Genomic DNA, 72,089 nt, shown 5'->3' with positions numbered 1-72,089 from the left:
AAGTTCGTCCTTTTATGAATATAAATGTTGAATAAAGAAAGAAAAGAAGATTAAAAATTAATTATTTCAGTGAAAACTTCACGTGCACTCAATTTCATTTTTCTAAAACTTTATGTTTACTCTCTCTATGATTTATACTGAAACAGAATGATTAAAAACATCAAAATATAGCTGAGGTGCTATACACGTATTTTTATACTACATTCATTTCCTTACCTCTTCAAAATTATAAAGTACTAAAAAATAAGTTGTCTCGTGAATGTTTGTACTTTTAAAGTTAAAAAGAAAACAAAAAAGACAGCAACGTACTTGCCTATAATAATTTTATTTTATTATTTCTCCTCGTAATTCTCTCATTGTATTATTTGTTTCTGCAATTTTCTTGTGATTTTTTCTTTCCATCACTTTACTTTTTCAATCGAACATGTGAATTCACAGCTATAAACTTATTATTTTTTTCATTTCAAATTTTTTTCCTATACTTTCAATATCCTACTTGATTAATATTTTGAAAAAAAAAATTCAAACAATCAATTATTTCTGCACATTCATTCATGCATTATCATTCACATTTTATTTCCTCAATTTCGGCTCTCACCCTTTCATTCACTTTTTTTTTTTTAAGCCAATAACAACAAAAAAAAAAACAAAAAACAAAAAACAAATTTCCCAATTTCGGCCCTCTCCCTTCTCTTCTCTTCTCTTCTCTCTGTGCATCCCCCCTTCAGTTCTCCTTTCCGGTTGGCCCTCTCTTTCCCCTTTTCTCTCTTCTCGCCGGCCATCTCTTCAAACTTCTCCATTCTCGGCCAATCTCAACCCTTACATCACAGTTTCATTTTTTTTTTCAAGCCCATAACACTAAAAAAAAAATTAAAAAAAAAAAACAACAACAAAATTCCCAACGGCACTCTCCTCTTTCTCTTCTCTTCTCTTCTTTTCTCTTCTCTTTGTGTATCCCCCATCTCTTCCCCACTTCAGTTATTCTCCCGGCCGATTACCACAAACCAAACACACACACAAATCAACACAAACACAGCCAACTAGTCCGGCCGACATATCCCAAAAATTTCCACCTTCTCCCGTCGACAATCGACCGATCTTTCCACCTTATCCACCCAAAACCCAAAATCTTCACTGACAATGGATGATTCCGTCGACTTCCATCGATTCCGGTGACAAGTCGACACCATGCGTGCAAGAAACTTCTTCTCCCCCCCTATTGGTGTTGGAAGGGGTCGACAACAGAAACTGTCGCCGACATTTCCATCGTCTCGACGATATTTGCTTCCCTGATCATTCCAAATTGGGGTCCTTTGAACTTTATAAGCGGATTAAATTATGGTAAGTGGAAATTAAAGAATGGAAATGGAAGGTTCTTGTGTGTATCACACTCACACCAGATGCAGAGTATTTTACAATATCAAATCGGGCCCACTATGAGGATGAAAGTGGTGCCCATATATATATGTTTTTTTTTTTTTTCTTTCTTCTACTTCATCTTTATCTTTATGCGGGGTATTGAGTAATTGGAAGCCTTAAAATAGGTATGTAAGAGATCAGGTATATTACCAAGGTGTTGCCGATCTGATCAGATCCGTTAACTTTGAGGACCCCACTTCTGAAAGTGGGCCATATGTAAAACTCTAGAATATATGAATATCTGCTCATGATTGTATGAGTAAACAGCATTTAAAAAGGAGAAATTAAAAAAAAAACAAAAACAAAAGCCCTCTCAGCCTTTGAAATACTATCAACAGCACATGCACTTCTTTCATACAATCAAAACCAGCAAAGTGGCGATGTTTTTGCCTTTAAATTGTAGGGAAATTATAAGTTGAAATGACAAAAATATGACTTGACATTCGTTGGCTCAAATTTTAGAAAGCCAGCAGCCAAACTGCCAAACTCCTTCACTTTGTTGACTTTTGTGGGACAGTGAAGTCTTAATGAATTATAAAGGGGTAGGAGTAGGACCTCAAACTATAAAAGAAGCCTACCCTTTGCCTATTCCACCTTCCCTGCTCTCCCCACCATCAATTTCTATTTCAATTTCCTTTTTTCAAACATTGTATACGTGGGTATGCAATTAAAAGCTTTAAAATTTAACTAATTTTGACATAAATATTTACCTTATTATAGTGTAGAGTGTCTGTCAACTAAATACGTGGAGATTGTGCACATTGATGGTACAATTTTACGACCCTTGATGGAAAACAATTTTCCTTTTTTCTTTCTAAAAAGATGCCACATAATAAAACTTAAAAAAAAAAGGGGGGGGGGGGAATGTCAAAGCAAAAAAGCCCATATTTTACTACACAAGATTAAGTTGGCCCAATGAATGTGGAACTTAAGAAGGCCCAATATATCCCTCTGAGCATCCAAAAGATGAAGAGGTTGTAACAAAAACTAAGAGGTTCAGATTGCGTGAGTTTAATACATGACATATATGATTTTTTTTATAAAATGATTTTATATCATCAGTTGTATTGACAAATCATATTGGGATTAAAAAATAGTCATAAAATAAGGATGATAAAAATAAAATTAAAAAAAGCAAGCAAAAGAGGCTCACTCAAACCAGAAGAGACAAAATAGGATTAGAAAGAAAAGGATTTTGATTAGGGGCGTGAATGAAATGTGTCCTTGGGGTGCGACATGATTGAGAAAATATTCTTCAAGTCACTAAAATAATTGGGAAAGCATACAAATCCGAGAGAGAGAGAGAGAGAGAGTGCATTGGTGGTGGATTTGTATTCGTTTGCCAACATATTCATCATGGAGAACAAGACCAAGACGCCAAGATCTACTTCATAACATTTTTATCGTTAAAACAAATTTTTTTTTTTTTGGGGAATTTTATCATTGATACCTATTTGACCAAATTCTCACCATTCACTTCTCAAAATATCACTCCCTTTTCTTTTTTCTCTGCGACACAACAACCAGTTTTATATTATTATAATTTTTTGTTGCTATCTTTAATTGAATTGCTTTTTATGGAAAGATGTCTTAAGTATATTAACAAAAGGGATTATAGCATAGATGACCGACCATATAAATGCATCTTATTACTTATTTTGAAATTTTAAAGGACAGCATTAAAATATTGCTATTCTTATTTATATTCTAACTATGCTTATAAATAACTAACTTATATATTTATTTTAAAAAATACTTATATATCTTGTGATATATTATAATACACCATGCGTAATTTTTTGAAAAAAAAAGATACACGCTAAGATTCACGATTTAACAAGATTTTATGCTTTCATTAAGAAATTAACTTGATTCATCCAACAGATAGCAATTTTTCAAGAAAAATAAACATTAAATCTACTATACTTTTAATATGAATGGGCTTCATTCATCGGGCCTGTAACACCCCGTTCCAAAATACAACAGGAGTTTTCCAACTTTGACTGAAGTTGTCCGTTGACCGTTAATTTTGACTTTGACCGTTGACCGAAAAGGGTCAAAAGTTGACTTTTTGACTTGGATGGAATTCTAGGTTGACTGAGGTACCGTTACGAAGTACACGTTGGCACGAGTTCATAGACTAGTAGCACGTTGAAAACGGAGCTACGGTTTGAAAGTTATGAGCAAAACAAGTTGAGGTCCAAACTGTCCAAGGGATGCCCGAGTTGACTTTTTATTCATGCAAAGTTGAGTTTTGACTCATGCATGGTTGTGAAGTACTAGTCGATACGAGTCCGTAGACTAGCGGCACGTCCGATTTGGACGTGTGGTTTGAAAGTTATGGACCTGTAGAGTTTTTCAAATACTGTATTATTTTAATATTATTTTTAAAACGCGTAACGATGTGCCACGTGTGACTTAATAAATGTGACCATGTGTCACTATGTTGAGATGCCACATGTCAACCATGTATAATACCATATTACTTTATTATTGTTATTTGTTATAATAATATTATTTTTAATATTATTTAATTAAATTATTTTATTTTCTTTTATTTCTTTTTCTTTTTTCTCTTTTCCCCCACGTGGGAAGAAAGGCCACCGGGCCGTTCTCTTTCTTCTTCCTTCTTCTTCTTTTCTTCTTCCTTTCCTTTCCTTTCTCCCTCTCGGTGTCACCGTTTTTGTTCTCACCGGCCACCGGGAGGAGTCACGCGCCGGCCACCGTCTAAGACCACATGCCGGCGAGCTCACCAGCCAAAAATTTGGCCACCGGCTGGCCGGCGACGCGCCCAGATCGGGCCGGTGAAGTCGGCGGCGGCGGCTTGAAATTTTCCGGTGATTCCGCCGTATTCTGGCCAACCCAGTCCAAATTAAACCTCCTTTCCCCCTATTTTAGGTCCTCTGAGTCCAAATATGGCCTCCAATTTCCAAAATTCGAAGTGGTTTGTGAGATGCGAAGGAATCAAGACCGGCCGAAGCTTTCCGGCCACCACCGGCGGAATTGGGGTCGATGGAGACCGGTAATGCGATCCTCGTTCCACAAGCTTCGATTCGGTATATTATTTGACAATTTTGGTTAACGTTTGTGTTTAACCTCCCGGGTACCGGATATTATTTTTCCGAATAAAATATTAATTTATTTGACTGTGTGTGAATTGTGTTCTAGGAGCACGGGTGAGTCATGGAATTGATCCCGTGGTGGATCGTGGTTTAATTGTGTGCTCCAGGTGAGTGATCCACCTTGAAAACTATTTTGGGCAATTAATTATATTTATGTTGTGTTAATTTGATATCTGGAATTTATGCTCATATGGCGTATTTTAAATATAATCGGGAAAAAATATTATTTTATATACATATTTACCCATTAATGCTAAACGAAATTTTGGGTTGTTAAGAAATTCTCGATTATTATTTTATTGTGATTTAATTGTATTTATTACACATGAGCAAGGTATTTTAATAAATTAATTGTGCCTGAATTTTTATATTATTTTTGGGCATAATTGGTTTAAATATTTTGTGAAAATATTTGTTTAATTTGGTAGTTTAATTTTATAATTATGCCCTTGGTATATTATTTGTTGGACCTCGTGTTGCGAGAAAAAATATTTTTATTGTTATTGATGTTTTCGTACCGGGTTTGTTAAAGGAAAATATATGGGATGATAAATGTGAAAATTGGTATATTTCCCACGGTAATTTTGGAAAAACGGTACGGTTATTATTAATTTAGTAATTATTTTAGATGCACTCATACAGTATTGGTGTTCTGGTATATATGTGGTTTAGCGCGCAAGTATTATGTCTCCCGTGAGTTGCCATTGGACCGAGAGCAGGCAAGTTTTATATATTGTGCATCAGCCGCCCCCCTCCTTGGCCGGGATGACGGTTTTAGCAGCGGTACTGTCGGGACGCCGAAGTGCCGTTTGCAAGTTTCTCTCTTTAATCTCCCCGCCAGTCGGTGCTCAGGACGCTGGGTATCGGAGGGCATCACCGGTATATGGTGTGGTGCGTCAAGTGTAAATTTTCAGACAAAATTTCAAACCCCAAAGAGTACAAAAATTATTTATTATAATTTAATACATTTTATTTATATTTGGTGTATTTAATTATTTGTTGTTTATTAAATTAATTGATCCCTTGGTTTTCAGGAAGTACGAATATCGGGTTTTGTGAAAATGTTTTAAAAGGGGAACATTTCCAATGGAGTGAATAGTGAGGGTTTTGAGAGAAAGTATTACTTCAATTGTTATTATTATTTATTTATCTAATTGTTGGTATTAATTAAATTCCTTTATTTGTTATGTGATTAATATTAAAAGTGTTTAGTAGATATGGTCACTCACTGAGATGATTAGCATCTCACGTTTTTAAATTCCGTTCCCCTAGGTCCAGGTTGGGAGACGTTGATTGTCCGGGACGAGCCCAATGTCTCAGTTCATTGCCGAAAGTCCAAGAAGTATTTCTTTCCTTTTTCCTCTCCATCTTGTATTGTTTCTTATCTGTCATTTTATTAATTCCATATTTATTTGTATAATGCTCTGTATACTGTATTGGACGTGTAGTTATTATTTATGCACTGATTTACTGTTATACTTTGGAGTGCTGTAAAGTTGTGGAATCAATTTGTAGTATTGTGGGAGGAATAATGGGACGATTATAGAAGTGTGTTTTCAGTGCAGGAAATTTTTGGTAAGTCCTACCCTTAGGGGAGGTGCTGTCGGATTTTCCGTTGGAAGGTTCGATGGTATTTCCCTGGAATCAGGGCTTGTCTAGGGTTCCGGGGAGGAATTCTGGACGGGTCCTAACAGGGCCTCAGGCAAAAGGCCTTAAAGGCCTGGTGTCAGGACCCATCCAGAATTCCTTCCCCGAAACCCTAGACAAGCCCTGATCCCAGGGAAATACCACCGAACCTTCCAACGGAAAATCCGGCAGCACCTCCCTTAAGGCTAAGACTAACCAAAAATTACTTGCACTGAAAACACACTTCTAAAATTGTCCCCTTATTCCTCCCACAGTACTACAAGTTGGTTCCATAAATTTCAGCACTTCAAAATAAATACAGTAATCCAGTGCAAAATAAATACAATAAGAGTGAAAGAAATAGTACAACTGCAATAAAAGAAGAACAGGATACTTCACGAAGTAAAACAGCGATGAAGATCAAGTCCGCTCCGGATGAACACTGACAACCTGGTACCTAGAGGAACGGAATTTAAGAGTGTGAGATGCTAATCATCTCAGTGAGTGACCCTATCTACTATACAATATAATATCACAGTATTAAGTAGATAGATAATAATTAATTGGAAATAATAATTTCTCTCAAAACCCTTACAATTCTCTCAGTTGGGAAAGTTCCCCTTTTAAAATCTTTTCACAAAACCCTTTATTCATATTCCCCGAAAACCATGACATCAAATAAATACCAGAAACAGTAATAATTATATTTTTAATTCCAATACAGTTTCCAAACATTTTATTTTTAAAACATAGTTCTGAAAATCATTTGATGCACCCACTATATACCAGTGGCGCCAACAGTACCCAGCGTCCCAAGGTACCGCCAGACAGGAGGTTATAGAGAGAAACTGGCATACGGTCGCGTGGCGTCCCACTGCGCCGCTGCTAACCAGGTGTCCCGGCCAAAGGGGGTGGCCTACCCTCATCCGATGGCAACCACAGGACAACCTTATCATATCAACCGCGCGCTACTCACACCCACCTGCGCGCTAATCACATCACCTGCGCGCTAATCACACCCACCTGCGCGCTAATCACAACCGTGTGCACACTAACCATATCACATATAAACAGAACACCAGTACGTGCACGGTGCATCCAAAAATCATAAAATCCACATGTTTAAATTATATAACAAATTTCACATTTTTCATAAACATAGCGGGCATAGTCCATCCGCTTGAACCCGGAAATTCTCCGTAATTTCTTTATAATCAACACCATAAATTCCATGATTTTCAAATCCACCAATTCAAATATCCACATTTTCTCAATAGCATAAATAATTCTCGAAATATAATAATCAAATCTCATAATATTCCATGGGCATATTTTATAAAAATTGAAATCACCAACATAACCAAATATTTTCCTTGAAATATTTGAAAGTCAAATCGTGCCCAATTTACCATTAAAACCACACCAATTTCAAAATCCTCAAAACCATAAAATAATTTCACATGGCATAAAATTGTAGAATGCACATTTTCTTAAATCCAATAAATTCATAAATAATTCCACAATAAATCCAATAAATATTTGGCACATAGAAATTAAATTCCAAATATTTAAATCGCACATAATATATTCACCAAATAAATTCCCAAAATTAATTTGAAGGTGGGTCACTCACCTGGAGCAAGCAATTAACCCATGATCCACTACGGGATCAATTCTACGACTCACCAGTGCTCCGAATCGAAGCTCGAGTGATGCTGATCACAGATTCGGTCTTACTTCCCGGTGATCGGAACCGACGGGGTCAGAATCTCGCCGGAAAGCTTTTCGAGTTTCGGCTCTGCAATTCTCCCAAACCATCGCGAATTGGCGGAAACGGAAGTCGGATTCGGGTTCAGGAGGTCGAACACTGCAGACTGGAGCTGGCCGGAATTTCGGGTACTCGCCGGAACAGTATTTTCCGGCGAGCCGCCGCGGTCACCGGCAACCGTCGCCGGCGGTGGCGCGTGCGGTGGCCGTTGGTCGTGAAATTTTGCAGACTTGTAGATCTTGAGAAGAGCAACCCAACGGGACCGGCGGTGAGCAAAACGGAGGTCGGACGGCGGAGAAATCACCGTTTGAAGATTTCCGGCCCCTCGCCGGAAAACGCTCCGATCCCGGCGTGTCGGTGATCCGATGGCCGTGATTTTTGGTGGGTCGGCCGGACTTGAGGAGAGGATCAAGGCTAGCTGGCGCGTGTACTGTAGATCGGCCGGAACAGGGTCGATTCGCGGTGGCCGGCGGTGGAGGGGAAAAACTCGCCGCCGAACTTCGGAGCTCCGATCCGAGCGCGTCCGGCGGCCGTTCGCCGTGAAATTTGGACGTTTTGCCGGAAATGAGGTGGGCAATCTGGCTGGCCGGCGCATGTACAGTAACTCGGCCGGAAAGTTTGAAAATTACCGGCGGCCGGTGACTCTCTCTCTCTCTCTCTCTTTCTCTCTCCTCTCTCTCTTCCCCGAGAGTTTTAACAAATAAAACCCCTGCGTGACACTGTTCATGCCACATGGACCAATCAGAAGCTGACACGTGGCATTACTGTGCACTTAAGCCAGATATATTAAAATAATACGGTACCCGGTGAATTTCAAACGTCCGTAACTTTTTAACCAAATGTCCGATTTAAGCGTGCCGCTAGTCTATGAACTCGTATCGACGAGTACTTTACAACCATACAAGAGTCAACTCAAAATTACATCACAAAAAAAAGTCAACTCCCGGCACCTTTTGGACAGTTTGCACTTCAACTTGTTTCACCTATAACTTTCAAACCGTAGCTCCGTTTTCGACGTGCTACTAGTCTACGAACTCAGGGCGTCATGCACTTTGCCACGGTACCCTGGTCAACGCGAAACTCCAACTAGAACAAAAAGTCAACTTTTGACCCGCTCGGTCAACGGTCAACGATCAACCTCGGTCAACGTGCACAGATTCCGGTGCGATTCGGGACGGGGTGTTACACTTGGCCCTTTTAGCTGGTCCCCAACCTCATCAAGGAAAGTACTTTTCCATGAAAAACAGTGCCTTAGAACATAAACATGGGGCCGTGCAATTTTTAGGATTTATTCGAAAAATAGTCACCGTACAACTCCATTTTTGAAAAATAGTAAATTTTTTTTTAAAAAAAAATTTAGCCAACTTTTAGTACATCAGGACCAAAATACCCTTTGTACTTTTTTTTTTGGGGTCTATTTTCTCTACCAAAATGCAACTTTCTTTTATTTTGTTGTTTTTGGTTTTTTTTTTCCCTCCATTCCCTTTTCCTTTCGAAACAGAACTAGGGCATAAAAACAAAGCTAAGCTTTCCCTTTCCCTTTAGAAACACACCAGCGCCATTTTCACTTCAAACAAAATTGTCCTCCCATTCGCCGGTGTCATAGAAGAACCAGTTTTTGGAAAATTGTTCTCCCTCCCCATGCCCATGCGATGTTGTTTGATTTTCGTCTTTGAGCAGAGAGACAAGTTTATGGAAAATCAAAATTAGCTTGCAAATTTCTATAGAAAGTCCACATTTTCGTCAGTTAGTTTGCCGAAGAAGAAAGTGAAGGAATCGTGAAAGAAGAAAGTGAAGGAATCGCTGAAGGAATAGCTAAAAGAGGTAAGAGTTTCAAGAACTTTTTTTTTACTAAAAATATGGACTGAAATTCAGATTGTGGAATGTTGGGGCCACGTGAAGCCGATTTTCTTCTACATACTGTCTCTCTCTCTCTCTTTCTTTTTCTCTCTGCCTTTGCTAGCTTCTATCACTCTCACAAGAACACTAATACTTTATTCTTCACCACATCTCCCTGTGTCCTTGTAATTTAGTTGCTTCTTATATATTTTAAGTAATATGAATTATCCTTAGTTATTTTTAAATTTAGATTCTTTAAGGCTTGTACAGCTGTTAAGACACGTTTATTGTACAGTTAACCTCCATTTCATTGGACAGATTGTTGGAATTTTGTATGGGTTTTTATGGAAACTTTATCAATACTAAATAATTAGCAGAGTTCGTAGTCACAATTCCAGGATTTATTATGTCTGCAGACTTAGATGAAGAACTTTTTTATAGTTTTAAAATATAAATGGTTTGCCTTTTGCTTCTCATGGTGATTTGATTAAAATGTTTTGAAGAATTGAGCTATAGATTGTCAGCAGGGATGTATTTGATTATTTGTAGCTTATGAACTTTGTTTTTTGATTGCCGTTACTTCTAATGTTTCAAAGATTCATTTTGGACCCCTGCAATTCTCAATGCCTTAAATTATGTCTATAGTTTGACGTAGTATATTTAAGGCTATTTTCAGATTCTTTTCAATGCCCACTTATCAGTCGGTATCAGGGTTTGGAGTATTTGGTAGTGATGAGTGATGAATAAAAGTCTAGTAAAGTGAATTGTTTAGAAGATTCATATAACCCATGGATGGGGAGCAGTCTACAGAGTGTATCTTGGATAAGCTATTGGTTCATTTACTTGCGATAGGGAACTAGATAGATAAGTTTATAGAGTTTTCCTTTTGTTTTTATTTGAAAATTACCATTTTTTGACTGGTTAGTTCTCCACCCTGGTGTAGATTTGAATATGCTTTTGCATTGTCATTGATATTTCTGTAAGTATTTTACTTGTTAATATTATATACCTGATATTTTCCTTGTGTTTAAATTTTATTTTATGCAATTATTTCTGCTAGTTTTTGCTTGTTAATATACCAATGCTTTTATCTTTGAATGTTGTTACTACTTTGCCAATTTTATTATGACTGTCCATAATGCTGCTAGTTTCATTGTCAGTGCATCTCATCTGGTATTATGTGTATTGCATGGTATGCATGGATAATTCTTCTTTTCTGATCAATAAGTTTTACTAGTAGCATTTACAAAGAAAATTATTATTCTAGAAAGCATTATATATTTAGTTTTTGTATCATCCATGCCTTCTGCTATAATTTTGTTGCTTGTTATATCTTACTTTTATCTCTAGCATATAATTTCATATATAATATACATCTGCGTGATCTCTTGAAGTGGACATGTCTTGATCTGCTGCCTAAGTTTAGGGTGCATCTTTTTTGAACCTTGTCAAATTGTAACAGTGAATTTTTAATGCATTATGTAAGAGTTCTAAATTATTTTTAGTCTATAAGGGATTTTTAGTGGATATATAATCTTTGTAAATATAGAGTTATCAAGATTCACAACTTGAGAAAGGTAGCCTAATCTTTCTGCCAATGTTTGATTTGGCGTTCCAAAAATTTTCACTTTTTTTTTTTTCTTCTTCTTCTTCTTCTTTCATACAATAATATGAAATTGAAATGGAAAATAAAATCGTTTGGGCAAAGAACATAAGGTCGTAACATGATGTAATACAACCTAAAAACATTTTCCAACAATAAAAAGTACAATACCTGTAGATAAGCTTACCTCTACCTTCCTCCACGCTGGACAGAGATAAATGTTTTCCAATTAATGTTAAAAGTTATAAACACCTCCTAAATGCTGTCGTCAAATAATTCATCATTGGTTTGATTCTCTAGGAGCAATAATAGAAATATTTCTTTAGTTGAGTAGGCTTTCAGTGATATTTTGATTATGGATCTACCCCGCTTGACATTGATGGTAAAAATGCCCCTTCCTCGAGTCGTCCGAAATTTGCTGTAGAATATACTGCAGCCCTCCAAATAAATAACTCCTTATCACGTATAAAATAGAACTAAAAAATGGGGCTAAGGATTTAGTTATAGTCTAATATCCCTTCTACTTGTTTTGATAATGTCTTTAAGACATAGGCATAAATGTTTTTATTTTTATTTTTTATTTTTTCAAGTTTGTGGTGCAAATGGTAATCCTCATTTCCTAAAAAATGTTAGGCATCCTAAGCTTCCAATTTCTCAGATTATTGTTGTCATAATAGTTTTCTTACTAATATGGAATTCCACAGTGCAAATGTCATTTGTAAAAAATTCACCTTTATTTTATTCATGTTATTGGGGATGCTGATGGTCAGCTTGCAATCCTTAATTTATTTCTATAAATACAACAAGGGGACACATTGTCAGGTCCAAAACAGCAAAATTAAAATATTGCAAATAATTTTTTTTATGCTATGCTAGTGAGTGAGTGTTATTATGGCTGCATAAAAAAGAAATAGAGAGAAATGGCAATGGGGATTGGTGTTATGGTTTAATAATGCTACTTCAGTATTCATACTTCTTGATCCAAGAAACAAAATAAAACCTTTTATATTGCCCTTTGAAATATATAAAAAGTGAGGAAATCTGGAAATTTTATGCAATGATTTTGTATATTTTTGTAGTTATTTAGTTGTTAGTAGTTCTTGTGGTTTTTTTTTTTTTCTGTTGGTGGAAAATTTCCAAATTTCTCATATGCTCTTGTTCATTTGAATAGAAATCAAAGAAAGAATATACAAGGAGACATTTATCTATTTGAACCTCCAGGCTCCATCTTATCATTAGCTAGGTAAGCAGTATTCTGTGCCCTTTCATATGCACATCTTACACATATAATATGCTAAGTTTGATTGCTGCATGGTTACTAATATTGATTTTCTATTTCTTTCAGCATTAGAGGAGCAAGTAATGGACTGAGCAGAAAATTGAAGCACAAAATTTGCAATCGTAGAGTTACAAGTACAAGCTGATAAAATTACACATACACTCACAGAGATAGAGAAAGAGAGAGAGAGATATATAAATAGATAGAGAAGCATTGGTGGTGGTTTGTCTCTCATTAATGTAAGTTGCTTCTCTGTACAACATAGAAAATATTTTGCAAACTAATTTCGCTTTAATGTAACGAACTTATCTGAAAACCTTTAGTTGTGCTGTATTGAATGAGTCTTAGAATTGTTGATAATTTCCATGATGGATTATTTTAGAGATGATAAGTCATCTCTTTATAAATTGCTCAATTTTGAACCTTTGTCATTATGCGCTATGCTTAAAATATTATGTTATTTGGTGTGACGGAAATGTTTGTGTTGCATGGTTAGAATGTGAAATGTGAAATTAAAACTATTGTGAAGTTGTGTTTTTGTTTGAATTTAATGGGAGGTTTGAATGTGAAACCATAATATATCTATGGGTTATACTTAGGAAGCAATGTATAATGTATACTACTAATGTATAATGTATTATGCGCTGGTTCGAAAAGTTTCTTTAGCCATTTTCATTATATTGTTGCACAAATCCCGTTAGGTGTATGTTATTTAGGTTCTGGAAAATTTTCCACCCGGAGGAAAATATTTCCTCTTTTTTTCCTCCTGGAGGAAATTTTTTTACACCAAGCGGAAAACATTTTCCTCTAGGAGGAAAATTTTTCCTTCAGGCGGAAAACCTTTTCCTCCAGGCGGAAAAATTATCCTCCAGGCTTTCCTCGTGTCGGAAAAAACGTTTCTTCCATCTGTTATGCTTTGTTGTATTTGATTTGCAGATAAATGGATTCAGATTACCAACGAAGGTTCTGGGACTCGGAGATATCGAAGGCAAAGGTTAATTGTAGATCGAACTTCTGGAAAGCCGTGTCGGATATTAAGTTCAAGTTGACTCCAGCCCAAATAAAGAAGTTTGAGGATAGCTGTTTTGGCCACTTTTTGAAGGCCAACGAGATACAATTTAGTGGCCACATCGTCAACAGCATGCTGTATAGGCAGTGTGTTTGCGACGACAAGGATTCTATGGTATTCAATTTTGGAGGGCGTGGTGCTAGATTTACACAGAGAGACTTCACCATAATTACAGGTCTACGGTTTGGTTACGAACCCAATAGGTGAGTTAACATCTCTACTCGTATTAGTGATACGTATTTTGGCGGAAAGTGAAAGGTCGCTAACTCAGAGATAACCGAAGCTTTCATGACCGCACAGTGTCAAGACGATGATGAAGCCGACGATGATAGATTGAAGTTGGCTTTATTATATTTCCTAGAGACGGTTCTTCTAGGCAAAGAAAGCACGACCATCGCACCTCATAATCCCTTGGAGATGGTGGACGATTTAGAGTACTTCAATAACTATCCATGGGGTACTTTATCATATACTACCACCATTAGATCGTTGAAGAGTGCTTTTGAGCATAGAGAGTCCATGGCTTTAAACAAGTCAAAGAGTTATAGTCTTTGTGGTTTTCCTTTGGCTTTCATGGTAAGTCTATTACACTATTATTTAAAGTTTGTTACATTTGTATTTATGGTGTGTATTTCTTTACTTATTCATTATTAATTAATTGTTTGACAGATTTAGGGTTTTGAGATAATTCCTTCGTTGGGTCAAGCATTCGGAAAGAAGTTACCGGACATTGCATTCCCTCAAATTCTTAATTGGCATATTTCACAAGTGCCAAGATTTGAGAAGGCCACTGAACTCTTTGATCATCGTGATGTAAGTATATGAGTTCTTCCACTTATATGTACAAATATATATATATATATATATATATATATAAATATACATTCCAACATAGTAATATTATTTATACACTTTTGCAGTATTTGTAGGAATATTAGTATTACTTACTAATCACTTGATGATAATCCCTTTTGTCTTTTGCAGTATCCCGTTCATGGCTTAATGAATGTGACTGAATTTGAGCATGCATATATCGGCAACTTGGCATGGGATGTACGTCATGACAGTACTCCATACAATGTTGCACCTGCTGTTCGAGACAAGCCACCACAGGCAAGTCATGATGAAAAAGATGAAGGTCTTCCACTTACAAGAACTGGAAGAAGTAAGAAACGGAAAGAGGCGTCTGTGGAAATTATGGGAAAATGAGGGAGGCGGTGAATGGGACATAAGCCGACAGACCAGCCTTCATCTTTGACTGCAGGAGTTGCTGCTCATGTTCATGTTGAACCATCGACTCCATCCCAACCTCCAATGACTCCATCACATGATGAGGTTTGAATAAATTGTATGAATGTTTATTTTTTTTATTATTGCAGGTATTAATCATTGTTGTTTCTTTTAGGTACCTTTGAGAGAGAGATTAACAATCCTTGAAGGCGAAGTGGCTAGTGTACGGCAAGATGTTAAGGATTTAAGAATCGCCATGCTTAGAGAGTTTGCAAGTTTGGACACCAAGCTTGATAAGTTAATGAAGCACCAAGGAGTGAGAGTTAATGCTGACGGGTTGGGAGATGGGATGGACGTGGACGTTGAAGGGGATAAAAATAAAGAAGAGTTTGGTCCCGATGCGACCCCCGTTGATAGACAGTCACATCCATCTGTTGTAGATGATGCAAGACCAAGTGTTACGATTATCGAGAAAGTGTCTCCATCAAAGTTTCCTGTTGGGAGACGTGTAAGCAAGGTAGCAGCTGCTAAGCAAAGTATAGATATTGGGAGGAGGGATAGGAAGGCGGCAGCAGCTATTACAACTCCTTATAGTGTTGGAGGCTTGCGGAAAAAACTACAGTGCACTTTACCCGGTGCACTTCTACTTTGAAGTTCGACCCATACAAACCAGTACCAACGTGACTTGTAAAAAATTTTGACCAATTTATGAAGTCCGGTTGGGCAGCAAAGGTTGATATGGACATTTTGATTGTGGGTAAAGACTTTTTCCAATTGCTTATAACTAGTGAGAAGTGGCTGAATCACGATGTAAGTATTTTTCGATCAAGATTTTTATTTTATAATTTGATAAATTCCATAGATAGTTGTTCAACTGCATGGATGTAATTTAAAATTAACTCGTCTTTCAATGTAGCATATGGAAGTCCTACCTTACTTATTTCGTGTACATGCCAATCGATTTCCTGATATTTTTTATCCTAGTTTTGAGGTGATAGATGGAGGATTTTTGGTAAGTAACGGCCAGGTGTCCTATATGTGGCTATTGTGATTTTGGGTAACTAATAAATTATTTTGTTGTAGGTATACATTGAGCAATGTTATGGAAAGTTCCTTGCCAATCCATCTAAGTTCCAATTCTCATATGCAATGCAAGAATATGTGCTGGGGATTCGAATGAAGGAGTCCAAGCCATGGAAATGCGTAAATCATGTAAAATATACATGTCCAAATTGTGTAATGTTAACTATTCATTTATTCATGTGCCTTCCTTTATTTGTTGTACTAACTGAAATCCTGTAATGTATTGACAGTTGTTGATTCCACTAAACAAGCGCAACATACATTGGCTGGTAGGGCACGTGGACTTGAAAGAGTGTCGTATGACTGTATATGACTCAGATAAGACTGGTAACCAAAACAGGGGACAAATTTATTTCCAGTAATTATGCATAATGTTACCATATTTATTGCGGTCTGCATCCTTTTATGAGTAGCGGCCGGATCTTGTAGACTTCGTTGATGAGTTTATGTCAGGACCCATCCAGAATTCCTTTCCTGGAACCCTAGACAAGCCCTGATCCCAGGGAAATACCACCGAACCTTCCAACAGAAAATCCGGCAACACCTCCCCTAAGGGTAGGACTAACCAAAAATTACCTGCACTGAAAACACACTTCTATATTCATCCCCTTATTCCTCCCACGATACTACAATTTGATTCCACAAATTTACAGCACTTCAAAAATAAATAACAGTAATCCAGTGCATAATAAATACGTAAGTGTCCCATACAGTATACAGAACTTCATGAAGTACTACTAAGTATAGAATACAGCAAGAGTGAAAAAAATATTACAACTGCAATAAAAGAAGAACAGGGTACTTCACGAACTAAAACAGCGATGAAGATCAAGTCCGCTCCGGATGAACACTGACAACCTGGTACCTAGAGGAATGGAATTTGAAAATATGAGATGCTAATCATCTCAGTGAGTGACCCTATCTACTATACAATATAATACAACGGTAATAAGTAGATAAATAATAATTAGTTGGAAATAATAATTTCTCTCAAAACCCTTACAATTCTCTCGGTTGGAAAAATTCCTCTTTTAAAACCTTTTCACAAAACCCTTTGTTCTTAATCCCCGAAAACCAAGACATCAATTCAATACTGGAAATGGTAATAATTATATTTTTAATTCCAATACAGTTTCAAAATATTTATTTTTAAAATCACAGTTCTGAAAATCAATTGATGCACCCACTATATACCAGTGGCGCCAACAGTACCCAGCGTCCCAAGGTACCGCCAAACAGGAGGTTATAGAAAGAAACCAGCATACGGTCGCGTGGCGTCCCACTGCGCCACTGCTAACTGGTGTCCCGGCCATGGAGGGGTGGCCTACCCTCATCCGATGGCAACCACAGGACAACCTCATAATATCACCTGCGCGCTACTCACACCCACCTGCACGCTAATCATATCCGTGTGCACACTAACCGTATCACATATAAACAGAACACCAGTACGTGCACGGTGCATCTAAAAATCATAAAATTCACATATTTATTTCATATATCAAATCTCACATTTTGCATAAACATAGCGGGTTTATTCCATCCGCTTGAACCCGGAAATCCTCCATAATTTCTTTATAATCAACATCATAAATTCCATGATTTTCAAATCCACCAACTCCCAAATCCACCACTTTAGATATTCACATTTTCCCAATGGCATAAATAATTCTTGAAGTATAATAATTAAATCACATAATATTCCATGGGCATACTTTATAAAAATTGAAGTTACCAACATAAACAAATATTTTCCTTGAAATATTTGAAAATCAAATCATGCCCAAATTCATGTTAAAACCACAAGAATTTCAAATTTCTCAAGACCATAAAATAATTTTCAAATGGCATAAATTTATATAATGCATATTTTCTTTAATCAAAATAAATTCACCAATAATTCCACAATAAATCAATTTAATATTTGGCACATAGAATTTAAAATCCAAATATTCAAATCACACATAATATTCACCAATTTAATCTCCAAAATTAATTTGAAGGTGGGTCACTCACCTGGAGCACACAATTAACCTAAGATCCACCATGGGATCAATTCCATGACTCACCCGTGCTCCTAAAACACAATTCACACACAGTCAAATAAATTAATATTTTAATCGGATAAATAATACCCGGTTTCCGGGGGGTCAAATACAAACGTTAACCAAAATAGTCGAATAATATACCGAATTGAAGCTTGAGCGACGAGGATTACAAATCCGGTCTCCATCGACCCCAATTCCGCCGGAGGTGGCCGGAATTTGGCCGAAAAGCTTCGGTTGGTCTTCAATTTCTTGTATCTCGCAAACCGCTTCGAATTTTTGAAATTGGAGGCCATAATTGAACTTAGAGGACCCAAAATAAGGGGAGAGGAGGTTTAATTTGGACTGGGCTGGCCAGAAAACACAAGAAAAGAGGAGAGAGAAATTTTTCCGGCCGACGGCTTCTCCGGCCCGATCGGGGCCCGTCCGGTGGCCGGTGACCGTGAAAATTGGCGGCCGAGCTCGCCTCCTCCCTCCGCTCATCACTGGCCGGCCCGTGTAGCTTATGGGTGGCCGGAATTTGAAAAATACGGTGAGAGAGAGGGACGGCCGGAGGGAGAGAAAATGAAGGAGAAGGAAGAAGAAAAGAAAGAAGAAGAAGAAGAGGAAGAAGAAGAAGGGCCCTTGCCCTTTTTTCCCACGTGGGGAAAAGAAAAAAAAAGAAAAAGAAAAAGAAAAAGAAAAAGGAAAATAAAAAGAAATAAATTAAAATTAATTAAATAATATTAATAATAGTATTATTATTTAAAATAATAATAAAATAATATGATATTACACATGGTTGACATGTGGCTTCTCAACATGGTGACACATGGTCACCTTCATTAAGTCACACGTGGCACATTGTTACACGTTCAAAAATAATATTAAAATAATATAGTATTTGAAAAACTTTACGGGTCCATAACTTTCAAACCACATGTCCAAATCGGACGTGCCGCTAGTCTACGGACTTGTATCGACGAGCACTTCACAACCATGCATGAGTCAAAGCTCAACCTTGCATGAATAAAAAGTCAACTCCGGCACCCCTTGGGCAGTTTGGACCTCAACTTGTTTTGTTCATAACTTTCAAACCATAGCTCCATTTTCAATGTGCTACTAGTCTACGAACTCGTGCCAACGTGTACTTCGTAACGGTATCTCAGTCAACCTAGAATTCCAACCGAAACAAAAAGTCAACTTTGACCCCTTGGTCAATGGTCAAAGTCAACGGTCAACAGTCAACCTCGGTCAACGTGCAAAAATTCCAACATGGTTCGGAACGGGGTGTTACAGTTTACATGTGAATTGACACAAAATACCCCTCAGCAAAGTAACGGGTAAAACCCCTTAATACGTGCATGTTTGTTGAACAAATATTAACTATTGAATATGGTTCTAATAATACTAATATATGTTATAATAATTGTTTTTTTTTGTAGTGGTGACTGTGTCATGTTTACACTCAAGACCATCGAATTTTTACATGCTAAATTACCAGTGACATTCACACAAGATGACATGGAGTTCTTTAGGAAGAAGTATGCATATGAGGCTTACAACAAAGAACTAAGCATATGAGCTGAGTGGTGATGCATTTTTCTTTCCTTTTGTCATGTTTATAGATGCATATTATTTATTATATTTGACTTTTAATTGTAAATATAATGGTGGCTTATAATGTTCATTTAACAAAGATAACAATGTGGTATTGATCTAAGGATAAGTAATTGACCTTATAGGAAATGTGCCATGTTTATTTATTAGAATTCCGTTATGCACAAATGCCTTACGAGCTCAATTGCAAATTTTAAAAAATTTTCCGCTTGTCGGAAAATATTTCCCATAGGCGGAAAAATTTTCCTCCTGGAGGAAAAAATTTCCTCCAGTCGGAAATCCCATATGAAGATAAATTGAAGCCTCTGGATAAATTTCTACCAGGTGGAAAATTTTTCCTCCAAGCGGAAATAGTTTTCCTCCTGTTCGAAAAAATTTGCTCCAAGCGGAAATCGTTGAATAATTTTTACTCCTATCAGAAACTAATTTCCTCCACTTGGAAAATCAATTTCTAATAGATTATATAAGTTAATAGTAGGGTAAAAAAAATTGGGAGTGGAGACAAATATTATATAAGATGAAGATGGAATTAACAAAAAATGTAGTGACATTTAAAATCAATAACCATTTTAAATAAAAGAAAAAATTATATATGTTTTTTTTTCTTTTCAAAATCATTTGGAGATTTCATAAAATGATATGTAAACTAAAGATTGAAAATCAATTCCAGAAAGCCTCTTTTCATTTTGGGATTAAATTCAAAAAAAAAAAAAAAAGATTGCTAATAAATCTTCCACCATGGAGTAGAAAATATTATATCCAATATATAAAATAATTATCAAAACATATTAAACCATAACACTAAATTAAAACTTTCTAATTCGAAGCATAAGACAATGGATTCGTACATCTCTGCCTATAATGTCCAACACCACAACATCGGCTACATCTACATCCAATAACATCTTCACCTTCGAATGGTATGCGTTGCATCCTCGGTCTACTGGCTCGCCTACGTGTCCATCTTGGTGGAAGAACAATGCGACTTGCCACGTCATCCGGGACATGCCACTATTTTTCATCTAACAAAGGATAAATGGACTCAGCATAAGCTGCACGATATGCATCCGCGGTGTAGTAATGAGAACACATGCCATAAGCAACAATTTTTCGGTCTCTGCAAGCGGCAATACAATGATCACAAGGATATTGATCAAGATCGAAGACTTTGCATGAGCATGTTTTTGATTGGAGATTAACTGTACCCCTCAAACTCCCACCTTCCACAAGAAATTCATGCATATTAATGGCTTTCACACGTAGTTCGATGGACTCCAAATTTCGTAGTTTGAGTTGCTCTTCCATATGGTCAGTCACAAGCTTTGTCAATTTTGCACCTGCAGTACGTCGCTCATAAAACCACCTTTAAAGTAAATCCCGTATGTGCTCTATTAATGCAACTATTGGCATCTCTCTAGCATCTAGCAAAATGCCATTCAAGCTTTCTGCAATATTGGTGGTCATGATAGTGTACCTTCTACATGGACAAAGAGAACGTGCCCACCTTGTAGGGTCACATGATCGAATGTACTGGGCAGTCCTATTGTTTTTTGCCTCAATTTGCCCCATATAAAACTCAAAATCTTCAACCAAATATGCACTAGCTGCGAGCATGAAACATTGTATTATTGATTCATCTTTCGCATGTCCATTTGCTTTAATATTTCTGCTTATATGGTACGTGCACAACGCATGGTATGCATTGGGAAAAACTTTGCGTAATGCCCTTTCAATAGCGGGGTGTCTATTACTCACAAACACCAAATCCGGAAAATCTCCGATGGCATCCTTGAGGTTTTGGAAAAACCATGTATATGCTTGCTCGTTCTCTCCATCTCCAATGCCGAAAGCCAAAGGATATATTTGCTTATTGTCATCCATGCCCGATGCAATATACATGTACCCTTTGTATTTCCCTTTCAATGTAGTTGCATCAACAGCCAACACGGGTCTTATGTGGGATTTAAATCCCTTAATGCTTGCTCCAATCGCCATAAAGAAATATACAAAATTGTTATTATCGTCTGTTTTGATATGTGTAACAGTCCTAGGATTCTTCGACACTAACTCATAATAGTAGGCAGGTAACTTAGCAAAATTCTCCTCTGGAGATCCCCTAACACTGTTAAATGCATACTCTTTACCTCTCCATGCTTTGTTGTAGCTTATATTCACCCCATATTTCTGTAAAAAATCATGTTGAATTTCTTTGGGTTTGTAAACACGTGCAATACCTTCATATTTAGATTTGATACATTGTCTGATAACCCGGCTACTGGCCTGCTTATGTTCTCGATGCACGATATCTAACGAGCAACTGTGTACATTATCAAAAATTCTCACAACAACTATTTCTCCATTTTTAAATGTGGTTGCACGTAGTCGCCATTTACAAGTATTTTCCAAGCATACAACCTCATACCGTTGTGTAGTTGACCGTGTCACCTTGAACTCCTTATTTTCTCCCATGCAATAGATACTCAGTTTATTCTGTAGGTCACGTTTGTTGGGAAATAATTGTCCAACTACTATGCTCTCACAGCCAGTGAACTTTGACGAAAATATGGCCATAGAACCACTTCTGTTGCTCGATGATATGTGGTCACTTGTAGCACGATGAACCCTAACATCATCAACTCCTTCATTGTTCATTTCAGGATGCATATCATTATTATTGTCTGGCAACTCATGATCAAAATCTACATCATTATGATCAACATCATCCCCTGCTGCATTGTAATTCTCATCATGATCAATATGATGCAACTGCTCATACTCCTCATCATTAGGAAACCGTTCAGCATAGTCACCTCCAACATCAACTCCTTTGTGGATGTTAAATGATGTCTAGGCCCCACGAACATCAACTTGATCTCTAAACTGAGTTTCTTGAACAATAATTTCCTGAGATGTAGCCTGAATAGGTTCAGTACCGGAAGCTTGTGGTAGACGAACGCCAATTGGAGGACAAGAAAAAGAATGAAGATTACTCCCACTATCCGAAGCAAATGTTGTTTGATGAACATTTCTACATATATGTTTAACTTTCGAAATTACCTCAACATACAATGGAGGCCGCATCATTGTCATCCCTCCATTCCTCACTTCTTGAAGAAAGCATTTCACATCCCTATCACATCATATTTCTGTAGGATCCAACTTTTCTGCATATCGTCCATATCTCAATAGAATTGAAAATCTCATCCTCTAACTTTGATTTTGTGCATCTCTTACCGACGGAAACCATTATATTTTTACCATTTCGATATTCCCAATTACCACCATCATTTTGTACCAATGTTCTATTGTATAAAACCGCAATTACAATGTCATCATCTTCCATTTTACTACAAAATTAAATGAATAACGTTAAACTAAATCAATAAATATATAAAATTTTGAATAATACTAAACAAACATATTAACTGTATTAAAAAGTTGATTCTGTTTTTTTTTTTTTCCCGCCAAATATAGTTTTTCCTACTGGCGGAAAATTGGCGGAAAACTGGCAGAAAATTGGCAGAAAATTGGCGAAAAATTGGCGGAAATTTTGCAAAAACTGACAAACTGAAGGAAATTGGCGGATGTTCATCTTTCTCGCCAAATTTCTTCCGTTTTTACTGCTTTTCGCAATTTTTCAGTTTTACACAAAATTTCCCCCATTTTCAAACCATATGCCACCTAAGTATCTTTAAAATCACATATAACAGCTCATAAATTAATTTCTTGCATACCCATATTAAATAAAAAGCTTAAAAAACCCTAAACTAATAAAAAATACAAGAAAAAAGAGAAAGAGAAAAAACAAAAAAAAAAAAACACATATTTCCTTACTTTCATCTAATAAGAAAAAAGATAAAATTTTTAGCAGAGTTTAGTTTGAGATATGAGAAAATACAAAAAAATGAGAGTGAGAGGAGATGAGATGCAAAGAGTGACCTTCGAGAAACCCCACGAAAGGCTGTGTAGAGGAAGAAGGAAAGGGTAAAAAAAAAACCTTTTGCGTAATTTTCAATTTTATCAAAAGTATTTTTGTCCCAAGGTGGTTATTTTTTTAAAAAAAAATTTTTTTGCTATTTTTCTAAAATGGAGTTGTATGGTGGCTATTTTTCGAAATAACCCCGATTTTTATCCACTAATGCCCACCAACATGCTATCATTGATCTCCATTTTAACATACTTGATTATCTACAAAATCAACAACCGTAGAGCATCCAATGTCATTTAAAATTTCAGCAGAGCGGTTAATATTAGGACAGATTGTGATTCGCGGAAACCAGTCCCATGGTTGGTACAGGGTCTAATGGGAAAAAATCCATAGTAAGTTCTCTAATGATTACGTGGCAAAATACGATATCAGCCACCAAACATCAAACATTGAATGGCCAAAACAAAGCATCAGTTAGTTCAATTTAAGAAGAAAAGTGCATGAATGAGTACAGGAATAATCACCTTTGTCGTTAAGTTCTATAGAGAGGCTGGCATTTTTTATCATGTTTTCAACAGAGCAGCTCCTGCTAGGTGTCTGAGGTGGTCTTGGATGGGAAGGAGAATATGCCTCACCCAGGTTCAATTGCTGGTTTAAGAACTGGTCTCCTACTCGATGGTTTAAGTAGATATCCAAGCCAGCAGAAGGAGGGACTGCTGCCTTTCTCTTGTGCTTAAACCTTCACCTAACAGGAGTGTGAGGAACAAAGGAGGAGGAGCAACTTGACCAAGATATATTTGACTGTCACTAAGTGCATTTTTAACCATTTTAAGATACCAGTCTTTTCGCTTCTCAAGATATCTTTGCACCGATGCTTGTCTACTTGTCAGTCCGACTAAACATGAAATTGAAAAAAAAAAAAAAAAAAAAAAAAAAAAAAAAAAAAAAAAAAAGAAGAAGAAGAAGACAGAATCAAGTAGTGAGACTTTTCTAAGGGCATAACAATCTCAAGACTTTTCAGAGTTTCATAGGTCGAATGTTTAATGCCTTTATTCACGTTAGGGGACATGCATTAATTATTTACCAAAGCATTAAATAGCATTTCTTTAACGTCTCAGCTACCGCAGATAACAGAATTGTCTTATCTACGCTAAGATCAATGCCATTATATATATATATATATATATATAAAATATATCGTTAACAGAAAATAAAAGTACCTAGCCTGGTAAGAAAATATTGACGGCATGATACAAATTTCTTTGGTGTTACAAGCACAATAAACAACCGCAGAATTCTTGGGGAAATAGTCCTAAAGTTAATGAACCTAGTTATTTGTCTGACCTTACACTAATCAACGCCAAAATAAACACTTTTTCTCAATCATACTTGCCTAGTGCCCACCACGAAAAAACCATTACAGGAAAGCAGAGTCAGTTTTACCACCAAAAATTGACAAACATCAAATTTTGCTTTTAAGCTCTTGCACGTCTGGCTAAGTTATTCACTGGGCATTATGTAAGGAGTCTACCGGTGTATCTACGACAAACTCAAGTATAGGTGAAATTTTTTTGATAAAAAATATAGGTAAAATTTAAACCAGTACTCTAACAAAATATTTTACCAGTAAAATATCTTAGTTTTTCATGACTATGGTAAACCAACACAACAATCACTAATTCCAAAAATCTAAACTCATACACCTCCATATTTTGAAATTTGAGGGAAGAGGACAGATGCAGCTGAGTTCGACGGAATTGGGAAAAACATCATGTAATCAATATCAAACCACATTGATGTGTATGCGACTGGAAAAGTAGACAAAGGAACAAGAGATTAAGAACATAGTTGTATATTCGATGTTGAATCAAATGTTCAGTAAGAAGATCATCAATTAGTATTCCTGTAATGGCAGCTAAAGAACATGGCCAAAAGACAGGTCATATATCTCATTTTGTATCGACCATTTAAATAAAGAAAAAAGATTAACCAATGGTTATATATGCAAGTGAGATGATTTCAAGTTTTGGCTACAAGCTAAAGTTATATCTCAAAGACTATAAGCATTTGCCAATATTATCTTCATGAGATTTGCTGCTCTCTTCTCTAAGGAAATGATCTTTTTCTGTAACTTTTACTGTATAATAAAACAAGAACACTTGTTACCGCGAAGAATTTACATATCAGTTATGCTATAAAGTTAATTTAACCACAGCTTCTACATCACCAGCTATTTAACGGTTTTAACACCGTCTATTGGGCACCCAAGGTCCATACCATGGAAAAAGCTAACTAGGAATTGCTTAAGTAGCTCAACCTTTCCACCATGAAGGCATACAACAGTCCACAGTGCCTTCTAGAAGAATGGCATCTAACTTCTAAGAGAACTGACGTAAATCTTTGGGATTGGTTTCAACACCATAAGTTTACAAATCTCTATGCATAGATAAAAAAGATGCACGTCCTTTAATCACCATCAAATTCTACCTGGTTGCAGTCTTGGGAAGATGGCAGCAGGAGAATTTGGCCCTGCATTGGCAGCTGCAGCATGTAAATGGCATGGTCGGGGACTAAAGGGCCATAACGTAGTGACTACATCTGACGAAGCTTCGTGAGGCAAAAAGAATGGGCTTGCAGCAAACTGCACTATAGTTTGTGCCTGAAACGAGAATATTCGATAATTAGTAGAAGGGTCAGTAAACCATGATGTTCATTTACGAAAATTGCTAAAGAATATGACATATTGAAATCGATACATTGTTAACCATTCCTTGCAGAAGAAAGATTTTATTTCTCATTATCGAAAAGTAACTAAACTTTTATAGATCATGGGATAGTCTGGTTATTCATCACAAAAATGGGATAGTCTGGTTACAGAACTTGCATTCATAATAACTAAAGCCTAAACAGAGTGGCATTGCATTGCTGACCTTTCTTTTGGATTAAATACAAGACTAAAGACTAAACAGAGTGGCACTGCATTCCTCTGTATCCCTTTTGTTCTGTTCTTTTGGATCCCCTGTTGAAAATATCCCTGAAAATGAAAAGCAGCTAAGGAAAGCTTCCTTCTTACCGCGAAGATCCATCAAGAAAAAAGGAGTCTCTCTGTCATTGTTGATAGCACCTATCAAGGAAGGATTAACGCTTGCTATGCAACCGCACATCTTCATGTTCGCCATCGATGCTGCAATATTAAGGGGAGTATTCCCTCTCTCATCCTTAGTTAGAAGTACTTGTTCTGCATCTGGTCCTCTGGAAATGATCTCAACAAGTTGTTCCACAATATCTTCTTGGCAATCTGAGACTGCTACGTGCAGTGCTGTGTCGCCTGACTTTATGATCCTCATCTCGTGAGTCTTACTTTGTTATTTCATATACATATATATATATATATATATATATATATGTATATATTATATTTGTGTTTAACTATTGTTCCTATTTATATTCATAAACACCTATTCATTATGGTGACAAAGTAGTGTTATTTTCCAAAGAAGATAAGCAAAAGATGTAAACAGGTAAAATTGTGATATCACGGAAACGTCTTTCAGAATATCTTTGTAAAGTTGCATTATTGATTCTTTGCATATCGAATAACTTTCCTTTCGGGATACAAAAACCCGCTGATACTTTTATCGTTTTGTGGATAGTGGGGAATTGGGATTAATTGCCTGGTGCTGGCTCTGATATCTAAGCATGTTAAGATATTTAATTATGGATAGAAATAATATTAATTACTTTCATTTAACAAATTAATTATTAGAAAAAAAAAGTAATTAAATATTTGATATGTAGTCCCATCATGAAAGGAGAGTGTTTTTTCTAAGACTTGGATATGAAGTTACTCATATCCGAATATTCCCATGCCGCATGCTTCACACTGGAATTTACACTTTTTTTTTATTGTTTTATTTTTTTTTTCTTTTCCCTTACATTGATTGAAAGAAATATTCTCAATTATTGTAGAAAGAGAAAGGACGACAGTTCTTCTTTAGCAATGCAAAATTAAAGTAAAATGGTGTGTCTAAAATTGGAGAAAAAGAAAACTGAAGAGAGGATGACAAAATCTCTTTTTCCCCTTGATTACATTTATGTTCTGCATTTTTATCCCCTTTTTCTTTTGGAGTTTTAATTCTCTCTTATCCTGTGCACTGGTAAAAGAAATATATATTATGCTGGTAATCATTTCATTTTCATAACATATGAGGGGTTCATTTAGCTTGAATATTTCCCAAAGAAATAAGTTTCTGCACAAGTTTTTTAATTCCTCTAGAAAACTGTCTTGTTTTTTTTGTCAATCTATGACACCCCCTATTATTGAATCCAATAACTTACAGAAAGCACACTAGAAAAATGGTTGATGATAAAGTAGATGCTAAATCTATTCATACTGGTGTTGATGGAGTAAAAGTTCATTTACTCTTTACTTACAGCATATAGCTTTACTTGGTTCACCTCATCAAAGTTCTGGGATCCAAGTACCTTCTGACCATAGAATCTGACAAGTTTTATAGCTTGTTGAACTGAGTATAAAAACTGTCTGATAGTTCTAAAATAAAATAAAAAATAAAAAAATTGTTTCAATTATAAAATAATTATTTCATTTTAAAAATATAAAACAACATTTTGGATTATGGTCCATTAGAGAAGAATAATGATAGCTTGCCTCCCATCAATTTAAATTTTTGGAAGAAGGGATCAATCAATTTAGTACCAAAGCCAACAATTTAAGAGGATTTGGGTCAAAACTCAACAATTCTATTATATATATATATATATATATAAGTACCGAAAAAGAAGTTAAAAAAAAAAAAAACAATTCAAAAAGTAGATCCATATGTGAAGAAAAGTGTTAGAGTTCAAAAAAGATGAAAAGAGGAGTGTTAGAGAAAAATAATAAAAGAAACAACAATCCATCTCTTATCAATTTAAATTATTGAAAGGAATGATAATTCAACTTGATCAAGCAAAAGTTACCTGCAAGAAAAAATTTTAAAGTTATTGGCCAATACATTACTCACACTTGTTTTGAAAACTTTTATATGGGTGAAAGTGGTGTGACAAGTAATTCACAATGGAATACTGAATAATTGTTTTTTAAGGCCACGTACGTTGCATAAGACTAGTTATTCGGTTTAAGTATGGATAAACTGTTACATATTGAGACATTGACACATAAAGAGACAGATGAGTGCTATCAAGTTTTTGTTTCTGTGTTGCTATTATGCCTTCCAAGAAAAAACAACGAGTACTAAAATTTAAACTTCATTAATGACGAAAATAAAATGATTAAACAATTATATCTTCTAACTTTTGTTGCCAAAGGTTGTTAATGGGAAGACTCTCGTTTGACTCACGATTGATCAACCGGCCGTAAAAAAAAATAATTTATATTTATAAAATTGAACCATAAAGTATTTCAAAATACAACAGAGATATATATATATATATATATATATAATTGAACAAAGCTTTAAAAAAAAAAAAAAAATCTCTTAGAAAACTGTTTGGACTAATGCACTTCCATTTTATTAATAGTTGCCACATCAGCATATATATATATATATATATATAAGTCCTCCTAATTGGTAATGATCATCAATTTTCGTTTTCAAACTTGTTTGTTCTCCTTTGATTTAGGTAGGCGCTGATGAACTTCCATACCCGGCTGATTTGGTAAGTTAGGTGATTAATTAAGTTTAAACGGCGGTCATCAAACCGGCTTTTGAAATTAGTGAGGAGAAGATCAAGATACAAGGGAAACTGGGCGACGGCGAAAATAGAAACGGGAAGGCAAGCCACGGCATAAACGGGAAAGACGGCATATCTGAATTTATCTTCTGTCATCAAAGAGTGGCCAGATGAAAAAGAAACCAATATGGAGGCTATAGAAACGAAAAGTGACGTCAGACCAGCTAAAAGCTTGAAGGGAAGGTCTCTGGAGAAATCTCTCTCTTGGAAGCGTGATGTGAGGATGGCCAGGAACATAGTCAAGGCCGTGACAGAGAAGCAGAGCGCCACCAACGATGAGATGGAGAACACTTCGAAAGCCACCTGCTTTTGCAGTTTGGGTTTGCCGGTTGCCTCGTCCAGACCCCCAGGGATGGAAGACGACGTCGCAAATGCAACTCCAGCTATCAAAGCCGCCACCACAGAGCACGATTCTGAGGTTTTCACCAGCCATCCTGCACCCTCTTTCACCAGCTTTGCGTGCTTGCTACTGAAAATCTCTTCTGCGCTCTTTCCTTCATGGTTTGGTGGAAACGTGACGTTCTCAGGCATCGAGGATTTCACGTGCTAATAAAAATAAAATATAATAAAAAATGGAAGAATTAATATATAGATAGTTAAATATTCTTCTATCCCGGATACTCTGCAGGCTTATGCCTATCCTTATGTGGATAAGTGTTATCGAAAACATAAAAATCCTGGATAATAGAATGTTCATAGAAAATGTTAAAAGTGTATATTAATTTAATTTGTTGTCAATTAATTAATTAATTAATTACCTCGAACCATTGGATTTCCCACTGCATCTGTGCTGCAGCTCCAGGAATTGGCCAGAGATTATGTTTTTCATCATCGTAGGATGCGGTTGCATGCAAAACCGTGTTCCCTTTATCATCCATTTGCCGAACGATACCTTCTCTCAGGAAGTTTTGGTTGATCAAGAATTTAAATAAATTCAAATGCCTATTCTCTGATGCCAATATCACTATATTCTTCTTACTTGCATCCCTGTCATTAATAGCCACTGGATATTCTGTAAGGATGCTCTTCACTATTTCTTCTATTCCATTTTTGGCTGCAATTAAGATTGCTGATTCGTTTGATTCTCGTCTTTCCAATTTGATTTTCTCCTCCTTCCCTGTGATTATCACAAATATATATATATATATATATATATATATTTATACATATAATTACCAAAGCAAAAACTAGACACACACACACACACACACACATATTATTGTTTTAATTACCAGACTTCTGCAAGACTTTGGATGAGGTGTCACACGCGCACACACACACACACACACACACACATACATACATATATATATATATATATTGTGCATTTTAATTACCAGATTTTTGCATAACTTTGGATGAGGTGTCTTCGATTATGTGGTGTTCTTGTTTAGGTTCATGATACTCTAGGGGAAGAACAGTGAATGGGTTGTCTTCGTCTCCACCTGCAGGGTGTACTTTGTCTTCGTTTCCACCTGCAGGGTCTACGTACACATAGATAGATGCAAGTTCTAGGAGTTTATTCATGACTGCAACACTCCATTCATGCTTCTTTCTTGTTTCTCGTATGTCTTTAATGTATTTCTTTATCCTCAGAGTTACTATTCAAACATTAATTCACAGGTAATTAGGAAGATGTTTATATATTGTTTGCATACATAATAAAATCAAGGATGTCCTGGATAAGATCCTTGTATATAATATATATATATATATATATATATATATGTAAGTTTTGGTACTGTAGGCTTGCACGCCCATCATTAAGTGGGTATGACTCCCAAATTACATAATATAATTTGATGTAATATATCATATTAATTACATGTAATTAGGATCCACGACCATTAGGAAGTGCTTAATTAGTGCAACACGCGACTTTTAAAAAATATATATTTTAATAGTGTGTTTTATTTATTGTTTATATGCTTTCATTTATTTAGGAAATTATATATTAGTTATTTATTTTGATTTACTACTTTAGATTAATAATAAAAATTATATTATTATTATTCTTAGAGTTAGAAAACCTAGGTCTATTTATATGTATGTTTAGAAGGGACCAAAATTCCTATCTATAAGAGTTTATAGATAAGGTATGTAAGTTTTCATTTATTAGGGTTCTATTTTTAGGATCTCTGTTTAATGGTTTAGATTAATTAAATTTTTCTTTGTTATTGGAGGTTCTCATTGATCTTTGGGTTTATTGGAGCATAGAGAAGAGGAATTAGAAGTTTCAAAGGATTGTCAAGGTTGATATTTTTGTGTTTAGGTGTTTATTTGATGTTTTATAGGATTTTATTTGGTTTATGGGATGGATTTCTAGGGTTAAGTTGAAGTTTAGATTATGAAACCGTAAAACGAAATTTCTGTTAGAATCTGTATAATGTGACTATTCGGAATTATTTTAAATATCTACAAAATTTATTTGACTCCAAATATTTTATGGATGATATTACACATCTTCATGAATATTTACAATCTTATTTGAGTCAATTTGGATCTGTTTTCAGTTTATTTTGCAATTTTGAAATTTAGGTTTCCTGTCCGGTTTTTTTCTATGGCAGCAGTATGGCCAATTTATAAAATTTCAAAATAGGGATAAAAAAAGTTGTTTTGACTTGAAATTTTATATGCAGTATCCTCTGTATGTCTAGCTTTTCTATGTAAAATTTTGGGTTAAAATTCCATATATTTTATCCGGTATGATTTTCTAAGTGATGTATGTTTGCTGTCAGCTTTTCTTTCCTGGTCAGCTCGGTTAAGGGCAGAAATTCTATTAAAATTACTTTTTGGTCTTTGAAAAGCTAATAAGTATTTATGCTATATCTAGTGTAACTATGTAAAATTTCACCTTTTTTGGTCCTGTATTTTATTCATTGTGAATTTTCCTTTAGATTGAGCTCCCTACGAACCACCTTTTTTCAGTTTTCGTCAATAAGATATATATTAAATTCATTTTGACCATATTTTTTACTTTTCTTAGGGCCATAAAAAGTTTATATGAGTACACAAATGTACCTAGTATTATTCTATAAAATTTCAAATGACAAAGAAATTTTATGAATAAGATACAGATCGGACATCAAATGTATATTTATAAAAATCTGATATTTTCAGTATTTTTATGTCAATTTTCTAATGAGTTTTGAATGGGTTTTAATTATGGTTTTGATATGAAATTTTTATTACAATCAGTTATGCATGTGTACAATACCTTTCTAAATTTTCATATTTAGATGACATCATTTGACTAAGGAATCAATTCTTGTTTTGGGAATAATTTTTGATATTGGGTATATAATGAAGTTTTAATGATATGATAATATGTTATGGGTTTATGATTTTATAGTTAGTGATTTAGAATTTGTATATTGACCTTAAAAGGAGTTTTATAAGGTCCACTATTGCTTTGGCTACTAGTATTAAATTTATGTTTTAATTATTCTTAGTTTTGTCTTTGCTTGGAAGAGAGTTAAAAGGGGTTATTTGGGTAGCTCTATTGTTCTGGTCATTGGTTTTGTTGGATATATTGTACTTATATGATATTCTTAAACTTGTTTTATAGATTGAGAATCTATACTGAAGTATATTCAATATATTGGATTGTTCTTTGATCATGTTCAAGATAAGTTCACTGGATTTTTTCTGGAATCATAACAAAGCCTATGTATTGTTTGATAAATGTTTATTTTGTAAATTACTTACAATTTTTTTTTTTTTAAAAAAAACAATGATTATGTTTTAAAAAGTGATTTTTGGGACTTTGTTATGTTTATGAGTTTGAAATACTTTTTATGTTGACTTGTTTTTGAATCTTTTTATGTTGACTTGTTTTTGAATCTTCCTTAGTTATTCATATTTGTATGTATATGTTCATATGTTGAGATGAATCATGTTAGAATCTTCTCTAATGATTTATGGTTCTTTACCTTCGATGTAGACATGTTGTTATATGTGGAAGACTTGTTAGAAATCAGAGTAAGGGTTTAGCTCTCACCTTCAGGCATGAGTGTTCATCTATTTTAAAAATCTATGATTTCTTCACTTGTATTTGTCTCACATATGTTAATTTTATTTTGGATCGCTTGTAGGTCGTATGGAAAGTCATACTATATATCTGATAGTTAGATAAATATGAAAATATGAGATCTCAAATTTTTTTTTTGGTAATAAATTTGCATGACTATTTTGACTAGTCTTGAAGATATTTGACCTATGAATAATTTTGTGTTTAAGCTTATTTACTGCATGTAATGAACTAATTGCATCTGTATTAAGATATGTTTGAAATGTGTTTGAATGTTTGGTTTATATATCTATAAAAGTATGCTTTTAATTATTTTAATTTAAAAGAAAAACTAGTAGCTTTCTAAGTTATTACTCACTTACTTTTCTTATGGTTTTAGGTATTTATTAGTTGAACTGGTAAGTAGACTAGGATTTGACATAGTGTCAGACTTCGTTTAGTTGTCCTTATTTTATTTATGGTTTAGGATTAAATTTTTATAGTAGGATTTTTGTTATTCTATTTTGTTAGTTTTGATTAGTGCACTTTCGTATATTGTTAAGGTATTTTCATATAGTGTTATGTTTTAAATAAAGTTTTTGTTTCCACAAATTCTTGAACACTGTTATGAAATTGCTTTTAGCATGTTTATTCATATTCCAAGTTCATAAAATTTGTGATGTGATACATAGAATGCCACCTTATATCGCAATTTTTTTAAAAAAAAATCTAATTAAACAAGTGACAACTTTTAATTAAAACTTTAATAGGCTCCCAACATGCTTTAATAGGCTCCCAACATATCATAATCCTATAGTTGTAATTATATATATATATATATATATATATTTTTGCTTAAATGCATTTACCCTTACCTGGTTCAATAAGACCCAATGTTTCAGTGGCACAAAATCCGATAAAGTCGCGGAACATGAATCTTTTTTCCGCTAGTTTCTTACTCTCTGTGTATAGAGGAGAAATCAAAATTTCCACTAGTTTCATTTAATGAAATTACAAGTTATAAAAAAGATTAGGAATTGTCAAAACCTTGGGAAGTTTTACTTTGAACGTCTTTATTATTTGATGTTGTTGCCTGCTTCTCTACATCAGCTGTTTCTTCTGCGTTTGGTAAGTTAAAAACTAGAAATACTGGGAAGTTCGATTGGCAATATAATCACATGTGCAAATCTTTAATGATCTATAGGTTCCATGATAATACTAATTTCTATGACTATTGTTAATTAATTAGTATTTGAATGAAATTATATTTACCTTCTTGAGTGACAGTACTGTCCACAGATGTATCACTGCTATCATATGATTTGTCTGTAAAAAATGATGTGATATACGTTAAAGGAAAAAAGAACAAAAGAGAAGGTAATCATATTGATACATTATAGATGGTTAAAACTATTACAACAATAGAAACACATAGATGTTTAAAAATGATCACATCCTAACAAAGGCTAAGCTTGCTTTCAAACGAGATTAAAACAGAGTAGGAATTATCGATACCTGGTGGAGCATTACTAAGAGGCAAGGGTAAATCATCTGATATTCACAACAACAAAAATATGAATTAATTACGCTTTAAAATGTTATTATAGTTATATTGACATTTAATTGATTATTGACACTCATTGTTTCGTGCTAAACAATATTGTTGCGTACTTCTCTATATCAATTGTTTTTTCTGTGGTCGGTGACTTAAGTTGTGTACTATTATTTTTCTGAAAAGAGGAAATTGTATCCATCACCTAGCAATCAATGCTATTAAACTTACATTTAATATAGTTTAAACTGATGAGAAGTGAATTTTAATTTCTTTTATATTTTCTTTCTAACACTTCAAATAATATGTAGACCTGTTTTTTATTTTATTTTATTATTATTTTTTTGACTTTTGAAGTTCTTTTATTTTATTTTATTATTATTTTTTTGAATTTTGAATCTAGAAACCTTTTGAAGCAGGTTTTGATATTAAATTGAATTATCATTTTTTCTAAAAGCTTAAATTGATGAGATATGAAATTTTATTTTTTTATATATTTTTCTCTAATATTGTTTAACCATTCAAGTGGAATTTTTTTCTTGGAAATTCATATACAATCGAGCTAAAAAATATATAATTGCTAATCACATTTTGCTAAATAATTTGGCACCCCAGCACTACCGAATAAATAGATAAATATTAAAGATCTCAATTTTTAGATTTCTAAATCTTTTTAAAAAGAGTGAATGCTGAAAGTGTCACTTTAATTAATAAGTAAAAACTTAGTTGGATAATTAATATGACTACTGCTAATTAATTAGTATTTGTAAGAAAAAATATGACTACTGCTAATTAATTAGTATTTGTAAGAAATCATGTTTACCTTTATTATCGATTTCATCATCTACGTAAAGCTCCACAGATAGACCTATCAAAGAATTACATACAAAGATGATGTGATATACATATAAAAAAAATGTTAATTAAATAGAGCCTGCTTAATAATGCGTATATATTACGGAGGATTAAAATTTTTTTAATATTAAAACCTGCATGTTGTATACTTTTTGTTTTGATATACGCTTTCATATTCATAAAAAGTTACATATTCATTTAATTAAATTCGAAAATTTTACTTTTAAAAGCGGTAAACCCACCGTTGAAACTTTTATGCATCTATAATCCTTTTACGTTCGAATTAACAAAACTTTAAAGGTTAGTCAACATTTTTGCAAGCTAACAAGTTTACCCATTTTGTTTTGCAATCTTTTTTTGATCGGTTCTTGTATTGCAATTTTAAAATATTTTCATGTACAAAAATCTAAATTATTTTTAACTGTGTGGTGGTCCGTTAAGATAATCCAATGGTAATAACCTTCTATTATGATTTTCAAATTATGGATTTAAAATTTAGTTATAAAATTGTTCCTCCTCAATTTATTTAAAAAAATATAACTACGTCACTAGTCCGACCATAAAGGACATGATAATTGCTTTGACTTTCATTTCTATGGGCCCTTAATTGCATCTAAGACAGGTTTTTATTTGGAAGCAAAAAAAAAAAAAAAAGACGGGTCATTTTTTTTGGCCTTTAATGTGTCTATGGAAATGTTTAGATGGGTCGTGTTTTTTAAACGAAAATAATATATATATATATATATATTAATATGAAAATATATGTAGTTCTGTTTAGTAAAACGTATAAGAAATTGAAGTAATATTGCATTGAAAATTTGAAAAATTTAAGAATTTTGTTAATTGTTAGAGTGACGCATACTATTTTTGTATATATACACAACTCTATATATCTTTTTGGATATAAATATAAAAATTTAAAAATTTTGTTAATTGTTAGAGTGACGCATACTATTTTTGTATATATACACAATTCTATATATCTTTTTGGATATAAATATAAAAATTAAACGAAATGAATAGAGTCATTGTACTTACATTCATAAATGATTTTACTGAACCATCCAAGTTTGTTACCACTTGGAAAAGCAGCAGGTTTCTTGGCCAAAAGATGGAGAGCGGTATAACCTTTTTCATTTACAGAATCGACAAGCTTTTCATACTCTAGAATTATCAGAAATGCCAAATCTGCATGTCAATTGCATGAAATGTATGTTAACGATATTGCACTTTAAGTAATCATACTGTTTTGTATTTTTTATACATATATATATATATATATATATATGTATATCCTTTACAATGAAATCTAGAGTATTTCGAGTCAATTTGATAGAAGATTATATATATATATATATATATATGTATATATAATTGGTAGCAAACAAAAATAAACCTGTATATGAATTTTATGTTACCCATAAATTCCCTTTCTATTGCAGAGTGCAGTGTAGTGTCACCATCTGCCCTTTTGGAATAAGAATAGCGTTCGTCAATGCTGCCACGACTGTGTAAGTAGAGAAAAGCTCTCTTCTTTCCATGTGAAGCTGCCAAGAAGAGAGGGGTTTCTCCGTCAATGTTCCGATCACCAATTAAAGTGGGATCAGCTTCCACCATCCATCTGCACGTAGGCGTACTGCCCATTGATGCTGCTAGATGGATAGGCGTATCGCCTTTTTCGGTTTTAGCTCTAAGTGCTTCCTTCTTGTCATCCTTTATAATCAGCTTCACAAGTTCTCTAACGGCGTCGAATTGATTTTCAGTGATGGCCACATGCAGTGCCGTGGCACCTGTTTTTGTGATTTTCTGACTAATAAGATCGAGATTTTCCTGGCAAAGATCTACAACTTCTCTCCATTTACCTTTCATCGCCATTTTGAACAGAGTTTGGTTCTCCGTCCCCCTACTCATCTTCGTAGAACTCCTAGGTGTTTCCATTGTGTTTTTCTTCTCTTCTATATATATATATATATACATATATATGTATGCTCTAAGCCAATACCAGCATTGATTAATTTTCCCTTAAAGCCTAGTTATTGTGTCTAGCAAAAGCTATCAAAGTTACGGTTTCTTTGAAGAATGACCTGAATCGAATCCTTTTATTTTCAATATGAAAAATATAATAAAATAAAATAAATGGATAGAGAAAGACCATATATATATATATAATATATAGTTTGTTTGTTGGCAAAATATGACCGGACATAGTCCTGATTTGTTATTTTTCTCGTTTCCTTCCTTTAAAATAACAATGATATTATTTAGCTATATATTTATTAATTTGACAGTAATTGTGTATGTTTTTAATTTTTTTTTCAAAAAAACAATAATTGGGTATAACTATATATATACTTTTTTTTTTTGGGTAATAGTATATGTGTATATATATATATACGAAAAAATATTGAATTATTTAATTGACAAAATGGAGATCATCAGTTGTTTTTTTTTTTTTTTTTTTCATCATTCTATTTATTTTTTATTTGTTTCTTTCCTCCAGCAAATATTACGGCATTAGATGCCTGTGGAAACTTGAACTATGCTGGGAATCTACTAAATACTGGGTTGAGGGGGAAAAGAATAATTTGTGTGCATGGAACATGTAACTTTTGGGTTGAAGGGGAAAGGAATAATTTGGAATGCCACTCAAATTATAAAGAATTATTGTTACATATGAATCTAGTTTTCCTTTCAAAAATTCAAAAAATCTCGTTGTTCTTAGGTGAAAAATCGTAATCTTTACATAAACCCCCATTACATATATGGAGAATTTAGATATGGTAAGTATACATTCCATAAAAGATTTTATGGTAATTAATGTAAAAATTTTAAGCTTTATATTGTTATTATTATCATTATGTAGACTACATAAGTTATTAATAACGAAATTTAGTTTTACAAAAATAAAAAATTAAATACCGAATAAAAGTCCGCAAAAAGTCCAACAAGTAGATTTTTTTTTTTTTCTTTAAAACAAAATGGAGATTCATCTAAAATAGCAATTCTTCAAAGTATAAGTTGTAACAGCCCAGACCACCCGCATGAGATATTGTCCGTTTTGGAAGCTAGGTGGTGAACCCAATCCTACCCCTCACGGTTTTACTTCCCTTATGGGAACGCGTCCCTCATGGTTTTACTTCCCTTATGGGAACGCGTCTCAAGGGAAAAGTATCCACACCCTCTTATAAGGCATACTTTGTTCCCCTCATGCTTCGTTTTCCTTTCCAACCGATATGGGATCTCACAATCCACCCTCCTTGGGGCCCAGCGTCCTCACTGGAATACTGATTCGGGTACTAGCTCTCACAATCCACCCCCCTTGGGGCCCAGCGTCCTCACTGGAATACTGATTCGGGTACTAGCTCTGATACCAACTATAACAGCCCAGACCATCCGCATGAGATATTGTCCACTTTGGAAGCTAGGTGGTGAGCCCAATCCTATCCCTCACGGTTTTACTTCCCTCATGGGACCCTCTTATAAGGTATATTTCGTTTTCCTTTTCAACCGATGTGGAATCTCACATAAGTGCCGTTATTCCTTCCCTCGCCTTGAATCCAAAAAGTTACATATTATGTATGATTCTTTGCTTTCAATAAAAAAGAAAAAAAAGAAAAAAAAAATTATTCTTTTCCCCTAAACTCAATATACATATTTTAAACATAATTTAGATTTTCAACTTTTCAAGAATAGAATACTTTACAAAATGAACAAATAAAAATAAAATTACACTTTGCTACTTCTACTTTTATGACTTATGACTTTACGATATAGGCAAATGCACAACCAAGCAACATTGTCGTAGGTAAACAAATTATAAATATAATAATATTTTTATCTTTTAATGTAAAAATTTTAAGCTTTCTTTTATTGTTAATTTTTTTAAAAAATTTAAGCTTTCTTTTGTTATTAATTTTTTTCTATTATTATGCAGTCCATATAAGTGATTAATTAACAAAATTTCGTTGTATTCAAATAAAAATTAAATATTGAGTAAAACTTCGTATAAAAGTAGAACAACCAGATTTTTTTTTTTTTTTTGAGACGAAACAGAGATTCATATATGACACTAGTTCTTTAAAATTAGAGTGGCATTCCAAATTATTCCTTCCTTGCCTTCAATCCAAAAGTTACATGTTTCATGCATACACTTCCTTGCTTTCAAAAAAAGAAAAAAAAAAAAAAAAGGAAAAAATTGTTCTTTTCCCCCTCAAAACCCAAAATACACCGTCCAAATAGAGTTTATATGTTCAACTTTCACAAGAATCTAATGCTTTAATGTTTGCCACATGGAGGGAACAAATAAAGAAAAAGGATTTGCTACCTCAACTTTTAGTGTATTAAAATTTAGGCAAATGGGAAACTGAGCAACATACTGTCGTAGATTAACAAATTAAAAATATAACAATATTTTTACATTTTAATGTCAAAATTTTAAGCTTTAATTATTATTGTGAAATGCCACTCTAATTTTTACATTATGGTGAAATGCCACTCTAATTTTATAAAAGAATTACTGTTATATAAGAATCTCTTTTTCATCTTAGAGAAACAAAAAACAAAAAAAAAAAACAAAAAAAAAATTTATATATATATATATATATATATGGTTGTTAGACTTTTATGTGGCATGGAGTTTTTCACAAACTGCGATTGCAGATATTGCATTATATATTATTCACAACAAAATAAAATAATAAATATTAATTATTTGAAATAAAAATTAATGTATTTGCTTACCTCATACCATTTGATTTCCCACTGCATTTGTAATGCGGCGCCAGGAATCAGCCACGGCTTATAATCTCCAAGAGTTGCTGCAAGATGCAAAGCACTGTTCCCATCTTTATCCAATTTCCGAAATACACTGTCTCTCAGGATGTTTCTCTTCAGCAAGAGCTTATAAACATGAGGCTGCCTATTTAACACTGCCAATAGTACTATGTTCTTCTTTTCTGCGTTCATGTCGTGGACGGCAACCGGGAAAAGTTCAAGGATTTTCTCCACCATTTCAGTAACTCCGTTCGCGATTAGTATGGCCGTTTCCTTGTTTTCTATTTCTGAGGTTTCCCTCTCCGGTTCCCCTGACACATCCATATAATTAACTTCTTTTTATCTTTCTATGGTGCAGATATTGACTAGTTTTTAACTTGCCAATACACATTAGCCAACATTAAAAACTTGCCATAAAAAGACATATATATATATATCAAATTAAGTACCTCCTTTTCTATTAGTACTGTTCTTTTGGTTATCAGTGCTTTGTGTGTTGGTTGATCTTGAGGAATCAGCAGAGTTAGGACGAGTCAATGGCTGGACATCAGATTCAAGCATGCCTTTTATAGCTGCAACATCGCCACCATCTGAAATTTCATAGGGTTTCGTTTCTTCTCCGTCGTCTTTTTGGGTTTCTTGAGGTGCCTCTCCCGTGTGTTCATATTCATACATAGAAGTGCTTTCCAGGAGTTTATTCATGACCTGAACCGACCATTTATGCTTTTCTTTCTTTTCCCTTATCTTCATTATGGCATTAGATCCTTTTAAAACGGTATTAAATATTGTCAGTAAATTAAAAAGAAAAAGTCCGGAAATTTAGATGTATGTTGCATATGTGACTAAGTTTGGATCTTTACCGAGTCCAAGAACGATCAAGATTGACTTGTATATAAGCTTTACAAACTCAATGCAGGTGTTGTAATTTGACGGACATATGTGTTGCCCTTCGCTTGCTGGGGTTGGTTCTTTCCCTGTACGGACAAATTGTATATAATATGAGTGAATGTGGCCTATTAATTTAACCCATTTAAGCTTAGTTATGACATTTGCATCCAAGGACTCTGTTCAGCAAATAAAAGAAACCGGCTATAATATTGCAATTCATGCATGATTAAAATGGCTAAGAATATGAAATATCTGTGCTACTGGTGTTAATATTTTTTATTTTTTTTTCCGTGTCCATCTATCATCTATATATATATATATTTATATATGTTCTAAACCACATTGTAAGCATTCGTAGACGAAGAAAGATTTTCTTTTTCATCAAACTTTTCATAGATCACTGGATAGTCTGGTTAGAGAGCTTGCATTCATAATAACTTGACGAAACAGAGTCTAAACAGAGTGGCATTGCATTTCTGACCGGTCTTTTTTCCATTGAGAGCAACGTTCGATCCTTCAGGGTTTTCTGCATCGCTTTTGCTCTGTTTTTTTGGATCCCTGCTGTAAACCACTAAAAATGAAAAGCAGCTAAGTTAATTAGAACACTCTACTTTCAGGGGGATAAAAACAATTAGCATAATTATGAGCACATTCCTACTATAAAAAAGCCTTCCCATTTGCTGATTTTTCACTTTTATTTTCAGAATTTCTAAAAAACATAACAGTACCAATGTCATAAAACAAAGAAACAAGATCAGAATGGTACCAATTCGAAGAGCATTCCCCAGCAACCGAAAGAAATTTATGCAAATTTGATAGTTTTCTGGATGGTTAGGATTCTTTTCTTCCTTGAAACTTTTTATCAGTGATTCCCAGACATATGATGCTTCTTCTATTTTGAGGTCGTCCACAAATATACCTTCCATATGATAAAGCACAGACAAAAATACCTTGTATTATACACACAAAGAGATTAAAAAAAAAAAAAAAAAAACAAACAGAGATAAAACAGAGCAAATCTCTTCCAAGGAACACTCACAATGGTAAATGATACTGTTCCATAGTCCAAGGTTGCTACCACTTTTGAAAGCAGAAGGTTTACTAGCTAAAACATGAAGTGGGGTTAATCTGCGTTCGTTCACAGAATTAACAAGTTCCCTATACAGGTGAATTATCTGGAATGCCAAATATGTTAAGAGAAACAAACAATTTTTATGTTTATATTAATTCAGAGACTTTTAGCTGCAGGAATTTTACTGAACTATCAACAATTTAATTATATATTAATATAGAATTTGCATCTAGACAAATTGGCTCACCAAAGATCTCACCGGCTATTGCTGTGAAGTCCCACATCGGCTGGAAAATAGAACGAAACACTCCATGTAAGTGGGTGTGGATACCTTTCCCTTGCGAGGCCTTTTAAAACCTTGAGGGCTGGGTTGTAAGAGGATTCTCCAGCCCAAGGAGGACAATATTGCATGCGGATGGTCTGGGCTATTACAGTTGGTATCGGAGCCAGTAATGAAACACTCCATATAAGTGGGTGTGGACACATTTCCCTTACGAGGCCTTTTAAAACCTTCTGGGTTGTAAGAGGATTTCCCAGGCCCAAAGAGGACAATATCTCATGTGGGTGGTCTGGGCTGTCACAAATGGTATCAGAGCCAGTATCCAGATCGGTGTGCCATCGAGGATGCTGGGCCCCAAGGGGGGAGAATTGTGAAGTTCCACATCTGTTGGAAAAGAAAACGAAACACTTCATATAAGTGGGTGTGGATACTTTTCCCTTATGAGGCCTTTTAAAACCTTGAGGGCTAGGTTGTAAAAGGATTCCCTAGGCCCAAAGAGGACAATATTGCATGCGGATGGTCTGGGCTGTTACAATTGCACAGTACAGAATAGTCTCGCCATCCATTCTCCTACAATAAGAACCTTGCCCAGGTTCACAGATTTTGCAAAAGCAAAGAAAAGCTTCCGTCTTACCTCGAAGAGCGGTTAAGAAGAAAGGAGTCTCTCTATCATTGTTGAAAGCACCTATCAAGGAAGGTTTAACCATAGCTATGCAACCGCACATCTTCACGCTCCCCATTGACACTGCAATATGAAGAGGAGTATTCCCTCTCTCATTCTTAGTTAGAAGTACTTTTTCTACATGTACAAGTCTTTCTCTGGAAACGATCTTTATGAGTTGTTCCATAACATCTTCTTGGCCATCAGAGACTGCTACGTGCAATGCTATGTCACCAGACCTCGTGATCTTCACCTCGTCTATGAAGTCCCACATCGATGGGAAAAGAGAACGAAACGCTCCTTATAAGTAAGTATAGATACCTTTCCTTTGAGAGGCCTTTTAAAATCTTGAGGGCTGGGTTGTAAGAGGATTCCCCAGGCCCAAAGAGGACAATATCTCATGCGGATGGTCTGGGCTGTCACAGATGGTATCAAAGCCAGACCCGAATCGGTGTGCCAGCGAGGACGCTGGGCCCCAAGGGGGGAGGATTGTGAAGTCCCACATCGGTTGGAAAGGGGAACGAAACACTCCTTATAAGTGGGTGTGGATACCTTTCCCTTGAGAGGCCTTTTAAAACCTTGAGGGCTGGGTTGTAAGAGGATTTCCCAGGCCCAAAAAGGACAATATCTCATGCAGGTGGTCTGGACTGTCACAGAGCAGCCGCGGAATCGAGAGCTCCAAGTGGGCCATTTTTGGTAAGCAGAATTGGCAATGCGGGATGAACCGGAAGCCGGTTTACAGTGCCCAACTGTACGCTAACCTAGAACCCACAAAGGGTGTTGGTCGATTAAGACAGCAGGATGGTGGTCTGGGTTGGGCTGTTACATCGTGAGTCTTACTATCTGCAGCATATATACTTACGACTTCTTTCCATTCGCCTCTCATCGCCATTTTGAACAACTCTTTCTTCCTGTTCTTCAACTCAAAGCTCAAACTGGTTCACATGGTAGAACCCTACATGTTTCTTTCTTTCTATTGTTTCCCTCTAAATTACTTCTGGTAGAGTTGGAGACTGATGCTCATATCTGCGATTTAACTGTTTTTCCTATTTATATTCATAATTCATATGCTCATTCTAGTTACAAAATAGCCTAGTTCTATTTTTCAAAGATGATAAGGAAAAGATGAAAAAGGAAAAGTTGTGATATCCTTAGAAACGTCTTCCAGAATCCCCCTTTGTAAAAGTTGCATTGTGAACTCTGCTTTGCATACCATATAATTTCCAATTCTAGAAAACACAACCGCTGATGCTTTTGTTAACAAATAGGCAAACTTTCAGAAATTTTGAAGAAATAATATTAACTTTCATAAATAGAAATATTGAAAAAATTTACACAAAAATTTAGAAAATATTAGGATTCTACTAAATAATTCTATTTCTATAGGCATAAAAACATTAAAACACATAAAACAACATATCATATACATAAGATAAGTGATAAGAGAAAACTCAATATGAGTTAAGCAATAATTTAATTTTTTGGCTTTAAGATAATATTTGCTCCACACTGGTGTTGAACAGTTTTGTAAATGGCGAATGTCTTCCATATTACAATGACTTTCTTATAAGAATATCAGCATTTCAAATTCCCATAAACAATTAACAAATTTTGTACACACTCTCTCTTTATGCAGATAAATGTACATGAATGAAACCAATTATTTTTTGTGTCTCTCTATATTTTAATTGTAGAAACAGTCATATAAATAAATAAGATTTGCACCTATTGGTGAAGCAGTACAAGGCTTCATGTTACAAATGTAAGGAACTTTTTTATCTTAAAGTTGTCTTCTTCTATAAAAATATTGTTTCCTACTTCAAATAAATAACCCAATTAATTGACAACCAAATAATTAATTAAACATAATAATTTCTATTAACATAAAATTCCTACCAAAAAAAAAAAAAAGAACCTATTTAATTATTTGATGTTAGATTCATTACATAAACGAGGAGTGTTTTTCTAAGACTTGGATTTGAAGTTATGTATATCCCCAATATTCCCATGCGGCATGTTTCACACTAGAATTTAAATTTTGTTTACTCGTGTATATAAAAGAAATATTCTAAAATCATAATACAAAGGGAAAGAGACGACAGTACTTCTTTAAGAATGCAAAAATAAAGTAAATGATGGAGAAAAAGTAAGTAATGTAGAGAGGATGTCAAAATCTCTCTTTTCCTTTTTTTTTTTTTTTTTCCTCCTGAAAATCTCTTTTTTTCACTTGAGTAGTCCACAACTTCTATGTTCAGCATTTCTTTCCCTTTTTCTTTTGGGGTGGGTTCAATTCTCTCTTATCCTGTGAAGGTGTAAAAGAAATAAAGGCATATATTATCCTTGTAATCATTTCATAACAAAGCAGGGTTTCATTTAGCTTGATTTTTCCTGAAAAACGTTTTTGCACGAGCTTTTAGTTCTGCAATCGATTTACATAATTGAAAATTCTGTTCGAATCGGCCCTATTTTTTTTTATTTGCGCACCACCACCACCCCACCCACCCACCCCCCCCCCCCCGGGGGGCCCCCTCTTGTTACTCGACAATATTCGAATTTAACTTTTATTATCTCAGTTAACCTGTAGGCAAGTTTTCTTGTTTTGTCCATTATTAATTTGAAATGTCCAATTGAATTCAATAACTTAGAGAGAAAGCACAGAAAAAAAAAAAAAAAAAAAAAGGGGTTAGATGGTAAACAGCTCAAATGCTAAATCATTCATATTGATGTTGATAAAGTAAAAGTTAGTTTACCTTTTATTTACAGCATAGCTATACTTAGCTCACCTCATCAAAGTTTCGAGATCCAAGTACTTTTTGACTGAAGAACCAGAGAAGTGAGAAGATATAGCTTGTTTAACCGAATATAAAAACTGTTTAGCACTATAGAAAAAAGAAAAAAGTTCAATTTAAAAATATCATTTATTTTAAAAAATATAAAACAATTTTATTCAAAATGAGTTTGATTTACATTGTTGAGTTCTGTTCCTATCCGCTACGGTTTTTGGGATAGAGGATGATTTTACATATTATTAGTCTTATGACCAAAGGGACTTGTATTTTATTGCTTGGATTAGGTTGAATTGTTTTTTTGAATTATTTGGCTCCTGTAACGCCCAGTTTCTAGCTACTGGTCAAATTAAAGCTATACTTGCTAGAAAAGATTTCAGAGCTATTTGCCTAATACAATAACTCAAATTTCTTTCAATTGAATTCCTTGCAAACACGTCCTATCTACATATTGATAATATTGAAGAAGTGGAAAATGAAATTCATCAGAAACTATCACAACATAGCACATAAATATTGAATCATAAAACTCTGTTTCAAAATACATCAACACACATATCTTAGACAATAACCTTTTTTCTTTTTTTTCTTTTTTTTTTTTTTTTTTTTTTGGGGAGATCATCTTAGAAAATAACTTATTTGGTAAAAATTTCACACCAAAAAAAAAAAAAAATTGTTTGGTAACAAATTAACTTATTCCTCTGCATGTTTGAGCTTGCAGCTTACGTATTTAGTCAAATGGATTCTTGAAATTAGTCCGGAGAAGATCAAGATACAATGGAAACTGCGCAACGGCAAAAATGGAAATGGGAAGGCAAGTCGCAGCATACACGGGAAAGATGGCATATCTGAATTTATCTTCGGTCACCAAAGAATGTCCAGATGAAAATGAAACCAAGACTGCTCCTATGAAAACGAAAAGCGAAGTTAATCCTAGTAAGAGCTTCACCGGAAGGTCTCTGGCGAAATCCCTTTGTTGGAACCGAGATGTGAGGATGGCCAAGAACATGATTAAGGCCGTGACCGAGAAGCAAAGGGCCACCAACGAAGAGATGGCGAAAATTTCAAAAGCTGTATGTTCTTGCAGTTTTGGTTTGCCAGTCTTCTCGTCGTTACCGCCTGGGATGGAAGCAGAGGTAGCGAAAGCAACAGCGGCAATAAGAGCCGCCACAACGGAGCACGACTCTGAGGTTTTGACAAGCCATTCCGCACCTTCTTTCACCAGGGTTGTGTGGGTTTCATTGAAAATCTCCTCTGCACTCTTTTCTTTGTTGTTGCGTCGAAAGGAGACGCGAGTCCGGGAGTATTTCACGTACTAAAATGTTTGGACACGAGATGTTAAAATAACACACAAAAAATATACACCTTAATGAAATTTTGAGGTGAATTCATGCGTTTTATTTATTTATTTATATTATGAAAACAACGTCTATCCTAAAAGAATACATGTGAATCTGCACAAGAAAAAATTCTATCAAGATATCTGACGAGTAATTAACCGTAAAAGAATATGTATTTGTACATAAATATATATGATATTTTGTTATATATTAAACAATTAGTTACCTCGAACCATTTGATTTCCCACTGCATCTGTGATGCAGCACCAGGAATTGGCCAGAGTTTATCTTTAGAATAGATTGCGGCTAGGTGCAAAAAACTGTTCCCTTCATCATCTATTTTCCGAAGGGTGCTTTCTCTCAGGAAATTTTTCCTTCTCAAGAAGTTAAATAACTTCGCATGCCTATTCTCCGCTGCCAACATTATTATATTCTTCCTAGATGCATCCCTGTCATTAATGGCCACCGGATATTCTTCAAGGATTTCCTTCACTATTTCTAGTATCCCATTTTTGGCTGCAACTAATATTACTGATTCACTTGCGGCCAATTTCCGCTGTTTGAGCCGAATCACCTCCTCCTCTGTGTTAAACTTTTTTTGGGATTTCACCTCCTCCTCCTCTATGATGACTACATATATAATACTATTATTATTATCAAAGCCAAAGGTTATTATGAGTTATATATAAATATATATATATATATATTGACTAGCAGTAATTGTGCATTTTAATTACCACCTTTTTGAATGGCTTCGAATGGGATACCTGTTTGATATAAAAATATACATAATAAATTCACATTCTACTAGGTTAAGTTTTTGAGATTAGTGTTAATTTAATGTATCAGAGTTCAAATTTCTAGAAATCTAGATTCAAATCTTACCACCATCACATTACCACCCATTTAAAAAAAAGTAAGTTGACACTTGTAATGACAAAAAATAGAAATGTTAAACATAAAAATATACATAATAAACCCACATCCTGCTAGTTAAACTTTTAGGATTTGGACATGCAGTGTCTAATTAGTCATAAATATATATAATAAATACACATCATATTAGTAAGATCAATGGTAATTCAACAATACCTTTATTTTCATCGAGTACTTGTTTGGGATCCTGATTTGGACATGCAGTGAGTACTTGTTTGGGATCCTGATTTGGACATGCAGTGTCTACGTAGTCATAGATAGTAGCCTTACTTAGGAGCTTTTTCATGATTTCCACACTCCATTTATGCTTTTTTTTAATTTCTCACATCTCTTCAATGTAACCCTTTATCATTGTATATGTAGTTCCTACTCCAACATTAATTAACAAAGTAAAATTAGGGAGATTGTTTATAGTTACATTAATATAAAAAATGCTTATATGTAGTTATATTTATAGTTATATTAATATTAAATGCTTATAAGGCGCATCTATATCCTTACCTAGTCCAATAACATTCAATGTTGATTCGGTACAAAGATCGATAAAGTCGCAAAACATGGAAGTCATTGCCTTGAGTTTAGAAATCTCTGTGCACAAAAGGTACATTATAATTTCTACTAGTTTCATGTTAATAAAATATCAAATTCTAAAAAGAGTAGGAAGAGTTACGAAACAGAGTACTGGAATTGTTGAAATATTGTTGAGCTTTACCATGTTTACCGCTTGCATTATCGGATTCTTGGAATCTCTTTACATCAGCTGTGCAAACAGATAATCAAATTAATATGAGTAAAAATGTCATCTCTAAAAGCATCTCCAACAATGCAAATAAAGAGCATGACATTCAAAATGAAGATTACCTTCAAGAATTTTAAAAAATAAGGAATAATATTTTTTTATTCAACTTCAATATCACTTTTTATAATTACTTTTTATTTGCATTTACCATAAACAATTATGATTCACATTTTTTCATTTTTTTTCCTCAGTATTTAAGGAAAATGAAATAAATAATTACTATTAGTAAATATAATTATATTTGTGTATAGAAAATTGCAGATTAATAAAAAAATATATTAAACGATTTATATAGAGAGTTTTTGTTTGGCTCTTCAAATATAAAGAGCCAAGTCTCATTTTTTAGTTTAATTTTTTTAATTTAAAGAGTTATCAAAATAATGCATGATATTGTGAAATATAGAAAATAAGGGTTTTGAAGAGTTTGTTGGAGATATATTCTGATCACACTATATATTTGTTTGGACAATAAATTACATTATATAGTTAAAATGATCCTCATTTTTCTTTTGTTATTTTTACAAAAAAAGGCCAGAAGTTACATCCAAAAATAGATAAATAAATAAATTACTCTATGATCTCTCACATGTTTGGACTGTTATTTATTTATTTTTATTTTTTGTGAAAGCACTATTAATTTGTTGTTGCCTGAGAATATTTTTTTCCTTTTGTTATTATCAAGGTGAGAGATTGGAATTTCTAATTATTATTATTTTGGAATAACAGTGCCTCTCACACTAAAATATGTCTAATTATCTTTTGAACATGACCTTTTATAACTATTTATTAGCATTTCTAATTAAAAAAAATATTAATTCTTGGTCATCGGCAGATTAATGTGTGAAATTTGATATAACTCTAGCACTATTGAAAAGATTATGTGCAACTATCATATGTAACTTTGTAATTCACCCCCAAAAAAAAAAAAATTCAAATTTACCTTGGTAAGATCTTATCTCCTCCTGAAGTTTCGTCACCTAGGGTTCCAGCTCATCCGCAGATAGAACTTTCAAATAATCATAAAAAAATGATGAAGTGATAAAGGTATAAAAATTGAAAATGGTAATTGTATAAAGCCTGCCAAATAATGTGTATAGATGGCTAAAATTACAATAATATACGACCCCACAAGTTTAATTTATACTTGTTAGCTAGTTTTCATATGTATATTTTATTATGCTCTTAAATCTCTCAGTTGGCAGAGAGATAACTCAATTGGGAATAATCATTGGTGATTAAAAAAAAAAATCTCAAAAAAAAATAATATTCTTAAAAGCCACACATATTCATCTCATTAAATTTGAATTTTTATGCATTTACCCATTCCGTGGTTCAAATTACCATCATTACTTTTTGATGTGTTGATTATTTTTCAAAACCACCAATTACCCTTCATATTTGTGTAATTTAAAATATTTTACGACACTAGAAATCAAATATCATATGGTATTTTTTGAATCTCAAACAAATCTTTCAATGTCATAATAAGTTTGTAATTTAACAAAAATAAACGCGAAATTGATAATATTGTATTGTAATTAGAAAACTAAAAATTTTTGAAGAGTTTGGTTAATTGTTTTGACTTTGAGTGACCAAAGGATGTCAAATACTCAAAAGAAAATGTCAAAATGTTGTAAATATAACTTTATCCTTCAATTTAGATATAAAGTAGGCAAATTGATTCAGATCATGAGTCATTAATTACTTACAGCGATAAATAAATCTACTCAACCGCCCAAGTTTTTTACCACTTGGGAAAGCAGCAGGCTTAGTGGCCAAAATATGGAGGGGAGTATAACCTTTCTCATTTACAGCTCCAACAAGCTCTTCATATTTATCAATTATCTGATATGCCAATTCTGCATTTCAACATTAATGTGCTTTCAACTTATCATATGTAGTTTTCCAAAAATTTTCCATATATAAAGGGCAAGCTTGGTGGACGCCTAGCTAATGGCGGATTACATGTCATTAATTTGGATTATATATATCACAAATTATATATAATTGGATGTTAGATGCAGATCATACATATAAATAATTTTCCTAACTAAGATGAATCAAACAATTAAATCTTTCGTCATAACAGGACTATATCTATATATATACATATATATAATAACAAATAGCAAATTAAATTAGATTAAATTAAACAGTGCAAGATTAGTTGTTACCCAGATGTTCCCCTGCTATTGCAGCATGCAGAAAAGTGTCACCATCTTTCCTCCTGGCATAGGAATAGCCATCGCTTGGGTCACAGACAGAGTGTAAATAGAGAAAAATGCTAGACTTTCCATGTAAAGCGGCCAAGAAGAGAGGGGTTTCTCCTTTCTTGTTCCGAACACCGATTAGAGAAAGGTCAGCGTCCACCATCAAACGGCAAATAACTTCATTTCCCGTCGATGCTGCCACATGGAGAGGCGTATAGCCTGCGTCGTTTTGAATTGCAAGAACTTCTTTCCGTCCTTCCTCTTGGGTAATCAGCTTTACAAGTTCTTTAACAGTGTAAACTTGATTTTCACCGACCGCTACATGCAGTGCTGTGGCACCTGATTTTGTGATCTTCTGTTTTAGACGTCCGATATCTTCCTTACAAAGATTCTCGATTTCTATCCATTTACCTTTCATGGCAACTGTGAACAGATTTTTGTTGCTGCTGCTATCCTCCTTCTTCTCAATCTCATTGGAAGTTGTTGCCATTATTGTTATTCCTTCTCTTCTATCCTCTGCCAATACTGGCATTAATCCATAAGCTTTGCAATGTGAGAGTGAAAGCCTATCTATTTATTGTTGAGGAAGTTCGACTAGAACTAGTAAATGCATGCATGCTTGCTGATTAAGTCATTGATTTAATTTCCTTCAAGTTTAATTTTCAGGGTGCCATTGCCAAATTACTCGCTGAATGTAATTGATATTTTTAGCAATTTTTGTTCTCAAAATATACATGACCTTATTTACTTCCAAAAAAAAAAAAAAAAAACAAAGAAAGAAAAAGAGAAAAAGATAGAGAGGCTTTGATTTATATATAAAAAGTTAATTGATGTCATATCTTTCCTTTAAAATATGTGATGAAACTTAAATCCTACTTCAAAGTTGTTTTATGCTTAGAGTAGATAACAATTGTTGGATTTTCAAAACTCGACATGTGTTTCACGACCATATATTCTTTCCTTAAAAAAATAAAAAGAAAAGAAAAGCCGGTCGTGTTTTGAAGATTGTTTTGCCACTGGTGTCCACAGTGCATCCTGGTATGGCGCCCGAGGTTGGCCAAAGCGACAACGGCAATTAGTGCAGCCACCACAGAGCAAGATTCCGAGGTTTTTATCGCCACTCGATTCCTTCTTTTATGAGTTCCTCATGGGTTCTTGAGAAGATTTCTTCTGCGATCACATGCTTCTTGTTGCCGCGAAGAGATACATTCGGTATAGTCTTTCACAAACTGCAATGCATATATCCAATTGCATATAATATTCCATATATATATATATACATACATTTTCTAAGATATATACAGGCATACATGGTTATTCTCTCGTTTAGAAGATTCAGATAAATTTTGTCCGGAAGACTTCGGTTTTCATGCAATCAAGCACCAATTATATGTAAGAAGGCACCTAGTTACATGTAGAGTGAGGCCATTCCGGACAAAACTTGTCCAGGTTTCCTTTAAAATGTTTACTATATGTAAATGAGAATGGCAGTTGCTACTTCTCTTTTTATTTACTTGTTGATTAATCTATCGCATTCCTCCCAGCAAGTATCTTCAGTATCTGTTGCTCTAGTGTTCACAAAGCCTAGTTACTTAACATGCACTATAAAAAGTGACAAAATACGTATGTTTCGAAATGTAAAAATACTGCTTGTGAATGATAGAACTCTTATCATCTAGTGATAAAATATTGTTCCTAATAATGTTAGTTGTTGTATGTATATATTATTTTACGTGTAACTTATCTGCTGTTAAGATTGTGTATAGCAAGTTGTGTATTTATCTCTTGTAACTGGACCTCATGTAAATTGTATTTAAAGGCTGGTTTTTATTATTAATAATATTGAGTTTTTTTCTTTCCAAAGTATCACATCTGTTATATCTAGGTTGTTTCGTTTTGATTTTTTCACTATAAAAGTATATATGCGTGTGTGTATATAGATATTGGATAGATATAAAATTGGAGTACTATAATATAAAAATGGAGTTACAAAATTGTCAGACCTCGTCAAGCTAACAATATTGGGCTATCATCTATAAAACTGTCAGATAAATAAGTTCTAGTTGAATATTCAATTTTTTTTTTTTAATTTATCATGTGATATATATTTTGTTAATTCAAATGATATAACTAATTACTTATATGGCAATATTAATTTTATTTTTAAGTAGTATAAACTTAGACGCAAACACATAATAATCCAAGTGAAAATTTGTCACAAAAGGACTTCTTCCCTATATTTTATTTTATTTTAAATAGGATGAGGCTAAAAATATTAAGAAAAAACATTATTTTCAAAGATATAAACTTTAACATAACATAATATTATTTGGTAGAGGTGTTCAATAACATGTGGAAATGGGCTGTCAATAACCAAATCACTTGGACGTATTCAAATGGCAATAAAGCTGCAATATATATATATGTATATATATGGAAATATTCTACTAAGTGATGACTGTCGATTATTTTTAGTCCATGTGAAAAAATGCAATCTTTTGACACCAAAAGACTGATGACGTACAGGATATCCTGAGCTCTATATATGGGTGAGTAGAATATGAATCTCATACTTTGTATCGACTCAAATGTTCAAAGGGATTCTTGAAAGTAGTCCGTAAAAGATCGATGTAGAGTGGAAACTGAGCCGCAGCAAAAATAGAAACCGGAAAGCATGTCAAAGCGTAGACCGGATACGCAGCATATTTGAGTTTATCTCCGATCATGAAAAAATGGCCTGTGCAAAAACAGACCAACATGGCCGCAATGGAAACAAAAAGGGACGAGAAAAGTTGAAACCCTGTTTATATTTTGTATGATGGAATAACTAAACAGTTTTTGGAACCTGACAGTTTGGCTGTAGGAAGGGGTTTTGAATTTTGAAAGGACACCAAATTAATGTCATGTAGCTAGTAATGTAACTGCTTATAAGCATCCATATGCTGTACTTGGTTACAAGCCTTTGTTACGAGGCTCTCGGCATCCATATACTGTACGCACAGTCAAAAATCATGAAGAATTAATATTCAAACAATTATTTATATATTCATCATATATTTACGAGTTGGAAATGATATTAAATTCTAATATATTTTGCATAGAACACTTTGTTGCATGCCAGTTTCATAAATTCTGGAGGTTTTTGTTAGGTACCTTGAGAGGATGGCAGAGAACCATACCTGACCTTCCCGCAGCCTGTCTGAGGGGCACTTCAGGGCATCTTCAAGAAGAGAAACAACAGTTGAAGAACAAGATGCGTCTTGGCTAGATTCAGCAAGTGCATATGCTTTGAGAAAGAAAGCCTCAAAGGATCTCTTGATCTTAATAGAATCCTCAGCTTTTTGGAGGCCCTCCTCACAATGACCTGTATCGTATAAGATCCAACCCTCATAGACCAGCCGTTCATGTTTACTAGATGCATGTTGGCGAGCTAATTGCAAACTCCTCATGGCTGCTCTGGACAGTTTAACCTGATAAACTAAAGACATGAGATTTCTACTAACCTTGAAATAGAAGAACTGTAACACCACAAGAAGTATTAGATATAGGGAAGATAAAAATGGTGCCAAAGGCAGGACAAAAGAAATAATAAATAGGTATAGTCAGGAAAACTAAAGTTCTACACATGTTGCCGATATTGATTATTATCCTGTTTTAAAGTGGGGTCTACTGCAATCCACTAATGTTTCAAATCACTCATCTGGCAGGGGCATAGATTTGGCCTACTCAAAAATATTTCTAGCCTACACATCAATATATTGCTACTCACCAAATTACAAACCAATATACTGGATGCACATTAAGGTATTTCTAACATATAGAGAACTAGTCGATAATACCCAGTACAACTTTTAAACTCAATGACACACCTGAGGAGAAGCAATGACTGTCTAAAGTATAGAACACCTTTTGCTGCATCTGATTCAAGCATTTGATAAATAACAGAGAGAGAACCAATGTCATCCACAGAAGACCATCAATCATATAATTGCAGCCAACAATCTGCAGTTGTCCAATTCTCAACATGCTCACGAACTAGAGTACGAAATTGGGATGCTGCTACCCGTCCCTCAAACATCCTATAGTCTGGGGAGAGAGTAAGGATAGCTTGAACATCACAAATGGCTGATTGATAATCCTCAAGAGCAAGATAAAAACAAAACCAAAGTTCCAAGCATTCTTATGCAAGTTGAAACCCAAGAACCCGATTAATTTCTGCAAGCGCAGCTTGTACATTCTCTTTCAGCATTAGGGAAGCTGCACGATACATGTAAGGGTAAGTAAGAGTTGGATCTAACTCAGTCGCTTTCTCAAGGTCTTCCCACCTCTGATCGCCTTCACGGTACAATGACCTCTCTTGATACATCAATCCAAGTGGGGCGATAGTGGAAATTACAGAGCTGAGCTTCTCATATGACCAAAGCTTATGACCTTTAATGTAGCCCCGTCTAGCTAAACCTACAACAGAGTAAATATGGCCCGTATTTAAAGATGCTTCAAAAAGTCGTTCTGCTTCTTCATATTCTCTTCTCAAGACCCTTACACATCCCAATTGATGAAAAGCCAATTCTCTGCAGGTCATTTTCAGCAAATCCTACTAACTGTTCCAGGAAACAAGCTGTTGTATCAGATTGAGGATCAAGGTTCATGGCAACTTCACTTAATAAACAATAGAGTGAATATGAAGCCGGCCCAACCATGATCAATCTTTGCTGTCTGTCAGCATGCCTGAATATTTCCGCCACTCGATTGTCATTTAAACAATCAGGAAGGTCATTTAAAAAAACTTGTAAACATGATGCAGCAAGGACATGACAGTTCTCTTCAAAAGCATATTCCATGAGTTCCACGGCATCATCTCTAGAAGAAACTAAAGATGCGAGTTTCCTATCACAAGCATCTCTGAGCCTTTCACAACAAAACTTGTTTGCGAAAACTAATATTTCCAGCAAAAGATTTGGAAAGACATCACCCAAACTACCAGTCTTACTGAACTCATCGATTGCCCTCATACCTGATGCAGAGATATTGTTTTCAGAAAAATCTATGTCCTCACAAAGTGATTCAGAGAATCACCCATTAAGCATGGCATGGAATGGAGCTGCAAGACTTGATATTTTCTGCCTATCACACACTATTTTATCATCTCCAATTCTAAAAATAACATTTTTTGAGATTTGGTTCCCATTCATCGAAACAGTCTCATAGGAACTGACACTCAATTGAAGTGGAAGCTGACCCGAGATGTCTATTGGCCCAAACTCTTGCGCACATTTGCCACAATTGGCAAGCAAGTCAGCTATAAGCTCTTCTCCTTGCTTCTCATACTTCAACCATGCTCCAAAAACGAGCTTCTCATGTACGGTGCTAGCCTTCTGCCAAGCAGAACGTAGGCTTCTCCGCATCAGTTTTCCTTCTCCAAGGCCCCTAAAGGCCTGGAATTGTAACAAATAGAGCTTTGACCGGTCTTGTGGAGGACACGACTCAAGTTCTTCATGGATTTGAGCTAAAACTTCTACATAATCAACAGGTTTAAAGAATGGTAGTATTGGTGGCTCAGGGACCTTGATGAGAGATTCTCTACAATAATTTGACCATCCCCACCCAAAAACAAAAAGGCAATTTTCAGTATAAATTTGAATTGGAAATAAACACGCGCACACACACACACACATATATATTGAAATTACAAAAGCACAGACGAACAACTTACATGGATGAGGAAGAAGAAGAAGAGGAGTGAGATGCAATTTAGAAAGCTTTCCTCTTTCAACCTGTAGCCAAGACTGTGGATTCAGAGCACTGAGCTGTGTTTCTTTACAGGACTCGGAGGGAAAGAAACTCCTCATGGGGCATAAGAGATGAAACAACTCCCAGATCTCCACAGCAGCCTGATGGGTTTTTCTTTCAAAAACTCAAAACACAAACAAAAAATTGGGAAAAAGGAAAAGTAAAATCAAATACCCAAAAAACAAAATAGTCCCCTCTGATACCAAATCACTACTATAAGATGACAGATTTCCAGTCAGGAACACAATTTCCCCAGAAAGAGGTTTGAAAATTACAAACCAATATATGAATACTCACATCACCTGTATGGGCTTCTTTCAATAAGTTCATACACACCTAAATTTACAATAAAAGTAATTTTATAAAAAATGAAAATAAAAACTTCTTTTTAAAAAAAAAAAAAAAAAAAAGTCATACAATACGTTCATTTCAGTTCAAAGAAATGAACAACTAGAACCCGTAATCATGCTTTTTAGCTTGTACAACAAAATATCATTAGTATCTTCAATAAATAAAGCACTAAAAGCAGAAAAGACCAAACACCCCACCAACGGTTACGTAAGATCTCTACCAGAAACTTGACCAAACCCACATTATAGCCCACCCAATCTCCTCATAAAATGCCAAAATACCATAACCAAACAAGAGAGATAGAGAGGAAAAAGGGAAAGACGCACTTCACTTCTGGCTTAAATCTGCAAGACCCAAATCACAGATTACAAGCTGACAGCAGAGAGCTTCAGAGGCATAAGGATCAAAATGGAGGAATCCAAATAAAAATTCTCACTTTAACTTTGTTTTCGTTTTCTTTCTTTTGTTTGCTAAAAGGGAAAGCTTTTTTATTTTTTTATTTTTTTATTTTTTCTCTCACTTTCCTTCCGCTGGAGACCAGAAAGATAACATCCTCTGTTTATTCGGACTTTAAAACAAAAACGCACTGAAAAGAAAAAGAAAAAAAAAATTACTAAAAAATCGCATAAAAATAAAAGGAAGTGGTCGACTTTGTTGAAATCTAAGCAGGGAAACACGTCGTAGGACCATATGGAGAACCCTAACGACGTCGTTTCAAATGGACTTGATTGGTTTCAAATAATAATTGTCATTCCCAGTGAAAAAAATATCGATATCGATAGAAATATTAAAAGTATGATTTTACGGAAATATCGATAGAAATATCGATAAAGTTATGAAAATTATAAATTTTAATTTAGAATATAATTTTTTATATATGAGATAATTAATATAATAAAATTATATAAAAATACAATAATTAGAATACAATAATCATAAAATATTCTATAAATATAACAAATTATTATAAGTGAATAAAATATAAAGTTAATTCACACAAAATATAAAAAATTTAACAGATAATAGTAAAATACAAAAAATTCTCAAATATAATCCCTAATACATTATTAATACGAAAAAGAATTCCTTGATTTTTCAAATTGATGATCATATCTTGATGTTTCACGTGTATAACAATAGGTATTCCAACTCATCATATTAGAGAAATTTTCCATGTAATTGTGGATGTGCCAAGTATATCTTTCTCTATCAATCCCAACCAATTGTCGAAGTGGAGGATAGTGTGGATTTATCCTATGATTGAAGATATCAACATCGTAATCTCTGTGAGGATTATGTGAGCTCATTTAACCAATTGGATACACAATTAGAATCTCAAAATTTTCAGATTGAGAATTAATTTGTGTATTTAAACTCATTGCATCCAAAGAATTAGAAAGATAATCTTCATCATGTTGATTCATCATCGAAGTGCCATAGTGCCTTCTTGAACCAGTGTCTGCTGTTCGAGCTCCATGATCAAAATCCTGTATTGCATGTATATATTGATCTTCACCAATAAATGGATTTAATGGTTGTTGGCTTGGTTCTCGATAGTATGGTCCACTCCCACTTCCACCTATATTATATCCTCCTCCTCTATTGCCACCACCACCACCACCACCATCATCATCATCATCATCATCATCTTCATCCTCATATTCATTTGGTTGAGAATAACCATCACCAAATGTTTCTATACGAGGACTAAATCGTCTAGTTGAAGGTCTTATCATTATTTCAAACGAATAATTTCCTCCACTATCACTGCTCATAACTTCTTCAGCAATAACATTCTCAACATTTAACCCTAATTGTGAAGCATGCATTGCGACTCGAGGATCTGGATTGCCTTCATCATCATCTAAGTGTGAATTCTTAACCCATTGGATAATAGGATTATCTTCATCTTCACCAAGATCAGCTCCAATTTCAAGAAGATCCAAATAATCAGAATCTAATTGCGGTTGATTTGTTAATTCCATATAACGTATCCGCAATTTCATATTATAGTAGCAAAAAATCAATTTCTGAAGTTTTTCATATGCGAGCCTATTTCGTCGTTTTGTGTGTATTAAAGCGAAGGTGCTCCAATTACGCTCGCATGCAGATGATGATACAGTTTGTGACAAAATACGCATTGCCAATTTTCTGAGCATTGGGATGCTATTACCATATATTGTCCACCATTCAGCTATATATTTCAACATTATAAATCAAAATATATTAAATTTTAAATATTAATAAAATTTTTGATATTAAGCACATTTTTTTATAACAAGTAATTAAAATGCACATACCAGGTATCATTTCCGCTCGGGCGGCAATTGCTGCACGATCACTAAACCTTTTTCGTGCATCTCTAAAGCATATTATCTATATGTAAAAATGAAAAAAAAAATTATAAAAAAACATTATTACTATGTTAGTTTAAAAAAATAATAAACAAAATCTTACTTCATTTCCAAATTGAGATATACGATCCGAATTTGGATATAATGCTGCAAAGACATCATGAACAGCTTGTACAAGAACTGGATCAATGCTAATTCCTTCTTTATACTGGAATCGTGGATTCAGAAAGTATGCTACAAAATAATAATAAAAATTAAATCTAATATATAAATTATAAGACAAAATATTAATTAATAATAAGTAATTGACATAAAATTACCAGCCATATGGAAAGGATGAGAAAGTGTATTGTCCCATCGAGCATTTATGATGCCCATAACCCACTGAATTCCTCTTTGGTTATTAATTGTATATCTCATTTTTTGAAAACAATTATACAATATTGGCATCGTAGGTATAAACTCAGCATCAACAATTCGCAAAATATTATATAATGGCCCATATAAATTAACAACGTGAGTAACAGAATCCCAAAAATAATTATCAAGGATAAGTTTCTCCACTTCGTTACCTGCTTTTGTTCGACTCAATTGATGCTCAGCTCATGCATCGCTTGTAAAGACTTGTTTTAGAGAAACTTTCTTTTTAAGAAGACTATTTAAAGCAATATAGTTTGTTGCAAACCTTTTTGCTCCTGGTCGAACGATGTCTCCTTTACATATATCTCGCATTAAAGAAAGTAACCAATTATAATTATAAATATAATTGGTTATCATTCTTGCACGCTGAATGATCCTTGCAATACTTTTATACTTTTCAATATCCTTAAATATAAGATCAATACAGTGCGCAGCACATGGTGTCCAATACAAGTTTTACTGTGTCATCAATTTCTTACCAGCCTTTACAAATGCAGAACCGTTATCCGTGACTACTTGTACAACATTGTTCTTGCCCACTTCATTGATAACATTCTCCAAAAGTTTATATATAGAGTTATAGTTTTTTATTTTATCTAAAGCATCAACTGACTTAACAAACACTGATGACCCTTTGCAATAGACCATAAAATTCAATATGGACAGCTTAGTTGGTCCTGTCCATCCATCGCACATAATTGTACAACCATATGTCTTCTAGCTTTCTTTAAACTTTTCAATATCCTGTTGCATCTCTTTATATTTCATGTCTAGATATTTTTCCTTAATTTCATATGGAGATGGAATTTGAACTCTCATACCTGACTGTTAAGCACCAACGATCATGTTTTGGAAATGGTGCGATTTTACCTTTGCAGGTGGGACATTATCATAAATAAAGAACTTGGCTACTAGTCTTCCCAATGTGTTTTACATACCACCTTTTGTCAACACATCTTTTATATTTTTTTGTTTTGCACCGGATGACTTGTATAACGAAGGTGCAGTGTAACTAGAGAAAATTGTTGAGATTGTTGTCTATGAATGGGCTCCCTTACACTTGTTGCACGACGAAATTGAGCACATGGTTGACTACCACCCTATCGAGAAGATCCTGATCCTTGACCTCTAGGGTTAACAAAGTTTCTTCATTGTTCTTCTTCCCATCTGTCTTGTTTAGATGCACGGACTACAGCTTTATATAAGTCTCTTTCATCAGGATGCATATCTGCTGGATATATACATATATCATCATCATCATCATTATCACCATCATCATAATTACTCCGAGATAGAGCTAAGTTACTCGGTAATTCATTAAGAATATCTTCCTCCATTGTCTTTTTTTTCAATTTTGCATGTTCTTTCTTCCTCAAATAATGGTAAATCTCTTTCTTCACTTCTGGAGGTACATTGGGGCACTTTTTGACATTATTTTTTGGATCACAATGTGCTAAATGATACTTTAATCTTGTTATTCCACCACTTTGCATTTTATGGTTACAATATTTGCAAATTGTATCATACTTGTTACCTTCAATTGGAATACAATGTGACCAAGCTGGATCTGCTTTTCCGCTACTATTTTTCATTTTTCCGTTTAATAATCATACATAATTATTAAGTTAATAATAATATTAAGAACAACAATAAGAATAAGAAAAATAATAATAATAATAACAAGTAAAAAAATAATAAAAGTAATAATAATTTCAATAAGAATAAGAATAACAATAATAACAATATTAATAAACAACAATAATAACAATATTAATAATAATAATAACAACATTAATAATAACAATAAGAATAAGAATAACAACAATAACAATATTAATAAACAACAATAATAACAATATTAATAATAATAATAACAACATTAATAATAATAACGATAACAAGTATAATAACAATAATAATTAGAAGAAGAATTACAATAATAATAATATTAATAATAATAATAAACAACAATAATAACAACATTAATAATAATATTAATAATAAAAATAATAATGACTACATTAATAAAAATAATAACATCAACAATAATAACAACATTAATAACAATCATGATAATAATAACAATAATAACAATATTAATAATAATATAAATAAATACAACATGATAATAATAATAATAACAATAGTAAGAAGAAGAATAATAACCATAATAACAATATTAATAATAATAATAATAATAACATTTATAGTAATAATGATAACAAGTATAATAACAATAATAATTAGAAGAAGAATAACAATAATAATAATATTAATAATAATAACAAACAACAATAATAACAACATTAATAATAATATTAATAATAGAAATAATAATGACTAAATTAATAAAAATAATAACATCAATAATAATAACAATATTGATAACAATCATGATAATAATAACAATAATAACAATTTTAATAATAATATAAATAATGACAACATGATAATAATAATAACAATAGTAAGAAGAAGAATAATAACCATAATAACAATATTAATAATAATAATAACAACATTTATAGTAATAACGATAATAAATATAATAACAATAATAATTAGAAGAAGAATAATAATAATAATAATATTAATAATAATAACAAACAACAATAATAACAACATTAATAATAATATTAATAATAGAAATAATAATAATAACATCAATAATAATAACAATATTAATAACAATAATGATAATAATAACAATAATAACAATATTAATAATAATATAAATAATAACAATATTAATAAGAATAATAACAATAATAATTAGAAATTGTTAAATAATAAACACAATTTTAACAATATTTGTTATTGAAATACTTACTTTTGAGGATCTAGAAATTGTGAATTGAAACTTTTTTTTAACGTGGATCTTCCAAAAGTTCTTCCTTTTATGAATATAAATGTTGAATAAAGAAAGAAAAAAGGATTAAAAACTAATTACTTCAGTGAAAACTTCACGTGCATTCAGTTTCATTTTTCTGAAACTTTATGTTTACTCTTTCTATGATTTATGCTGAAACAGAAGGATTCAAAATATCAAAATATGGCTAAGGTGCTATACACACATTTTTATACTATACTCAGTTCCTTACCTCTTCAAAATTATAAAGCACTTAAAAATAAATTGTCTCGTGAATGTTTGTACTTTTAAAGTTAAAAAGAAAACCAAAAAGACAGCAACGTACTTGCCTATAATAATTTTATTTTATTATTTCTCCCCGCAATTCTCTCATTGTATTATATGTTTCTGCAATTTTCTTGTGATTTTTTCTTTCTATCACTTTACTTTTTCAGTCGAACATGTGCATTCACAGCTGTAAACTTATTATTTTTTTCATTTCAAATTTTTTTCCTATACTTTTGATATCCTACTTAATTGATATTTTGAAAAAAAAAAAATCAAACAATCAATCATTTCTGCACATTCATTCATGCATTATCATTCACATTTTATTTCCTCAATTTTGGCTCTCACCCTCTCATTCACTTTTTTTTTTTTAAGCCAATAACAACCAAAAAAAAAAAAAAAAAAAAATTTCCAATTTCGGCCCTCTCCCTTCTCTTCTCTCTGTGCATCCCCCCATCTCTTCCCCCCTTCATTTCTTCCTTCCGGCCGGCCTTCTCTATTCTCGGCTGATCTCAACCCTTACATCACAGTTTCATTTTTTTTTAAAGCCCATAACACAAAAAAAAAAAAAAAAAAAACAACAACAACAACAACAAAATTCCCAATGGCACTCTCCTCTTTCTCTTCTCTTCTCTTCTCTTCTCTTTGTGTATCCCCCATCTCTTCCCCCTTTCAGTTTTTCTCCCGGCCGATTACCACAAACCAAACACACACACAAATCAACATAAACACACCCAACCAGTCCGGCCGACATATCCCAGAAATTTCCACCTTCTCCCATTGACAACCAGTCGATTTTTCCATCTTATCCATCCAAAACCCAAAATCTTCACCAACAATGGACGATTCCGTCGACTTCCATCGATTCTGGCGACAAATCGACAACACGCGTGCAAGAAACTTCTTCTCCCCCCCCTGTCGGTGTCGGACAGGATTGACAACGGAAACTGTCACCAACATTTCTACCGTCTCAACGATATTTGCTTCCCTGGTCATTCCAAACTGGGGTCCTTTGAACTTTATAAGCGGATTAAATTATGGTAAGTGGAAATTAAAGAATGGAAATGGGAGGCTCTTGTGTGTATCTCACTCACACCAGATGCATAGTATTCTACAATATCAAATACGGGCCCACTATGAGGATGAAAGTGGTGCCCATATATATATGTTTTTTTTTTTTTTCCTTCTTCTACTTCATCTTTATCTTTATGCGGGGTATTGAGTAATTGGAAGCCTTAAAATAGGTATGTAAGATTTCAGGTATATTACGAAGGTGTTGCTGATCTGATCAGATCCGTTAACTTTGAGGACCCCACTTCTGAAAGTGGGCCATATGTAAAACTCTGAAATAGATGAATATCTGCTCATGATTGTATGAGTAAACAGCATTTAAAAAGGAGAAATTAAAAAAAAAAAGCCCTCTCAGCCTTTGAAATACTATCAACATCACATGCACTTCTTTCGTACAATCAAAACCAGCTAAGTGGCGATGTTTTCGCCTTTAAATTGTAGGGAAATTATAAGTTGAAATGACAATAATATGACTTGACATTCGTTGGCTCAAATTTTAGAAAGCCAGCAGCCAAACTGCCAAACTCCTTCACTTTGTTGACTTTTGTGGGACAGTGAAGTCTTAATGAATTATACAGGGGTAGGAGTAGGACCTCAAACTATAAAAGAAGCCTACCCTTTGCCTATTCCACCTTCCCTGCTCTCCCCACCCTCAATTTCTATTTCAATTTCCTTTCTTTAAACATTGTATACGTGGGTATGCAATTAAAAGCTTTAAAATTTAACTAATTTTGACATAAATATTTACCTTATTATAGTGTAGAGTGTCTGTCAACTAAATACGTGGAGACTGTGCACATTGATGGTACAATTTTACGACCCTTGATGGAAAACAATTTTCTTTTTTTTCTTTCTAAAAGATGCCACATGATAAAACTCTAAAAAAATAAAAAAAAGGGGAAATGTCAAAAGCAAAAAAGCCCATATTTTACTACACAAGATTAAGTTGGCCCAGTGAATGTGGAACTTAAGAAGGCCCAATATATCCCTCTGAGCATCCAAGAGATGAAGAGCTTGCAACAAAAACTAAGAGGTTCAGATTGCGTGAGTTTAATACATGACATATATGATTTTTTTTATAAAATGATTTTATATCATCGGTTGTATTGACAAATCATATTGGGATTAAAAAACAGACATAAAATAAGGATGATAAAAAAAAAAATAATAAAAACAAGCAAAAGAGGCTCACTCAAACCAGAAGAGACAAAATAGGATTAGAAAGAAAAGGATTTTGATTAGGGGCGTGAATGAAATGGGTCCTTGGGGTGGGACATGATTGAGAAATTATTCTTCAAGTCACTCAAATAATTGGGAAAGCATACAAATCCTAGAGAGAGAGAGAGAGAGTGCCTTGGTGGTGGATTTGGATTCGTTTGCCAACATATTCATCATGGAGAACAAGAGCTGGACGCCAAGATCTTCATAACATTTTTATCATTAAAACATTTTTTTTTTCTTTGGCAATTTTATCATTGATACCTATTTGACCAAATTCTCACCATTCACTTCTCAAATATCACCCCCTTTTCTTTTTTCTCTGCGACACAACAACCAGTTTTATATTATTATAATTTTTTATTGCTATCTTTAATTGAATTGCCTTTTATGGAAAGATGTCTCAAGTATACTGACAAAAGGGATTATAGCATTAGATGACCGACCATATAAATGCATCTTATTACTTATTTTAATATTTTAAAGGAAAGCATTAAAATATTGCTATTCTTATTTATATTCTAACTATGCTTTTAAATAACTAACTTATATATTTATTTTAAAAAATACTTATATATCTTGTGATATATTATAATACACCATGCGTAATTTTTTTTTAAAAAAAGATACACGCTAAGATTCACGATTTAACAAGATTTTATGCTTTCAACAAGAAATTAACTTGATTCATCCAACAGATAGCAATTTTTTAAGAAAAATAAACACTAAATCTACTATACTTTTAATATGAATGGGCTTCATTCATCGGGCCTCAGGCAAAAGGCCTCTTTTAGCTGGTCCCCAACCTCATCAAGGAAAGTACTTTTCCATGAAAAACAGTGCCTTAGAACACAAACATGGGGGCCGTGCAATTTTTATCCACTAATGCCCACCAACATGCTATCATTGATCTCCATTTTAACATTCTTGATTATCTGCAAAATCAACAACCGTAGAGCATCCAATGTCATTTAAAATTTCAGCAGAGTGGTTAATATTAGGACAGATTGTGATTGGCGGAAACCAGTCCCATGGTTGGCACAGGGTCTAATGGGAAAAAAATCCATAGTAAGTTTTCTAATGATTACGTGGCAAAATACGATATCAGCCACCAAACATCAAACATTGAATGGCCAAAACAAAGCATCAGTTAGTTCAATTTAAGAAGAAAAGTGCATGAATGAGTACAGGAATAATCACCTTTGTCGTTAAGTGCTATAGAGAGGCTGGCATTTTTTATCATGTTTTCAACAGAGCAGCTCCTGCTAGGTGTCTGAGGTGGTCTTGGATGGGAAGGAGAATATGCCTCACACAGGTTCAATTGCTGGTTCAAGAACTGATCTCCTACTCGATGGTTTAAGTAGCTGTCCAAGCCTGCAGAAGGAGGGACTGCTGCCTTTCTCTTGTGCTTAAACCTTCACCTAACAGGAGTGTGAGGAACAAAGAAGGAGGAGCAACTTGACAAAGATATATTTGACTGTCACTAAGTGCATTTTTAGCCATTTTAAGATACCTGTCTTTTCGCTTCTCAAGATATCTTTGCACCGATGCTTGTCTACTTGTCAGTCCGGCTAAACATGAAATTAAAAGAAAAAAATAAAAAATAAAAAATAAAAAATAAAAAAGAAGACAGAATCAAGTAGTGAGACTTTTCTAAGGGCATAACAATCTCAAGACCTTTTAGAGTTTCATAGATCGAATGTTTAATGCCTTTATTCATGTCAGGGGACATGCATTAATTATTTACCAAAGCATTAAATAGCATTTCTCTAACGTCTCAGCTACCGCAGATAAAAGAATTGTCTTATCTACTCTAAGATCAATGCCATTATATATATAAAATATATCGGTAACAGAAAATAAAAGGACCTAGCCCGGTAGGAAAATATTGATGGCATGATACAAATTTCTTTGGTGTTACAAGCACAATAAACAACCGCAGAATTCTTGGGGAAATAGTTCTAAAGTTAATGAACCTAGTTATTTGTGTGACCTTACACTAATCAACGCCAAAATAAACAATTTTTCTCAATCATACTGAAAGAACCATTACAGGAAAGCAGAGTCAGTTTTACCACCAACAATTGACAAACATCAAATTTTGGTTTTAAGCTCTTGCACTTCTGACTAAGTTATTCACTGGGCATTATGTAAGGTCTACGAGAAACTCAAGTATAGGTGAAACTTTTTTTGATAAAAAATATAGGTAAAATTTAAACCAGTGCTCTAACAAAATATCTTACCAGTAAAATATCTTAGTTTTTCATGACTTTGGCAAAACAAAACAACCACTAGTTCCAAAAATCTAAACTCATACACCTCCATATTTTGAAATTTGAGCGAAGAGGACAAATGCAGCTGAGTTCAACGGAATTGGGAAAAACATCATGTAGTCAATATCAAACCACATTGATGTGTATGCGACTGGAAATGTAGAGAAAGGAACGAGAGATTAAGAACATAGTTGTATATTTGATGTTGAATCAAATGTTTAGTAAGAAGATCATCAATTAGTATTCCTATAATGGAAGCTACAGGACATGGCCAAAAGACTGGTCATATATCTCATTTTGTATCAATCATTTAAAGAAAGAATAAAAGATTAACCAATGGTTATATATGCAAGTGAGATGATTCAAGTTTTGGCTACAATCTAAAGTTATATCTCGAGACTATAAGCATTTACCAAAATTATCTTCATGAGATTTGCTGCTCTCTTCTCTAAGGAACTGATCTCTTTCTGCAACTTTTACTGTATAATAAAACAAGAACACTTGTTACAAAAGAATTTACGTATCAGTTATGCTATAAAGTTAATTTAACCACAGGTTCTACATCACCAGCAATTTAACGGTTTCAACACCATCTATTGGGCACCCAAGGTCCATACCATGGAAAAAGCTAACTAGGAATTGCTTAAGTAGCTCAACCTTTCCACCATGAAGGCATACAACAGTCCACAGTGCCTTCTAGAAGAATGGCTTCTAACTTCTAAGAGAACTGACTTAAATCTTTGGGATTGGTCTCAACACCATAAGTTTACAAATCTATGCATAGATAACAAAGATGCATGTCCTTTAATCACCATCAAATTCTACCTGTTTGCAGTCTTGGGAAGATCGCAGCAGGAGAATTTGGCCCTGCATTGGCAGCTGCAGCATGCAAATGGCATGGAAGGGGACTAAAGGGCCATAACGTAGTGACTACATCTGACGAAGATTCATGAGGCAAAAAGAATGGGCTTGCAGCAAATTGCACTATAGTTTGTGCCTGAAACGAGAATATTCGATAATTAATAGAAGGGTCAGTGAACCATGATGCTCATTTACATTATAGTAAATATTATGGTTTATTACCTTATCATCTGGCACGTCATCATAGACATTAACTTTCCCACGGTAGAAAATTGTCATTTGTCCTACTGGCTCATTGGTTGCATCGGCGTTTCTGGGACAAATTGATGAACTACTATAAATGGAATTTAAAAATAAACAATGCATGAGAATGCTGAAATTTTCCAGTCTACCCGGATTTCCAAATTATAGTAGCAAGTAGCAACCTTGTCGAGTAGAAGAAGGTTATTCCTCTTTGTTGATCAAAATGGCCAAATACAGTTGCACAAATTATTATCATTATCTTTTATTCATCTGTTTATTTAAAAATAAATAAATAAATAAGAAAGAGTGAATCAGAGTATACGTGACAACAATCACTCCATTTACAAGTGGGTGCGCAAATAGGCTTTGTTTCATAATAAGCAGCTTCAACAGTGACCAGAACCTACTTTTTTTGTTTCTATTTTGCTTTTTGAAAACAGTGAAAAGCAAAACTCCAGTGACACACGCAAAAAAAAAAAAAATAAATAAATAAAAATAAAAATAGAGTTTACGAGAGGAAAAAAAAAAAAAATCTTAAAATATCTTCCACAAGATAACTAATTAAACACCTCCATCTTATATACTTTACACATTGTTTAATTAAAATCAGATTTACCCAAAATATATATATATATATATATATATGTATATAAAGTGATAGCAAGAGACAAGGGACTAATAATAATTACAAATGATAAGCTAGTGTTTGTGGAGGATTACAGAGGAGAAACGGAGTCGTTTTCAGCCGCAATAAGTTGGGCCGAAGTATCATCTGGAACATCGGGCTTGGAAGGATTGTTGGTCGGAGCCAAATCGTCAGCCGAAACAGTTAGACGAAAGTCTGGGCCCTACAGAAAATTTTGTTTGATTTTTAATAAAATAAAATAGAGCGCGAAGTTTATCAAAAAAAATATATAAAATATTAAAATATCAAAGAGAGAGAAGAAAAAAAAAAATTGTATTCATGGGGCATATTTTATTTCAGTAATGTAGTAATGCTACCCGTACCAAAAAAATTCAGTAAAATTATAATCCAAATGCTATGATATTATTGTTATGGGAGATAAAAATCAACCAGATGATAAGTAATTAACGGAACAAAAATTTTTATTTATAAATTTGGGGCGTGTAGAATTAATCTTTCTATTTAATAATAAGCAGGCAATAATTAAAATGGGATGTTAATAGAGAGGGGGATAAGAGTCTAAACGATAAGACAAGGCTAAGAGAGAACCGCACGCGAGTTGGGCTTTGAGGGCCGAGAATGTGGAGTGTGTTGGGTGTCTCGGTGTCGTCGGACTCCGACGTCGTTTCGAGGAGAGCTTTAAGCGAGATAACCTGCTGGATCGCCTGCGATTTGTTCCACGATGGCCTTCTCATGCCTGTACGGTCACCAAATCATTAAACAAACTAACTCACGCGCCGCCATTCCTCGTACATACATACAAATTAATATTCAGGTGTTCATACATTATTAATATTATAATTATAATATTTAAATGTAAAAAAAAAAAAGACAGAGAGAGAAAGAAAGAGAGTGAGTGAGAAAGAGGAAGACCTTTTTCTTTGAGAAAACGGCGGCAATCTTCACGGGTAAGCTGAGAAATGTCATCTTCGGTGAGTAGGTGGAGGGGTTTGTAAAGTGGTGACCGGGAAACCGTTTCTTCCGGTTGCATAGTGTGGGGATTTTGGCCGTGGAACCACCAGGGGAGCTCCGGTTACTGTAAGTTGCAGATGAGTGAGGTCTAAGTCTTTGCCGCCGATTTCTGCAGTGGTATTTTGGGAAGTTTGTTTCTACTTTGTTGGGGATTCAGGAGCAGGAGTGAGAAAAAAAAAAAAAAAAAAAAGAGCGAGAGAGAGAAAAAGAGAGAGCGCGTGGGTCTGAGGAGGTTCTGCCGCGGCGTCCCAATTCGGACTCTTTTTAATCCCAGGGGGGCTGCAACCCCAGGACGCCACGTAATTGCTTGCCCTTAACTGACTTTTTTGTCCCCCTTAGCTCCTACAATTAACCATTTTGTCCTTGGGACGGATTGCTTCTGTTGTTTGCTGATAGATTAGTATTAATTTTTATTTTTATTTTGAAAAAATAGATTAGTATTAATTTTTTTTTTCCCCTTATTATTTATCGTTGAGAGCCATAGCCTTCCTAATTAAAAATGTTTTCTTACATTACTATATGAGAAAGATTATAAAGCTACAATCATATCGTACGCACTTCTAATCGAGAACAAGTTTAGGATTTTTCAAAGATGTTGGTCAATATTTCTACTGGTTTGTAATAATAATATTATGCAAAATTAATATGTTTTAAAATCATCAGCATAAAACGATCAGTTCTAAGAAAAAAAATGCAGCAAAAACACAGTAACTGTATGTCAGAAGAACTAATAAACAATAAAACAAAGTTTTTCTTTTCGTGAATAAAAAAAAAAGTTGTAATATGAAAGATTACAAACTATAACATATTTCTCCAGAAAAATAAAATAATGCAATGACCACTAAATTATAATTTTTTCCTTTTTTAAAATTTATCCATTCAGCTGTTAATTTATTTAAGGGATACAGTAAGTACATTAGTCTATGTGATCAATAGAGGATGTCAGTCGGTATTTTAAAATATAATATTATTTCCGTTGGAAAGTACAAGCAGAAGGCAATTAAAATTTGCACCGTTGGATCCTCAAATCATAAGGATTCTACCTTTTATAAGCCCTCTTGCGTAATGGAGCACACGTGTCGCTTCAGAAGGCAATTATGGATGGGCTCCACGGTAAATGGGGAATGGATTGGCTCCGGTGGCCAAACAGTTCGTGGTACGGAAGATAAAAAAGCAAACCATAAATCGAA

The 72,089-nt window shown here is 33.9% G+C and overlaps 2 protein-coding genes and 1 pseudogene across 6 annotated transcripts; all 3 read right to left on the bottom strand.

Annotated features, from left to right (window-relative positions):
* Window positions 1-29,972: 29,972 nt before the first annotated feature.
* Window positions 29,973-37,718, bottom strand: LOC107405069 (uncharacterized). The gene is made up of 9 exons (XM_048467093.2): window positions 37,199-37,718; window positions 36,819-36,968; window positions 35,749-35,793; window positions 34,646-34,699; window positions 34,421-34,492; window positions 34,249-34,335; window positions 30,702-30,965; window positions 30,123-30,418; window positions 29,973-30,041 (listed from the first exon to the last, which is right to left on the bottom strand). The coding sequence occupies exons 1-9, from the start codon at window positions 37,716-37,718 to the stop codon at window positions 29,973-29,975; spliced, it is 1,557 nt and encodes a 518-aa protein (XP_048323050.2).
* Window positions 37,719-53,828: 16,110 nt separating this feature from the next.
* On the bottom strand, window positions 53,829-58,267 carry LOC107404867 (ETO1-like protein 1; annotated as a pseudogene).
* Window positions 58,268-66,452: 8,185 nt separating this feature from the next.
* Window positions 66,453-71,110, bottom strand: LOC107404866 (protein TIFY 4B). Of its 5 annotated transcripts, none has more exons than XM_048467176.2 (9): window positions 70,801-71,109; window positions 70,482-70,624; window positions 69,963-70,090; window positions 69,222-69,333; window positions 68,964-69,135; window positions 68,552-68,617; window positions 67,379-67,436; window positions 67,066-67,280; window positions 66,453-66,800 (listed from the first exon to the last, which is right to left on the bottom strand). In XM_048467176.2, the coding sequence occupies exons 1-9, from the start codon at window positions 70,916-70,918 to the stop codon at window positions 66,784-66,786; spliced, it is 1,029 nt and encodes a 342-aa protein (XP_048323133.2). In that variant the 5' UTR covers window positions 70,919-71,109; the 3' UTR covers window positions 66,453-66,783. The 5 variants fall into 5 exon arrangements, with proteins under 5 accessions (XP_048323133.2, XP_048323134.2, XP_015867347.3 ...); XM_048467177.2 differs by having other exon boundaries at window positions 69,222-69,330; XM_016011861.4 differs by having other exon boundaries at window positions 69,222-69,312; window positions 70,801-71,106.
* Window positions 71,111-72,089: the final 979 nt, after the last annotated feature.

This window comes from Ziziphus jujuba, chromosome 9, assembly GCF_031755915.1.
Source record: "Ziziphus jujuba cultivar Dongzao chromosome 9, ASM3175591v1".
NCBI lineage: Eukaryota > Viridiplantae > Streptophyta > Magnoliopsida > Rosales > Rhamnaceae > Ziziphus > Ziziphus jujuba.
Note: the sequence above shows the minus strand (reverse complement) of the source record. Positions and strands in the feature narration are given on the sequence as shown.

Excerpts from the sequence above, each read along its gene's own strand:
- LOC107404866 (XM_048467176.2), bottom strand. The coding sequence starts at position 70,918 with ATGCAACCGGAAGAAACGGTTTCCCGGTCACCACTTTACAAACCCCTC. Across the intron at positions 70,091-70,481 it reads GCCCTCAAAGCCCAACTCGC|GGCCCAGACTTTCGTCTAAC; the intron begins GTGCGGTTCTCT and ends AATTTTCTGTAG. Across the intron at positions 67,437-68,551 it reads ATCTCATGAAGATAATTTTG|CCGGACTGACAAGTAGACAA; the intron begins GTAAATGCTTAT and ends TTTCATGTTTAG.
- LOC107405069 (XM_048467093.2), bottom strand. The coding sequence starts at position 37,718 with ATGGAAACACCTAGGAGTTCTACGAAGATGAGTAGGGGGACGGAGAAC. Across the intron at positions 34,336-34,420 it reads TCAAAGTAAAACTTCCCAAG|AGAGTAAGAAACTAGCGGAA; the intron begins GTTTTGACAATT and ends CTCTATACACAG. Across the intron at positions 30,042-30,122 it reads GGGAAATCCAATGGTTCGAG|GATTTTTATGTTTTCGATAA; the intron begins GTAATTAATTAA and ends TCTATTATCCAG.